The sequence below is a fragment of the Dendropsophus ebraccatus genome, chromosome 5 (assembly GCF_027789765.1).
Source record: "Dendropsophus ebraccatus isolate aDenEbr1 chromosome 5, aDenEbr1.pat, whole genome shotgun sequence".
NCBI classification, from domain to species: domain Eukaryota; kingdom Metazoa; phylum Chordata; class Amphibia; order Anura; family Hylidae; genus Dendropsophus; species Dendropsophus ebraccatus.
This window is the reverse complement of record NC_091458.1, coordinates 149,294,370-149,355,317: the sequence shown is the minus strand read 5'-3', so window position 1 is coordinate 149,355,317 and position 60,948 is coordinate 149,294,370. Positions and strand designations below refer to the sequence as shown.

Below are 60,948 nucleotides of genomic sequence, written 5' to 3'. Positions count from 1 at the left end.
TTGTCTGGAAAACATGGATACAGCCAATGACTAGATCCATGATTTCCACATAGCCTTAGGGCTTTATCCAACTTCAGCAGCCACCACTAATCGAATGCCGAACGATCGGGTTCGGATGGACTCCAGCATGCTCCAGGTTCTCTCATCTCTAGTTGCCATCTGTCTGTCTGTGACAAAAATGTGTCTGATTAATATATCTGGGCAGGTGTAAGACAAAAAATAAAAAGCCTGAACTGCTCAGTATACGTGGGCCCAAGTGCACATCCACAACTAGAGATGAGAAAATTTACAGTGATAACCAATCAAATCGCTTTATGATCTTTGCAATCCGCTCATCTAACTCACTGAAGCTTGGTGCTGGGGAAAACTGGATCCCGTCCTGGAAAAGTGGATGAAGTTTCCCAGGACTGTTTCCAGCTTTTCCTAGCACCCCAGGATTACTAGCACGGAGCGTCAGTGAGTTAGAAGGCAGCCGGCTGATGAGCGGACTGCAGAGATAATGAAGTGATTTGATTGATTATTACTGTAAATTCCCTCATCTCTACCCACAACCAATCATTATTATTGTTCCAATGCACGAAACATAAATATAGCTCCAGTGTGGGCTCTGGGACAAGGCAAATCATCAATTGAAGGGGTAGTGCGGCACTAAGCAATTATTCACAAAATAACACACAATACAAAGTTATACAACTTTGTAATGTATGTTATGTATGTGAATGGCCCCCTTCCCTGTGTTCCCCCCCACCCACGCTAAACCCGAAAGTGTGGTGCATTATTCTCACCTGATTCATGTCGACCCCTGGCCGCCATCTTGTGAGAATGATGTAATCTTTGGGAGGCCGGCCAAACCGATGCAGCCGTCCCCCCTCTGCCGCGTCATCGGCTGCTCAGCTGCGATTGGCTGTGCATAACTAAGCTCAGCCAATCGCGGCTGAGCAGCTGATGACGCGGCAGAGGGCGGCCGGCATGGTGTGGTCCGGCCGGCCTCCCGAAGACTACATCATTGTCCCCAAGATGGCGGTCGGGGTCGACACGAATCAGGTATGTATAGTGCACTACACTTCCTGGGTAGGGGGGGACACGGGGAAGGGGGCCATTCACTAACATAACATACGTTACAAAGTTAGGGCAAATTAAATTTAAAAAACAAAAAAATATTGTGCAACAAACAAACATTCTGCAGGGGGAGCAGCAGAGCTCAGGACCAGGGCAGTGCCATTACCAGTGACCTGCCAGTAGGTGACGCACTCATCCAGATACCAAAGAACACCAAATCTATCCGGGCCCGGAGCCGCAGCTAGAAAGCCCCAAAAGGGAGAGCGCCCCCTGCGGAATCCAAGGCTGCAGCATCTGCTTAATCCTGCACACAGAAACAGAGGTTCTCCAGCAGCAGCAGCAGCAGCCGGGCCCTGAGGAGCCCCCGTGGTCACTGGAGAGAGACCCATAGCACCATCAATAGAGAGCAGGTAAGGAACCAGAACGGTGCCCAACCCACAACACACCTATCTATAACGGCTACTACCACTCCAACTACTACCCTCATCTACTATTTTACCTCTACTACACCTCTTTCAAAATATATATTTTATTTTTAATATATGATGTTATTATTTGCCCATATTGCCCAGCCCTAGCTCCAGTGCAGACCTATGTGCCTCCATGGATGGACGCAGACTACAAACCCTGAGTGTCATCACAGTAATGTATATATCTATTACAGGTAAGCTGCCCATCCATCAGCTCTACCTCCAGCAATCTGGCTTCACATACTGTACATTCCAATGAATGGGGTCACCATACCAGATCTTACAGGTAGGTCTCATGCCACCACCTGCACATCACATCTAGGTCATGCATCAAACCGACATTACAATTTCAATGTATTTTATTTTTTAATCTATAGTGAGATCTCTAAGAACGGCCTTTCACGATTAGACGCCGTCGTTATGAAGAATGTATGAATCAGCTCTTAGTAATTGTTGTTTCCGGTGACTGCGAGATAGGATAGTGAAGCGTAGTATTGTGCAACTGATTCAGAAGACTGATGATTCACTAAGCCTTAGCCGCATCAACAATACAGAGAGAATGACTGCTGCCTTCAGGAATGTCACGGGCTGAAGCCATCGCATTTACCTACAGGGCCATATCCACCTGGGGAAAACATATAAAAAACATGGCCACACGCAGGACACATGCCTAATATGTATTGAGTCTAAATTATAGAAAGGCAACTTCTTTTCCATATATGCATCTCCAGATGTCAGTCGTCAGCTATACTGAGAGAATCTATGTAGTCAGTGTATAGGTTAAAAAAAAAAACACAAAAAAAAACATCTGGTTGAAAAGTCAGCTCTCTCCATGGTGCACTTGTCTCTTCACACCTCAGAGGACTGACCTGGAATGACTGCCACTCTCTGCACACTCCATGGTGTTATCACCGCTGCCATCTGTTTGTCACATTCTATGCAGCCTGTCCATGACTATAACATAGCTAGGATTGACAGCGCTCTGCTGCCCCCTAGTGATGACTGAGAAGAAATACGTCTTTTCATGCAATCATGCAATAACAGTAATGGTAAAAATGACGGAAGATTCTAGAAAAATGTAGGGTTGAAATGTCCAATATAGAAAGTAAAAACATACCGGGAATCGCTTTTAAATATTTTATTTATTGTGTAACAGACATGAAACTGAATCGTATCTTACAAAACTATTTTACAAAAGATAATACAAAGCATGATATTTTTTTTTCCTATGAATTGCAATTATCAATATACTGGAGAGGATATATAAAAAGGGCAAGTTACAAAATATTAACAAATATATATATACGTTCACTATGATGTACAGTAAGTAGTGTGTATAAAAAGTCTTTTTACAAGTAGAATCAGACATTGTACAGGGTGGTCCACTGGCTGGAGGCCCAGGAAAGTCTTCTCTAAGGGCCCTATTACACAGATGTATCTGACAGATTATTGAAGCCAAAGCCAGGAACAGACTATAAACAGAGAACAGGTCATGATGAAAAGACCGAGCTGTCTGAAATCAATTGCTGGCTTCCGTTTCAAAAATCTGTCAGATAAATCTGTGTGTATAATAGGGCCCTAAAGGCCCTAGTACACAGTCTGATCATAAAGTTTAGGGGTCCATTTACACAGAAAGATTATCTGCCAAAGATTTAAAGCCAAAACCAGAAACAGACTATAAACAGAGGTCAGGTCATAAAGGAAAGCCTGAGATTTCTCCTCTTTTCAAATCCATTCCTGGCTTTGGCTTCAAATCTTTGGCAGATAATCTGTCAGATAAACAAGTGCCAATCTGCTAGATCACCGTTTGTTTAGTTAACAATTACACGGGCCGACTATCAGACTTCCCCAGTCTCTGCAGCTTCTGTTCTCGTCTCTGCACTGACAGGCCACTCAACCAATCACACTGGCCGCGGACCTGTCTGAGAGGCCTGTCAATGCAGAGAGCGGAACAGAAAATAGAGCTGCAGCTACAGAGACCGAGGAAGGCCTGAGGATACGGGGGAGTGTGGCAAGGTAATACTTTATTATTTTATACTACAATGATAAGGAGTCGGCCGCGCATTGCTGTTACAAACAATGCACTCCTAATGCCCGATGATTTTAGGTCTGGACCTAAAGAAACAATCAGCCAATGATCGCTTCATCGGCTGATTGTTTTCTTTATTACATGTAGCGATAATTGGCCGGATCTGGCTGATTATCGCTCCGTGTAATAGGGCCCTTACTCAAAGACAAATTTCAAAGGAATTTGGTGAAAACTAAGAAATGTAAAGCATGTCTGTCCACAACACTCCGGAAAATTCTGGCTCCCATGTCCATTGTCACTGCAGCAATTTCTTCTGGATAGTTCATGGTTTATTCTAGTAAACTTTCCCCCTTCAGGAAGCCCCAAAAGAAAAACTCCTATTGAGGTAACTATGATGGATAAGGTATTTTTATAGAAATTAGATGATCCTCCCCCAAAATGCTCAGATATCAATCATGGTCAATTTCACAGGAGTTAAAGGGGTTGTGTGGGAAGATAGTATAGTGAGACATGGGCAGCACAGGCTCCTGATGATTGATTCAGTGTTATGATCAGCCTAGCCATTCTGTCCCCCTTGCCTTAGACTGCTGCCATATGGGATGAATGCTCAGTAAACATCTTCTAATAAAGGGGTTCCTAAATAGTGAGGTATGTTTTGACAAGATTTCATTAAAATATGCTCACTAGTCTTGGAGAGAGAATATTTTTTGGAACCTCCAGCGAGTGGGACGCCCTGTATTTTATGTATTAACACATAGCCTTGTGCTCTGTACCGTAAAAACACAGGGTCAGCATGATCAGTTATCCACCATATTAAAGGGGTGGTGTCAGGATGCAAAGAAGGTCAAATCAGATGTGTACCACATACATGTATGGAAAGAAGAACATATGTGCTGTTTTTAGTAAAGTAACTTTCATCACATGGATTTATTCACTTCCTGCTTTCCTCTCTGACCTGTGACCCTGATGTTGCCCTTCAACAGCGCAGACGCTTCTCCACAATCCCCCTTGCTTGGATGTGAAGTCAAAACAAAGCAGGTATATGGGGATTAGTACATCTATATCAAATGATACATTTTAAGAAATATGTTACATGTACCATCATGCATCCGTATAGACCTAGTTATCTTCATGACACCACCCCTTTAATTATCTATGGAATCCGGTGCCAGCCCAAAGGAAATCATCATACAACAAACCATTCACACAATAATCTCAGATTAGTTGAAGTCCCTGTCAGAAAGAATCAAGGGGGCAATGAGCGTCCATAAGTAAAGGAGGAGACCGACCCAGCTACTGGATATCTTCACCCAAACAGCGGACCATGGGCTGGTCATGACTTGATCAGATGCACCAGGCCTGAGAATGGTAGTGGGGGAAAAAACAAATTGTTAGGTCACAGGTAAGCGATTATACACTGTAAAGGGGGAAAACTGATTATTCTAAAGAACCAATAAAATCACAGCAAAAAAGGGCACCCAGAGACCTTTGAAAAGCATTTTTTCGGTCACTCATGAAACCGTAAGGTGCGCAACCCCCATTGGATGAGAATGAAGGTGACATGTATTATGGTCTAAGGCATAGATGTAGCCATGAAAGACAGAACTTTAGTCTGTAGCATGGAAATCAGTGGCGCTTGTGACAGGTATACATTCATGACCTAAGGTCACTGATGCACATATTTCCAGGTCACCAGGTCTTGTATTTCTATAGAGTAAGGTGAGTAAGGTCACCAGCAACTGAGACTATAGGGGTCATAGGGAAGAACCAAAACTGGATCTGCAGCGGATTTCGCTGCAGATCCGGTACGTGTGAAGGCACTCTTATAGGAACCTTATAACATACTTAGTTATCTTTGTATTACATGCTCAGGAATAATATTTGTATCATTTGGACAATTGCTCACAATACTATATTAAATATGTTTGGTTTTTCACATTTTTATTTGTGAAATGAAAGTGATTTCAACTTTTATTGGGTGAAGGGCTTTATAATATTTTTAAAGACAAAAAAAATATACACTTTTCAAGTCCTACTAAGGGACTTTTTATAAGCAGTCATTCGATTGCATGTACTGGTCAATGCTATGATATTGCATAGGATTAATTATGGAGATCAGCGTTCTTCTTAGAGTCTGCCTGAAGCAGCCTTTAGGAGCAGATCACCGAATGGACAGGATGGAGGCAAGTAAGAGACCTCCAGCTGTTAGGGAAAGCGATTGGTTCCGATCGGACAGAGACAACTTAAACACTGACTTGGTTTCAGAAAGTTACATAAGGGGGCGTGGCGAACCGCCGATGAGAGCAGCAGCTTAGGAGAAGAGCTCCCGGCCATCCAGCTACATCTGCAGCCAGAACATAGGCCGTTACCGGCGATTTACCCCCATGTATGGAGAGGGGGATCAGGGAGACCCCCGGACCATCCTGTAAGCCCCCGGAGACGGACCCCGACTTTCTAGCGGCCCCCCCGGACACCGCGCGCTCGGCAGTGGTGCTGCGCCCCAGGCCTTGTGACGCGTGGCGGCGAGATCTCCTTACCCCTGGCGGTCCGAGAGGTGCATCGGGCCGGACCCGCAGCTTGTCCCGTGTCCGTAGCCTCCGGGGAACAGAGCGGTGCAGCAGTCACCACCCCAGCTTGCACAGGGCCGCAAGTGAGACCGGGAGAAGAAGTGAGGTGCCGCCATCTTGCGGCCTACACCGCATGCCTCTACTACGCCACGGCTCCACCGGTGTCCCTCCTGGGTCTCCCCCTACTACCGCAGGTACTCACTCCGGCACATTGGAGATCTATAAGGCCCTCAGCCCTCATATACCCCTCCATCCCCCCACCATACCTGGGTCACTGCCTAGAGATCCTTCCGTTTTAAAGGGCCAGCGGCGTATATCACAGTACATGATGGCTGCCACCACTAAATCTCAGAAAGGGGACAAGGGGAAGAGGGGAGGACAGACATTGGCATCTAAGTCATCTGAGCTTAATACTCGCTCTGCCTCACAAAGAGAAGCTGACTGGCCTCACACTGACTCTGACTCCGAGACTTCTGGGGTGGGATCTAGGTCCCAAGGAGAGATGCGTGATATCCTTTCTCAGCTACCTACTAAACAGGACTTTCAGTCCCTGATTTCTGAGGTGAAGGAGGCCTGTAGAGTGGAAATTGCAGAGGTCCGGAAAGATTTACAGCATATATCCCTGAGAGTGGATACTCTTGAAAATGACCATGACTCCACCAGGGACTACATCGGTGCCCTATGCTCCACTGTTTCCACCCAGGCTCTTGCTCTTGATGATATGCAGCGCCATATTGAGGATCTGGATAATAGGGGCAGGCGCAACAACATCCGCATACGGGGTCTCCCTGAGGCGACTCAGGATACAGACCTGATGGACACTTTGGAAGGCCTATTCAACACCATATTAGGTGAACCACCCAGTCACAAAATTAAATTTGATAGGGCTCACAGGGCTCTTCGGCCTAAGCCTACCAATGGGTCACCGAGAGATGTCATCTGTTGCCTACACGACTATACCGTCAAAGATGCAATTATGGCGAAGGCACGTTCTCTCCGCGAATTAGACTTTGATGGTGCGTCACTACAACTTTACCCCGATCTGTCATGGATAACCTTGCAGAAGCGCCGCCTTCTCCGCCCTCTCCTGACCACCCTACGGGATTATGACGCTTCATACCGGTGGAACTTTCCCTTTGCCCTATCTGCTCGTAGGGATGGCAGATCCGCTGTCCTACGTAACCTAGCAGACCTCCAGAAGTTTTGTGATCTACTTGACATTCCGGTTCCTAAGATCTCGGACTGGACTGTTGCACCTCCACCCCCACCTCCTCCACCAGTATGGCAGTCTACACGTCAGAAGAGGAGACGTCCCCGCTCTGGAAATTCTGGACCTGACCCAGGGGCAGAATTGTCTAATGCTCCCTGAGTCCCCTGCAAGGACCTGGCGTGCTATCTGTGGTCCCCTGCTGGTCCTGTCACACTGTTGCCGAGAAGCTTTGTTACTTTCACCTGGCTTATTTTAGAGTTATAGAGTCCCTCCGTAGCTGGATGGCCTGAGTTCCATACCTGATGTTGTTTATCACCACGTATCTTTTGTTGGTGATTCCTTCCCCCCCTTAAGGGGACCCTGTTGTTCAACCTATTGGTTGTGTTTTCTCTTATGTTCTACACTGAGTTTCCGCTACCTTTTCTGTTCTTCCCCACTTCCTGGTGCCATATACCCAGGACCTGAGCCGAGTGCTTTGAACCCTATGGGGTTCATGTTTTGTTTGTCTTGTGTTTATGTTGTCCTTGTCGACCATCCCCCCCCCTTTTGTCTCTTTCCCTCCCTCTCTAGGGTTCCTGCCGAAGAAATTGCACTACAGGTCATGACACAGACAGGACTTGCTAGCCGTAGGACACCCTCTGGATGGGTAAGCTACCACATTTGCTTGGCCGTGACAGCATACTATCCCTATGGCTAAGTGTGTGACACTGAATGTGAAAGGCCTTAACTCTAACATAAAGCGTAGATTAGCTCTGAGGGAAATACAACAAGCAAAGGCTGACGTAGCGTTCCTCCAGGAAACCCACTTTGATAGGGATGCTACATTTGCTTTTGCTAAGCATACCTTCCCCACAGTCATAGCTGCATCTAGTGGCTCTAAGCGAGCAGGTGTAGCGATTCTCTTCTCCCGCTCATTTCCCATCCAAATCTCCTCCTCCTTCTCAGACCCGGGAGGTCGCTTTGTTATAGTGGAAGGTCAATTGCATGGGAAACCCCTTATATTTTGTAATGTTTACGCCCCCAATAAATACCAAATCCCCTTCCTCCGTAGGGTGCTCAATAAACTCGCAAGATACCCGCCAGCCCCCAGAGTGCTGGGAGGCGATTTCAACTTGTCCTTTTCTGAGAAGTTAGATAGACATTCAATTTGGAGTCGTCCAGTACCTGCTGATCAGGCAAGACTGTCAGCTGAATTCCGTAAGCTTATCCGCAGACACCATCTATTTGATCTCTGGCGTATTGACCACCCTACGGAGAGGGAGTACACGTTTTATTCACACCCCCACCGCGTACACTCTAGAATTGACTACTTCTTTGGCAATGTCCCTACTGTGCGCCTCCTCGAAAGTGCTTCTATCGACCCGATTTCTTGGTCGGATCACGGTCCGGTGTTGATATGCCTTAAAAGTTTGAAATCTCCCACCCGCCAGTGTCATTGGCGCTTGAATGAGAGCTTACTAAAATATCCGCTTTCCCGTGATTCGATCAAGTCATGCCTTGCCACATATTTTCTAGAAAATAGTGGAACAGTCACCTCTGAATCGACTCTATGGGAAGCCCATAAGGCTGTCATTAGGGGACATTGCATAGCTCTTAGTTCACGACAGAAGAAAGACTCCCAGTTGGCAATGTGCAATGCTAAACGTGACATTCAGACCCTAGAACGCTCCCTTGCCCAGTCCCCCTCCCTTCGGACACTGAGGAAACTTGTAGCGGCGAGAGCCCGCCTGAAGGAACTGTCACTCTCCAAAGTTGAAAAGCTACTTGTTTACTCTAAACAGCGATTCTATGAGAAGGGCAATAAAGCCCACACGCTACTGGCGAAAATGCTAAATGATAGGGCGTTAGCTCAGTCTCCTCAGGTCCTTAGGGATTCCGGTGGGCGACTCCACTATAACCCTGCTGATATTTCCTCTCTCTTTCTACAATACTACACTGATCTTTATTCTTTACCCTCTACCCTACCCTCTGACCCAGTTGCTCGATCTCAACGCATTGTAGAGTTCCTGTCTGACTGCAACCTGCCGACCTTATCTGCAGATGCCTTGGGGACTTTAAATGCACCTATTACAGAAGAGGAGCTCTCGGAAATACTGAAATCTCTTCCGTCGGGGCGAGCACCTGGGCCAGACGGATTTACTTACCTTTACTACAAAACCTTTTCCTCTGAGCTATCCCCCCGGCTTCTTTCACTCTTTAACTCCTTTATGCAAGGTTCTGCTATTCCCACAACACTGTCCCACTCGTACATTACACTTATCCCCAAGCCTGGAAAGGACCCTTTAGAATGTGCCAACTACAGGCCTATTTCCCTTTTGAATTCAGATTTTAAAATCTTTACCAAATTACTTGCCACCCGCCTAGGTTATTGGTTACCCTCGCTTATCAATGCTGACCAGGTAGGTTTTGTGCCTGGACGGCAGGGGGGGGACAACACCCGACGTGCCATTGACATCATTGATGCAGTTAATCAGCAGTCAGAGAGAGCCCTGATACTTAGTTTAGATGCTGAGAAAGCATTTGACCGCCTGGGGTGGCCATTCATGTTCGAGACCCTCCGTTGCTGTGGTTTTCGGGGACCCTTTCTGGCTGCGATTGAGGCCTTGTACACACGACCTACGGCTGCCATCAAATTCCCACATATGATGTCTGGGACCTTTCCAATTCGGAATGGCACCCGCCAGGGCTGCCCGCTTTCCCCTCTTTTGTTCGTCCTTTGTATCGAACCCCTGGCGGCGGCCATCCGGAACTGCCCAGACATCCGTGGTGTATCGGTCCGAGGCAGAGAGTCCAAAATCATGCTCTTCGCGGATGATGTCCTTCTCACCCTGTCGTCCCCACATACGACCCTGCCGGCGCTTAGAGCCTTACTCTCCCGGTTTGGGGTACTCTCTGGTTATAAAGTAAATACCTCTAAGTCCGAAATCATGCCACTTAACCTCCCCAAATCCACAATAACACATCTTCGATCGGTTTTCCGGTTTAAATGGTCTGAGTCCTCTATTAAATATCTAGGAATTCATCTTACACCTACGTACTCTTCTCTATACGCAGCCAACTACCCTACTCTTTTTAAAGACCTCAGGGCCCTTTTGTCCAAATGGAACTCTCATTTCATCTCCCTCATGGGTAGAGTAGCCTCGGTCAAGATGACGATTCTCCCGAAGTTGCTTTACTTCTTTGAAACCCTTCCAGTGCGAATACCCCTATCCGAGATAAAAGCATTACAACGGGACATTTTTAAATTCATTTGGGCGACAAAGCGACATCGTATCCCAGCTTCGGTTATGATGAGTAGTAAAACTCAAGGAGGTCTTGCGGTTCCAAATGTCCTGCATTACTATTACGCTACTCACTTACGACAAATTACTGCATGGTCTAAGTACCTGGCCTATAAGAAGTGGGCCGAGATTGAAAAAATATGGCTAGCGCCCTTTCATCCTAACTCCTTTCTTTGGCACCCCTCTCCGCCCTCCTCTTCTCATTTAAACCTACTTGGCCCCATTAACTTCACTTTGCACATTTGGTCCACCTGTTCCTCTAGATTCAAACTCTACTCCAAGACGTCCCCCCTAAATTCTTTCCTTCTTTATCCCGATTTCCAGCCTGGTTTACAGTCCCACACAGTCAGGCTATGGGGTTCGAAAAAGCTGTTCCAGTTCGCTGACATTGTAGACCCGCTTACACGCACCCTTCTCCCCTTTCCTAGGATTGCGGACAGATTTGAACTGCCGTCCTCAGAGCACTATACCTATTTACAGATCCGCCATTTTATGCTGTCTCGCCTGGGATCCCTCATAGTCTCGAAACCATCTGCTTTCGAACAATTAGTGAGAGGAGGCACTTCTACATCTGGTTTGATATCAGATATTTATCGAATTCTTAATTCACCCTCTGATGGCTCCCAGGCTAGACATCGCTACATGGATAAGTGGGAAGCAGCATTGGGCAGACAGCTCCCGCCAGAATGTTGGGCTGTGATATGGGAGAGGGCGGCAAAATCCTCTATCTGCACTACATATAAGGAATCCCACTATAAGCTGTTAATGCTATGGTACCATACACCGGAACTCCTCCATAAGCTAAATAATACCATCCCTCCACTCTGTTGGAGGTGTTCAGGTGGTGTGGGGTCGCTCCTCCATATATTTTGGGACTGCCCTCTTATACGTCCATTTTGGGTGGAGGTTTGTGGGGTGGCCTCGACAGTCTTGGGCACCACTATTGATAGAGACCCAGGACTTTGTCTGTTGAATTTGTTCCCGAAGACCATCCGGAAACGGCAGGCAAAGTTATTACTCACTGTCCTAACGGCGGCCAAGTCCTTGATTGCTCGTGCATGGAAACAGACGTCCCCTCCTTCCCGACCATGTTTGCTTACCAGAATTCGGGAGTTGCGCTCCCTAGAAAAGCTTACTGCTTCCCTTAATAATGCCATTGATAAATTTGAATCCACATGGTCTCCGTGGGATGCCTTTGACATGACCTCCTCTTCTGACAGCAGACCCTAGCTTCTCCGTCTCCCCCACCCCCCCTCCCTTCCCTTTCCCCACCTCCCCTCCCTTTCTCCACCTCCTTTGTATTGAGTCTTGTGTCAGTCTCTCTGTGTTGTATGTGTGTCAAAGGGTTTCTTTATTGGGCTACAGTAAGGATACAACCCCCTACCTGAGCCGTGAGTAACAGTAATTTCTCTTCTGCTGACAGCTGTTGCATTGCTCTTATATGCTACCTTTCTCTGTAGCAATATGTGGTGCCATTATGATCATGTTAGAGCTAATTGTTACCACTGTTACCTTGTACCCGTGCCTGATATGTTTTTTACTACTGATACCCTATTGTCCTATTGTTTTGTATATTATTCCATATATGTTTTGTATTCCTTTGTTGTGTCTCTTCTAAAAATTTGCAAAAATTTTATTCAATAAAAATACAGTTATATAAAAAAAAAAAGAAAGTTACATAAATTTGTAGTTTACTTCTTTTTAAAAATCTCAAGTTTTCCTATACTTATCAGCTGTTGTATGTCCTGCAGAAAGTAGCATTTCCTTCTCAGTGTGACACAGTTCTCTCTGCTGCCGCCTCTGTCCGTGTCAGTAACTGTCCAGAGCAGGAGAGGTTTTCTATGAGGATTTGCTGCTGCTCTGGACAGTTCCTGACACAGACAGAGGCGGCAGCAGAGAGCACTCGCCAGAGTACCCCTTTAAAAACCCCTCCACGCCACACACATTCTAATTGTATAGGTCATTGGAAGTAGGAACATATATAACCATATGGTCGACGTGAAGGGGGTAAACCTGCTGCATTATACCCCAATATCACTTGCACTCTGTATTGTGATGTATATATACAGTATGATAAGTAAAGGTCTATACTTACAGATACCAATTTGTGAGCGTCATCATTATGTAGAGGGAGGCAAGGAAAAGGCAGAAATGGAAGAAACTATAGCTGTAGCACACCCCATCTTCTTCATTGTCATACGCTCGATACACCACATCACCAGTGCTGTGGAGCGCTTCATCCCCGCTGCTCTCTTCAGTCTGCATTAGCTTATTAACTTGCTGGTTGTTGGAGTTGCGGACGCTGTAAGAAAAAAAAAAAGTATTGGTAAAGCTCGGCTCACTAGTGTACTAAACCCCACAATGCACTCTGTCAACTCACCTAATGAACAGAGTGCACAGAATGAAGATCACAAGTCCAACAATGCTCGGAGCGTCCCACCACTGAACCACAGCAGAGGGCGATGTTGTAGAATTCCCAGTGTTCACAACAGCCAGCAAGGTGGGATTACAGTATCTGTCTGAGATAGCAATGACGAGCATTTAGGAGACCAAATATCACGCATATTAAAGTACATTTTGCTCCCCTTTATTCACATGCTGTTGAATCTTACAATCTGTACCAGCTCCACAAGTCTATGCTGAATAATAAATTATAGAGATTATTAGGTAAAATAAATATATACTATATACTATTATGCAGTGTGTTAGCAATATTTAACTAGGTCACTAGTAACATACTAAAATAGTTTGTATGCATGCAGAGAGAAAAATAAATAAAGACATCCATCAATCCAGTTAAAAGGAGCTCTGTATCCACAATCTGACCCCCAAAACCGCTTGTACCGTCTGATAGCCACTTTAAATCCAAGATCTGCAGGTGACGCAGTTATTGTCCTAAAAAAACAACTTTTAAACTTTAGGATTTCTCCTATTCATCACTTGGTTGAACACTGCACATTACCTTAACGATCCAACTCATGTGCAGTGTTCAGACAAGTGATGAATGGGAGAAATCCTGCCCAGGGATGTTCCTAATGATGAGGAGGGACAGATAGGCGGTGCAGGCCTAGGGTACAGACACTCTTTGACACAGAGCTATAAGTTTAAAACAACAGGTGAGATACTGTAGCTGGCACTACCATGAAGTTCACGTTGGGATATGGAAAAATAAACGGTGCAAGCGAAGGAATGTGTATAAATTGTTTTACGGTGGTGCTCACCCCTGATTGAAAAATAGGTAGGTATAGTTCCACACAAAATAGAAAAAAAGGAAAAATAGGAGGGCACTCACCGTTAAAATTTAACTTTTATTTCATTTCTTTAAAAATCGTCCATTCGGTCAGGTACGAGGACGCCAGCTCCGGCGTGATTGTCCGCCGGAGCTGGCGTCCTCGTACCTGACCGAATGGACGATTTTTAAAGAAGTGAAATAAAAGTTAAATTTTAACGGTGAGTGCCCTCCTATTTTTCCTTGTTTTCTATTTTGTGTGGAACTATAAGTTTAAAAGTTGTTTTTAAGGAGAATTACTGCATCACCTGCCGAACGGACAGATCTTGGATTTAAAGCAGCTATATGACGGTAAAAGCGGTTTGGGGGTCAGATTGTGGGTACAGAGCAGCTTTAGCCTATTAGTACTGGCCCACGGGAAGCCAAACCCACCCCCACACACACACACAAAGTAGAAGCCAATAATTCTCATTTTATAGAGAGGGGTTCCTTTCTAACTTCAAATCTATCAATCAGAATAAATTCCTGGGCCAACATCCCTTATGCAGTATTTATGAACTGTAGCAGAATTGTATGTTTAGCCCCTAGATGACCCATGGCGTAACTGTACGTCATGGCGCTGCACGATCCCGAGTGCTATATGCAGCTCGGGACTGCAGCTATTAGCAGGCCGATCGCCGTGCCCACTAATTAGGCATTTCGATGCAGCTGTCAAAGTTGACAGCTGCATCTAAATGCCTGTTTTCACCCATACCTGGTGGTCTAGTGGCGGGGGGGACTTCTAGTAAGTGTGTAAAAAAAAACACGTTTGGTATCGCCGTGTGCGCATTCGCCTGAACTATTAAATTATCATATTGCTGATCTCGCACGGTAAACTGCATTAGTGCAAAAAAAAATTCCAAAGTGCAAAATTGCACATTTTTGGTTGCATCAAATCCAGAAAAATTGTGATAAAAAGTGATCAAAAAGTCACATATATGCAAACAAGGTACCGAAAGAAAGAACACATCATGGCGCAAAAAAATGACACCTCACACAGCCCCATAGACCAAGAAATAAAAGCGCTATAAGCCTGGGAATAGAGCAAGTTTAAGGAACATTTATCTGTTTTAAAAGGTTTTAATTTTTTAAAAGTCTTCAAATAAAATAAGAGTTATGCAAGTTCCATATCGTTGTTATCGTACTGAGGAACATGTATAACAAGTCAGTTTTACCCTAGGGCAAAGGGCGTAAAAACAAAAACCCCCCGAAATAAAAAAAATTGCATGGTTTTTTTCCCCAATTTCACCACACATAATATTTTTCTGTTTTCACGGCATATTTTATGCAAAAATTACGTCTGCCATTGCAAAGTACAATTAGTGGTGCAAAAAATAAGGGCTCATGTGGGTTTCTGGGTGGAAAAATGCAAGTGCTATGGCCTTATATACACGAGAAGGAAAAAACAAAAGCGCAAAAATGAAAATTGGCCGGGTCTTTTAAGGGTTAAATCTGAATTGTCAGAGAGACTATAAACCCACATATCTTGGGAACAGAAGGGCATATCAAGAAACTGTATGGGGGAAAAAAGTGCATCAGATCACCCTATTCTGTTTAACGATAGTAACATTTCATCTTTAAGGGCCTGAACTAGCTGCGTCCTTAAGGGGTTAAAGCTTTCCCATGTTTGCTACTGAATCTGCTGCAAATGAAGCCTCAGTTTGCAAACGTTGCTACTTACCAGGAACATTTGCCATAGCAGACCAGGTCACAAATATGGTGTACAAGGTAATGACAGATGCCTGTAATAATCCAGAGTGTGGATGAACCTCCTGCAAAAAGATGAACACAAAAAATTCCTGAGACAAAAGAAAGCTAGTTTCTTAGTTTTAGTGTTTAAATGTTTAAAGGGGAAAAAAGTTACAGATTTGTAATTGACTTCTATTTAAAAATCTCCAGTCTTCTAGTACTTATAAGCTGCTGTATGTCCTGCAGGAAGTGGTGCATTCTTTTCAGCGTGACACAGTGCTCTTTGCTGCCACCTCTATCCATGTTAGGAACTGTCCAGAGCAGGAGAGGTTTTCTATGGGAATTTGCTACTGCTCTTGACTGTTCCTGACATGGACAGAGGTGGCAGCAGAGAGCACTGTGTCAGACTGGAGAGAATACACCACTTCCTGCAGGACATACAGCAGCTGATAAATACCGGAAGTCAATAGAAGTCAATTACAAGTCTATATAACTTTCTGGCACCAGTTGAAGTAAAAACAAATTTACCCCCAAGTGTTTGTTACCATTAATTTCTTACCTGGATTTTAGGAAGGATTGATACGATAGAAACTATAACACAAAAAATGAGGTTCAAACTGATGAAAACTTTGTTATGGACACATCCATCCGCTTTGGTGTAGTATATATATAGGACCACAATGGCAGCTATTGCAGCAGCATAGAGCAGCAGAGTACAGATGAGGAGAGCTAAAAAAAAATACATAAAAAAACAGACATTAATCTTTCATCAATTAAAAAAAACAAAACTGCTTAAAGTGTCACTGTCTTTTTTTTTTTTTTTTGCAGAAATCAATAGTCCAGGTGATTTTAAGAAATTTTGTTATTTGGTTTATAAGGCAAATATATGTCATTATCTGCATTCAAAAAGACTTTCCCCAGCCCCCCCCCCTCTCTCATTCACTGCTCATTATCAGGAAATCTCGACTCTTTTACACCAGTCTGGCCCTATGTAACCTATGGAGAGGGGAGGGGGAAGTAGAGAGATTAGTCGCTGGCAGAGAGCAGAGAACAAAGGATTACACAGTGGGAGCTGTGTGAAAGCCGCTATTCAGAGGTCAGTGCTGACTGTTAGAGCAGATAGCCCTGTGATGTAGCTGTAAATTAACTATTTGTTGTCCTGTTTTGGTGCCTCATCTCCCTCCACCCCTCCCCTTTCCATAGAAAATCATGAAGACAGGGGGGAGAGCTTCAAACTGCTTTTTCATGATAAAAATGCATTTTTCGGCTAATAAACCCAACTACATAGTTTCTTAAAATCGCCTGTACTATTTTTAAACGACAGTGACACTTTAACTCCAATACATTACTGGTACTTACCAGCGTACCAACACTTTGTGTTCCCATCTTCAGCTCTTAGAAGCCAGGCCTGACTCCAAGAGTGAGCAAGGTCAATGATGAGGATGAGCTGGACCAAGAAGAACAGGAAACCACCAACCATGCCAAAATAATACCATACTAAAAGGAAGGGGGGAAAAACGGACAACACATTGAGGAACGGAACTGATCTGAGGCACGTGCCACGACTTTCTAGAAAGTTTGGTTACTGAAGAAGAACTTGTAAGTTTGCCCTTACAAGGAAGAGATATTAAATGGCCACACACAGAGATTCAGCTGGTGAGTATATAGTATAGAGAACACAGAAAGCTGCTGGAAAGAAGAAAGAAAAGAGCAAGTATAGGGAGAACAACATCGTATGTGGTTACCTGTGGTAAATAATCCATTGGGTATAAAGAAAGCACCAACTGTAATCCCCACTAAAATCAGGAACTTAAAAAACCAAAACCTGACCGAAGCAACGAGACAGAGAAGTAGATCAATGTGACGAAACCACAAACGGAGAAATACACAGAGAATAATGCAAGCATGACTTTTCAGTTTTCTTTACGATTTTATTGTATCCAGATTTTTCAAAGCCCACCAGACACTAGGGGGGGGGGGGGGGGCAGTTTTTACACAATGTAATTTATAGTATAAAGTCTAACTTACTGCTGCTCCTCTCTGGGTGCCTGAAAAAGCTGGATCCAGTCCTGGGAAACTGGGAGAAGTTTCCCAGGACTGGAACCAGCTTTTCCAGGCACCTGGGGAGGAGTGTCAGAGACTTCAAAGGTAGCAGGCTGATAATGATTGCTGAGCTAACAAAGCGCTTTGCTTCCTTATTCCTGTATATTCGCTCATCCCTAGCTTACATATCTTTTCTAATATTTTTAACCCCTTTAATACACAGCCAATTTTTGCTTTTGTACTTTCATTTGTTCCTGCTCATGTTTAAGAGACCATAGCATTTGCACTTTTTTCATCTACAGACCCACATGAGTCCTTATTTTTTGCAACACCAATTATACTTTGCAATAACAGATTTAATTTTTCCATAAAATATGCTGCGAAACAGCGGATTGATATATATCTTTATGGGAAAAGATTCAGTATAATTGTAATTTATTGATTGAAATCTCTAATGTTTCCATGCTAAGCCCCATGCATACGTAGGGAATACAGATTTCTTATCGGGAACAAAACGGATGGTATAAGGGCGGAACCTCTGCCGCGGACTCTGCTCGCAATCCCACCTGCCCCTGTCTCAATGTGGTGTCTTCCGTCCCTCCACTCAAAGAATTGACATGTCAATACGTGGAGAGCCAAGGAAACGCGCAAGACATCCCACTGAGACAGTGAGGCAGGCGGGATTCCAAGCTGAGTCAGTTGTACTCAGTGTGAAAAGGCCCAAAATAACCAGAGATAAATTAAATCACCTTTGGAAGGACAATGAGTATATATTCAGCCTCTATCTTATGAGAAAGCGACGCACCTAAGAGGCTGAGTTATCACTAGACTTGGCTGGTAGCGGTGAATTGTGGGCACCCCAAGGTATGCTGGGAACTACCTGGCACGTGACACCACAGCAGCTTGTGTTATTGGATAAACTCAGGTAAAATATTAGTTTAATTAATACTTATCTTTTTCTATTTTGACTACACAATTAAATTAACCAATATGTTCTTAACCCCTTCACGACCAAGCAAGTTATTCAATGTCGCCTTCAAAGTGCCATAAGCTTTTCACCTTTAAGTTGCCATACCTATATGAGGGCTCGTTTCTTGCAGGACCAGTTTTACTTTCTATTGGCACCATGTTTAAGTACATATGACTTTTGATGTTTTCTCATTTTTTTAAGGGAAATTAACAAAAATGTGGCCAATCTGGTGTTTTGTTTTGTTTTTTCTTCCATTTTTTATAGCGTTTACCATGTTGGATAAATATTGAGATCATTTTCTAGTTCATTCTGGATGTGGATGCGCCAAATAGGTGAGACAGAGGAAATATCTGGGCACCGGAGCTGCCGAATGTTGCAAATGTCACCAGACAGCAGCCAAACGGGGAGCCCTAACTGTACGTGACTTTTTTTTTTTTTTTTACATGAAACAGGTACACTTTAAGGCTATGTTCATACAACATATATTTTCGGAAAACCACGGCCGTTGTATAACAGCTGTGATTATTACGATAATATACGTTACCTTGCTGTCTATGGGATCCCAGCCGGAGCGTATACACATTTTATATACTCTGGCCTGTCAAACACACTGTGGAGCGAGCGGCTCCATACTCTGCAGTGGAGAGTTCTGACGTGGGCGCGCACGGATGCGCCCGTATCAGAAATCTGCGGCTGCAAAGATTATCCGGCTATGATCTTTTCAGACATACGTTGTGTAAACATAGCCTAAGGATGTAAGGCTTGCATGCAGCTGCTTGGCCACAAAAGACCTAAACCATGAAGCTTGCAGCTAGGGATGGTCCGAACCTGTCGAGGTTCGGGTTCGTGTGAACCCGAACGCTCGGCAGCAGATTCCCGCTGTCTGCCCGCTCCGTGGAGCGGGCGGATCCAGCAAGAGTAGCGCCTGGAAAACAGCCTATGGCTATGGCTGTATCCCAGTTTTCCAGGCGGTCCTCTCGCTGGATCCAGCGGGGATCATTACCGAGGGTTCAGAGTTAATTTCTGAGCAGACCACCCAGCGTGGCCTCTTTCCGCGCCAGAGTTACCATGTCCTGATTCGCCATCATCCTGTCATTTACCTTCTGGGGAGTCAAAACTTACCCGTTCTGTATATACGCTCTTGGGTCCCGACTACTTCGCACACAGATCATGATGATGACAAACAGGAAGAAAAATGCCGCCATGGCAAAACACATGCGGTACACAGCTTGGTGTCCAACCATGACGTCACAGTTCACACTGCCCTGGATGGTGTTGGATGAGGTGCAAAACCATGGTAGCTGAGAATGGAAAATAAATCAGAAAAGGCATAAGGCAAACTATGGAGAGGCAGAGCCGTGTAAGTCTATTACTTTTCATATACTTGTACAGTACTTGTCTCGTATCAGTTTTACTGTAACGCAAACTTCAAATGAAATCCCTCAAAGTCACAGAACTGCAGGTGTTTCCCAATTGCAGCCCACAAATAGTTTTCTGTTCACGGGTGGGTTCACACTACGGAATTCTCGTGGATAAACTCCGCGGAATTCCGTTGGCTGTCCGCGCGCCTTTCCGCCGGCTCCATAAGACACCATTCTATGGGCCGGCTGATTCCGCATTCTGCTGAAAGAACTGACATGTCACTTCTTTTGGCAGAATGCGGAATTAGCCGGCCCATAGAATGGTGTCTTATGGAGCCGGCGGAAAGGTGCGCGGCAGTGCACGCGGACAGCCGACGGAATTCCGCAGAGTTTATCCGCGAGAATTCCTCAGTGTGAACCCACTCTAACATTACATTTTATGGTAGAGTAAAGAGCGTATTTAACCTTGTCAAGACAGAGCCCATTGATGCCCGGATCAAATTTATGCAATGTTCCTCCTCGCCTTCGAAGAGCCATAGCGCTTTTATTTTCCCACTGACAGGGCTGGTTGAGGTATCATTTTTTGCGCCATGATCTCTAGTTCTTATTAATATCATATTGGTGTAGCAGAAAAATTTTGATCATTTAAAAAAAAAAAAATTCTGATAATTAAAAAAAAAATCAGCAATCTTTTGTTTATGCCGTTCACCGTGCGGGAACAATAATGTTTTATTTTAATAGGTCAGACAATTCCGCACACTATGATACACAATATGTTTATTTTAAAAAATATATTTTTAGTTTGATAATGGGCAAGGGGGTATTTTAAAACTTTTATTGTGGGGGGGGGGGGGGGTTATAATGGTTTTTTAATACTTTTAAAAACTTTTTTATTACACTTTTTTTTACACTTTTATTTTATAGTAAAACATGCAATTGTTAGATTTCATATACTGATCTATGCCATAGCATAGCATAGCATAGATCAGTGTTATCGGCGATCCATGCATAGAGCCTGCCTGAGAGCAGACTCTATGCATGGATAGCCTATCCGACAGGACAGAGGTAAGTGATCAGTCATTGATAGGAGCTTGTCCTGTCACTGAGTACCTTAAACGCCGCGATGGCTATAGATCGCAGCATTTAAGGGGTTATCGGAATTGCAGCTGCCTCTCATTATCCTCAGCCCTGGACACACTGATGTGTGCGGGGCCGCTTGCACTGCAGCGGTCCCACACACATCAGTCAGCCCCTGAAGTCAGGAACGTATATATACATTCCTACTGCACTTGTGGCCCTCGCCTAAGTGTTTAATCAATGCTCTGCAGCAGCACACAGGCCGTATATCACAGGCTGCACACAGATGTGTGAAAGGTGCCCTAGCCCTTGCTCAAAAACTGCAGCAACAGTTGGGAGTACTCACACGTGTACTTGCATGTGCAATGAAAAGTACAATGTAAGTAATGTTTACTACCCCAATTCACTGAAAAAGTCTGCCACAGTCTCCAGACATGCTCGGTTTCAATCTTGTTGTTGAATAAGGTATGCATCATACTGCAGGTCACACATTGCAATCTGTAAAGTCTGCAGCTTAAAAAGGGGATTGCCCCCCACCCCCCCAAATCATGACGTCATCACCTCCAGCAGGGGTCCCTTGGCCACTCCAGTCTGTCAATGGGGGCATGGTGAGAGATAAGTTGTTACTTAAAATCAATTTACCCTCTGCATGCTGCTGGATTTTAGAAAACGCTGGACTACTCCTTTAATGCACACCAATAAAATTGTAACCCATGCATGTTTATCTGTAGATTTTAATATCCATTACTGGAAACTAGTTTGGGGTTCCAAGAAGACCATCACGGCACAACATTTCCGTACTTGGGCAACAGGAAAACTCCAGTAAGTGAAAACATTTTTTAAATTGCCTTTCTTATTAATTTCCATGCATTTATTAACATCAAATGGGCACTGTCACTACAACTAACCTTTGACATGTCATCAGAAAGTTACTGATCGCGTCGTGTGTACAGCGCAATACAATATAAGTCTATGAGAAAACACTGACGGAAAGAGCGGCCGGCCAAGGAGTGGATCACGCTGCTGCCATCTTTCCCTGGCTATAGCGTCTGATCAGCGATGGGGACCAGCAGTCAGACTTGCTTTAATCAATAACTTTTGACGTGTCTGATGACATGTGAAAAGTTATTTTTAGTGACCATGCCCATTTAATATTTTACTACAGTAAACTTGTTGTTACTAATTGGCCATTTATGAAAGAGTTGGAGTTGGAAGTCGGAGCTTCTAAGTCCTGCCAAAAACTCATGGATTTAACTATATAGTCCACCCATTTAGATGTACTGAGTGGTACTGTCAGAATGACCCTGCCAAAACACTGGAAGCTCTTAGTTTCACCCTCACCCAATTACAATCCGGTTAGGCTGGGTTCACACTAACTTTTTGTAGTCAGTTTTTGCAAAAAAAAGTATGCATTTGTGTGCACCAGTTTTTCCATTGACTTCATTAAAAAAAAAAAAAAAAGGATCATAACGTTTTTGTGTACGTAAAAAAAAAAAAAAAAGTTTTCATCCGCTTTTTATTTTATAATAGAGGTCAATGGAAAGAGGATCAGAATGGATGCACACAATTGCATCCGTTTTTTTGCAAAAATGGATGAAAAAAAAAATATTGCAAAAATGTAGTGTGAACCCGGCCTTAGCCACACAGCATATATTTCATTAGATATCTGTCTGGCAATGTTGGTGTGAGGAGGGCCAATGATCATTCATTCATCAGTATAAGACGCTCATCCAGCACTCTGACAAGAGACCACTGTTCCCCACCACACCACCAATTGTATTGGATCCCTGGCCATCCTTATCAACCGACCCCAGGTGTACCTGTTCCGGCAAATTACACCAATACTTGGTCCCTGATTTCTTCGGACCACAGGTCTGCGATCATATAACAGCACATATTTCCGGACCCCAGGTCTGCTTGCACAGATCCACTGACAGTGGGTGCTCACAGCATCCACACATCATTTACTTCCATCATCCACCTGTCCTCTGCCTCTACCTGGCTGTGACACATCTTTGTGCTTATGGATTTATAAAGTCCCAGGACCTCTCCAGTGGTCGTCCACTCCACTGATTAAACAAGTGGCATATACAGGCAACAGACTCATATTGGAGACATTGTTCCCAAGATTCCCTGAGGAACTCATGGACACAAGATGGGGTAAATGCGTCGGAAATGGAACTAAGCTCTGTCTGTAGAAGTCGTCACAAGACTAACCTAGATCTAGACATGACTATCATTAGTATGCCTAAGGGTGGCATTACCCGGAACGATCGTTATACGAAAAATCGTTAAATTGTTCGCATGTAATAAGACGTCGTTCGGTCGTTCGCAGTAGTGGCGAACGGCGTGGCGACGACAGGACAAACCCAATAACGATCATAAGTAACGGTCATTGTTCCGTGTAATTTGGTGAGCGACTCATTAACCATAATGGTCGTTTGAGTTCGTTTATCGTCAAAAAAATCGCTTCAAGTAATAGTACCCTTAGTCATTCACTGTCCTGACTACACGCATAGTTTCTTGATGACACTACCTGTCTCTTTTATATGGAAAGTCAGGGGGGGATTTGCTAAGACCGGCATACAAGTACGCCGGTCTTATATTAGGCCCCTTTGCCTCGGCAGGATTCACTAAGAGGCGTACGCCTTTTAGTGGATCCAACCGGCCGGTCGCCCGAATCTGCACCCAGCGTACAAAATTTTTCAACCAGAAGTGCAGCAGTGACGATCGAGATAGGAACAACAGACCAAAGATACCCTCTTAGGACCGTCGCTGGTGTGGAGTTCAGGGGGTGTTCAGTGTTCATACAACCGGTATGTCAAGTATCACGCTACGACAACCTTCACTAAATGGTGAGATTATTTGCAACGCGTTTTAGCCAGTCTTTTTGTCAAGCGGACCTCTCTCAAGCGTAAACTCTGGTAACAATGAGGCTACTTTTAAATGTTACAGGTTCAAAATTGACAGATAACTTTCGGGTTACCCGGCACAAAGAAGCGGCACTGCAAGTCCCATATTACAACATCTGCATATTTAAAGTGTCTCTGTCGTATTTTTTTTTTTTGTTGCAGAAATCAATAGTCCAGGTGATTTTAAGAAACTTTGTAATTGCGTTTATTAGGCAAATATGCCATTATCTGCATTCAAAAAGACTTTCCCCAGGTCCCCCCTCCCTCCTGTCTCTCATTTACTGCTCATAATGAGGAAATCTCGAATCTTTTACATCAGTCGGGCCCTGTGTAATCTATGGAGGGGGGAGGAGGGAGATTAGTCGCCAGCAGAAAACAAAGGATTATACAGTGGGAGCTGTGTGAAATCCGGTATTCAGAGGTCAGTGCTGACTTCAGAGGAGATAGCACAGTGATGTAGCAGTAAATTAACTTTGTTGTCCTGTTTTGGTGCCTCATCTCCCTCCATCCCTCCCCTCTCCATAGAAAACCATGAAGACAGGGGGGAGAGCTTCAAACTGCTTTTTCGTGATAAAAATGCATTTTTCGGCTAATAAACCCAATTACAACGTTTTTTAAAATCACATGTACTATTGATTTCCGCAAGAAAAAAAAAATAACAAAAATTTAAACCACTATGACACTTTAAAAGTAGCCTCATTGTTACCAGAGTTTACGCTTGAGAGGCCCGCTTGACAAATAGACTGTCTGAAAGGCGTTGCAAATAATCTCACCATTTAGTGCAGATGGTCGTAGCGTGATACTTGACATACAGGATGTATGCACGCTGAACACCCCCGTGAACTCCACACCTGTGCCGGTCCTAAGAGGGAATCTTTGGTCCGTTGTACCTATCTGGATAGTCACTGCTGCACTTTCACACACCAGTTTACAGGTCCTCCCTACCTTGCTGCGGTGTACACTTTATGAAGCCTACTATAGAGTTGTGGCATTTTATAGCACAACTCCACTAGGTGAGTGGGTTTTAATACAAAGTTCTAAGGGTCCATTTACACAGAAAGATAATCTGACAGATTATCTGCCAAAGACAGAAACAGACTATAAACAGAGATCGGGTCATAAAGGAAAGCCTGAGATTTCTTGTCTTTTCAAATCCATTCCTGGCTTTGCCTTCAAATCTTTGGCAGATAATCTTTCTAATTTACACGACACATACACTAGGAAGGGCCCCGTTTCTTTTTGCTTCTCCATTTCCACCAGTGGCAACACTCACAAACTGACCACTTTTTAGTGCATTACAAATAGATCCACTTTCACTGTATACCTATATATGCACTCTCTGTATAATCATATTATTCCAATTATCAGATGATAATCTATATTAATATCCACGAGAGGACATAACAAAAGAACGAACCGGCAGCACCTCAGGCTTTGTATAGACGCATGGTACTGCATTATCAAGGCTGACTTGCATCCTGTATGTTTTTCCCAGCATGCAGTGCCTACCTGATAGTAGCAGCGCTTTTGCTTACCTTTCTAAGTCCATCCTCCACTCCAGGTATGATCATAATACAGGCCACTAAGGTTCCAAGGAGAAGGAAGACCGAGAAAGTCAGGCGGGTTATACTCGAACTCTTTGTAGACGGGCAACATCCACAAAGGAGGCATGGTGCTGTGCCGCACAAACATGAAGCCTATGGAGGGAAAGGAAAGGCGAGGATTAAGACAAAGCAAAGTAGTGCTACGGTGGAGACAGGTTAAAGATGTAATGGAACAAAATGCATGAAAAAAAACTTGTCTGGAGCAGAAATCTGAAACTTTTTTTTTTTTTTTTGGGGGGGGGGGGGGGTTAGTAACAGAGTACAGAGGTTCAGCTGTTCACCAGACATAGGAGGCCGGAGGAAGGGGGGAAAGCCGCACGGAAACAAAAAGGGGGTTAGATCTGAGTCCAAGAAGTTGGGGCACAATAGAACTGCAGTGCAGGTCTGAGATTTCCAGCTCTGGGAACCACAATAAGCAAGCAATAGGTAGAGAAAGGATAGTAAAGAAATATACAGGAGATAGGAACGCTCTCTGGTTGGCACATACCCCTCTATATAATACATAAATCTGCAGTATAAGTGACTACTAAGCTAGGGCCACACTACGCTTCTGCAATCCATTTTTTCATCTTTTTTTTTTCAGATTTAACATTTTTATTAAGAAACTTTAAAAATACAAAATCAGAGAAAGAAATATAAACCTATCCATCATAGATACATACAGAGGCTAAAGCCAAACATACAGATAGCCATATATAACAAGAGGAACCAACGTCAAAGATTTTCATCCCTTTTTACAAAGCAACGGCATTTGCGTGCATCCATTTTTCCATTGACTTCCATTATTTAAAAAGAAAAATGCATCCTTTTTTACGTACACAGAAACATGGTCGACCACATTTTTGTGTACGCTAAAAAAGGGTTTTGATCCCTTTTTCATTATAGAAGTCGATGTAAAAAACGTAGTGTGAACCCAGCCTAAGAGACCTTATAATATATCTATTCTCCAATGATCAGCCATTTCTTCTTCACTGCCCTCCAGTTACTCAGTTCACAGCTATATCCGACTATTAGATCAGTGCGGTATCATGTCACACGCTGCTCCTCAAGAGAAGAGCCAGAAGCTGGAGGAAGACGGAGGCTTAGACACACAGCTGCAGCATGTAGGGCAGGGGTAGGGAACCATGGCTCTCCAGCTAAAGCTTTGGCTGTCCAGGCATGATGGGAGTTGTAGTTTTGCAACAGCTGGAGAGCCAAGGCTCCCTACCCCTTATGTAGGGTATTCTCTAGAGGCACAGCACAGGAGGAGGACCCCCTTTTATACATATTAGCTGGTCTCCAACCACTCTGGAGCTGAACTCGGGGAAAACTGGTGAAAGATGGCTGATACACTTCATAATAACCAGTAGCAAAGACCAGTAAAGGGCCTTTTACACAGGCCAATTATTGGGCAAGAAAGTTGGAAGAGACACCGTGTAAAAGTGACAGCGATCAGAGGAGGACCAGGCTAATGCTCAGCTCGTCTCACAATTTATCATTATTGGCCGCACGTCTTTCTCTGTAAACAAGAGATGTGAGGCAGATAGCAAAGGGAAACTGACAGCACAGATATGTATATACTGCGGTCTAGGATATGTATGTGTTCTGTCAGTTTCCAGATCAGAAGCAGTGTATACATACCTGCCACGCTGCTTGTGATCCAAGATCCCAGCTCTCCCGTCCTTCGGCAGCTGCTGTATCTTCACGAGTGGGATCACAAGTAGCGCAAAAAGTAAGTATAGACTGCTTCTGATCTGGAAACTGACAGCACGGATATGTATATATTGGGGTCTGGAATATGTATATACTGTATCTGTGCTGTCAGTTTCCAGATCAGAAGCAGTCTATACTTACCAGCCATGCTGCTTATGATCCGGCATCCTGCTTTTCAGCTCTCCCGTCCTCCGGCAGCTGCTGTAACTTTATGAGCAGGATGGTGGATCACAAGTAGTGCAGAAAGTAAGTATAGAATGCTTCTGATCTGGATATATACATACCCCAGACCCCAATATATACATATCTGGGCTGCCAGTTTATATGGCTGCATGAACGCATACTCCAGCTCTTATATGATGTTGCCATGTACAGACACCAATAAAGCTTTGATGACATGTGGATGCTGTCCAATATCCAGCAGTGACCTCACCCGTCTGTACTGCGCTCAGGGAAGACATGTGCTCTACCTGACCAGACCTGTAGCTCTAGTAGATGATGTAAAACCCATCAACCCCATTACAGAATCGCAAATCTAACTGGGGTTTCCCACACTGAAGGTATATTATATATATATATATATATATATGGTACTTATGTGCACATTACAGATGAGTGCAACTCGAGCACTCTTACGCCTGTCCAAACTCGGAAGTCTCGCTATTTGATTACCGGTGGCTGAAGAAGTTGGACACGGGACGGTTATCGTGCAGAAATCGTTAAATCGTTCGAATTTAAATAATAATCGTTCTGTGTAACTGCAGGCAACGATTGAAAAAACATTCGTATGTTGTTGATCGTTGATCTAGATCGGAACCTTAAATTATCGCTTATCGTTTGCTGTAATTCCACATTCGTTTGCTCAACTTCTGCATTTGTCCACTAATCACTGTGTAATTGCACATTGTTTATTGTTTAGCCGGGATCAGAAGGAATAAACGATTATAGTAACGATCGCAATAACAATCGTAGTAATGATCGTAACTAATGGTGCGTTTACACGGAACCATTATCATTCGAATTTTCGCAATAACGATTGCATTTGAGCGATAATCAGCTCATATAAATACAGCAAACGATCAAGTGACGAGCAAGAAATCGTTCATTTTGACCTTTCAACATGTTCTCAAATCGTTCACTAAAAATGCGCAGATCGCTTCATGTGAACAGACTTTTAAAGATTCACCCTACGTGTGAGATGGGCTTAAGCGATCTTAAAAACGATCGCAATAACGATTTATTCGTCTTAACGCTGATTGTTATAAAAACCAAATTGTTGCTTTAAAATCGTTAAACGATCGATTGGGTGAAATATCGCTCCATGTAAACGTAACATAACGATTATCGTAGTGTAATATGGTGAAAAATTTCAGGTTAACAAAAAACAATCTCGTTTGCGATTGTTTATCGTTAAAAATCGCTCCGTGTAATAGGACTCTAAGGCTAGTTTCAGGGGTACTGGAGACGCAGCGGATTTCACACAGCAAATTCCACAGCAATTCCCGGTACTGTCAGTTTGAATGGGTTTACATAGTGGCAGCGGATCTTTCCTCTCCTTCAGTGCACTGCCCCGTCGTAGCCACTCACTGGCTGAGCGGGACCTATGGGAGCCGCAGAAGCAGGCTGGAGCGCTGACGGGTAAAGTTTTTACCAGGCAGCTGAGGGTTAAGGGGGACGGGAGGAAGGAAAGATCCGCTGCCACTATATAAATCCATTGAAACTTGCAGCGGATTTCACTATTTCAGTAAGTGCAAAACTGGCCATAGGCCGTATCCACGTTTTCCAGGGCTCCCTAGGACTGCATCCAACTTCTTCAGCCACCAGCACTCCTCTCTAGTACACATACAACGTGCCTGGCTGTCAGACATGACCTGCTGCCTATTACCAAAGGATATGATTAAGGGCAGTTCAGGCGAGGCCATTACCCAACATCCTTTAGAGCTGTCAACATCCACACAGAATAAGAAGAGATACAAAAAAAAAAAGAAAAAACCTATACAAGCGCTACAAGGCTTCATTCACACGTCTGCAGCTGGACAGACACAAAGCACTTTCTACAACACAGAGGTCCGGGAATTGTGGAGCACTAGAGATGCACATTACAGGCTGCACTATGGACATGTGAATATGGTCAAGACTTCTCCACTAGGTTCCTTGTTCTGACCTACTGTGTATGTCTTAGGCGGTATTTTGTTTTCATTTAAAAGGGAACCTGTCACCCCGGGCAGCCCCCCCCCCCCCCGCCCAAACTAATCCCCTCCCCCCGCCCAAACTAATCCCCTCCCCCCCTGAAACTAATATCCCCCCCATGAGTGACGCACCTCCTTCAGTATCAAGTCACTGATATGAAGAAACCGGCATAGATGGCGGCAACCAGGCTGTGATTTGAAAAGTAGACGACACCACTGGGATCTATGCACCAGTGCCGACCAGGTCAGGTAAAAAATCATTTTTATGTGAATGTGTTGATAAATTCCCTTAGAAGTCTATTCACATGTAGCAGATCAGGTAATTGCTACTACTCTGGAAAGTTCCTGACATGGACAGAGGTGGCAGCATAGAGCACTGTGCCAGACTGGAAAGAATACACCATTTCCTGCAGGACATACAGCGGCTGATAAGTACTGGAAGACAGGGCATTTTATAATAGAAGTAATTAAAAAAATCGCTGGCACCAATTGATTTGAAAGAAACTTTCTTTTTTGTTACTGGATAATTCCTTTGAGGGGATTGTCACATCAGGACTCCTTACACAGCATGCACAACAGGGCAGTAGTGCAGAAAACGGCCTGCGACTAGTGATGAGCGCAACCGGAGCGTGCACGAGTCAGATCATTCGGCATTTGATTTCCAGTGGCTGAAGGAGTTAGATGCAGCCCTAGGGAGTCCTGGAATACATGGATACAGCCATAGACTGTGGGCTGTATCCACTAGAACTCCCTAGGGCTGCATCCAACTTCTTCCGTCATCGGTAATCAAACGCTGCACGATGTGACTTGTACACGCACCAGTTGTGCTCATCTCTGCCTGCAACTTCTCATCCATTGCTGCGGTTTTTCGGTACTTTACCTGCACATGCCACAAAAGCCAAACAGCAAAACCACATCAGCATCTCAGCCACAATGTATGAACCAAACCTCACAATGAAACCATCGACTTATAATAAAACCATCACCATCGACTTGTATGGAAGTCATCGACTTGTATGGAAGCCATCCACTTACACTGAATTTATCACCATCCCCTTATACTGAAGCCATTGCCATACATTGAAGCCATCCCCTTACATTGCAGTTATCACCATCCTCTTGTAATGAAGCCATAGACTTATATTGAAGCCATAGACTTATATTGAAGCCATAGACTTATATTGAAGCCATAGACTTATATTGAAGCCATAGACTTATATTGAAGCCATCCCCTTACATTGCAGTTATCACCATCCTCTTGTAATGAAGCCATAGACTTATATTGAAGCCATAGACTTATATTGAAGCCATAGACTTATATTGAAGCCATCACCTTACATTGCAGTTATCACCATCCTCTTGTAATGAAGCCATAGACTTATAATGAAGCCATAGACTTATAATGAAGCCATAGACTTATAATGAAGCCATAGACTTATAATGAAGCCATAGACTTATAATGAAGCCATAGACTTATAATGAAGCCATAGACTTATAATGAAGCCATAGACTTATAATGAAGCCATAGACTTATAATGAAGCCATAGACTTATAATGAAGCCATAGACTTATAATGAAGCCATAGACTTACATTGCAGTTATCACCATCCTCTTATAATGAAGCCATAGACTTGTAATGAAGCCATAGACTTGTAATGAAGCCATAGACTTATATTGAAGCCATCTTCAGGGCTCCCATGTCCCTCCATAACGGCTCTAATGATAACCACCACTCCATTCACAAACACTGTATATCCAGCCCCTGTGGCAAAACTCCCTCCACAAAACCGCCATGTGTGAACACAACCAGAGGGAGCAGCAGCTATGGGCCAGATAACTCCTCAGAGCCCCAACAAGAGCCGCTGCCTCCGGGAGACCAACAACTCCATGGGAACCTACGAGAACATTGTACAGCAGAGCACGACGAGGGGACATAGAGGAGAGAGGAGTCCGCCGGCTACTTACACAGCTGAGGAGGGAGCAGACTCCCAGACACGCACCCATGGCCACCGCTCCCGCACACTGCCTGCCCGAGCCCCGCACCCGACAGCCCCGGCCCCTGGCCCCGCCCACCGCTCCGGGCTCTCACCTTACACGGAGATACACTCGCGCCTCTTCGGAACTTTCCGTAAACTTTCGGCTCTTGTCGGCCTCGTGTGATGTCTAGCTTCTCAGGATGGAGAGGACAGGGAAGGAGTGTTACCACACACTGTAAGGAAGTGTTATTCCCAACCTGGGGTCTCCAGCTCAACACCCATAATCCCCTGACAGTGGACGGCTGCCAGTCATGGTGGGACTGGTGGTCAGTCATGGTGGGACTGGTGGCCAGTCATGGTGGGACTGGTGGTCAGTCATGGTGGGACTGGTGATCATTGATGATAGGGGTTATGGTCAGTCATGGTGGGAGTTGTAGTCTGTGATGGTGGGAGTTGTGGTCAGTCATGGTGGGAGTTGTGGTCAGTCATGGTGGGAGTTGTGGTCAGTCATGGTGGGAGTTGTAGTCTGTGATGGTGGGAGTTGTTGTCTGTGATGGTGGGAGTTGTGGTCTGTGATGGTGGGAGTTGTGGGCTGTAAAGGTGGGAGTTGTAGTCTGTGATGGTGGGAGTTGTGGTCTGTAAAGGTGGGAGTTGTAGTCTGTGATGGTGGGAGTTGTGGTCTGTGATGGTGGGAGTTGTGGTCAGTCATGGTGGGAGTTGTGGTCTGTGATGAAGGGAGTTGTGGTCTGTGATGAAGGGAGTTGTGGTCTGTGATGATAGGAGTTGTGGTCTGTGATGATAGGAGTTGTGGTCTGTGATGGGAGTTGTGGTCTGTGATGATGGGAGTTGTGGTCTGTGATGATGGGACTTGTGGTCTGTGATTATGGGAGTTGTGGTCTGTGATGATGGGAGTTGTGGTCAGCCATGATAGGAGTTGTGGTCAGCCATGGTGGGAGTTGTGGTCTGTGATGATGGGAGTTGTGGTCTGTGATGATGGGAGTTGTGGTCTGTGATGATGGGAGTTGTGGTCAGCCATGATAGGAGTTGTGGTCTGTGATGATGGGAGTTGTGGTCTGTGATGATGGGAGTTGTGGTCTGTGATGATGGGAGTTGTGGTCTGTGATGATGGGAGTTGTGGTCTGTGATGATAGGAGTTGTGGTCTGTGATGATGGGAGTTGTGGTCTGTGATGATGGGAGTTGTGGTCAGCTATGACAGGAGTCATGGTTTTTCACCAGCAGGAGAGCCCCGGGTTGCACATCTACTTCTCATCATTGCGATAGCGACAGCATATAGCAGAGCGCTGTACAAAGTCACCAGACAATGAATTCAGTTGTCATGAGACTGATCCATTATTGATGTGTAATCTATACTCTCCCCCCAGGGCTATGTAACTGTAATTTTATATTGATGATATATCCACAATACACGTTATCAATGTCCAATTGGTTGAAGTGCGACTCCCGACCACCCACCACCGGTCGGCTGAAAAAAGACAACGCTGCTGCTGCTCTCCGTTACTTACCAGGCGCTTGAGATGAACGAGTCTCCTCCGGACCAGAGAGTGCAGTATTTCATTAGCGGTGACTGAAGAAGGTGGATGGAGCCATAGGTTGTATAGGTGGTATTCATGTTTTCCAGGCACCCTTAGGCCCTATTCACACGTCCGTGTCAGTTTTTACTGTCAGGAAATCCTGATCAGGAGGCCTCAAATGGCATCAGGAAAGTATCAGGATTTCCTGACAGTAATCGGTTTTTACCTTCAGGAAACCATCAGGATAAACCTTCAGGATTTCCTGATCAGAAGAAAAAATAGGACATGATGGGAGATATAGTTCTGCAAACTGGATGGTCACAGCTTGCAGAAGTACAACTCCCATCATGCCCGGCTGACAGGTCATGATGGGAGTTGTACTTCTGCAGCCTGTGGCCATCCAGGTTGCAGAAGTACAACTCCCATTATGCTCTCCTGACAGGTCATGATGGGAGTTGTACTTCTGCTACCTGGATGGACATGGTGGCATTTTTGGTTCGGAGGGGGGGGTGATCTCACCTGTCCGGCACTGCTCCGGTCGGGGGGGGGGGGTTTGAGTTGTCGCTGGTCCACGGGGCCGGATTTCCCGATCGGCGCGGGGGGGGGGGGGTGTAGCTGATGGTCAGGTCCATGGGTGGGTTAGAGGCCGGTGGTGCTGAAGGTCTGGTCCCAGGGCAGTGGCCCTGAAGGTCCCGGGGGGGGGGGGGGGGGCGTGAGTTTGCGTGCGGTGAGGTCCGTGGGGTGTTTGAGGAGGTGCGGGCGGTGGGTGCTTAGGTCGGCAGAAGAGTGGTGAGGTGCAGAAGACCGGCGGTTGATCAGCGGGCAAAGAGGTGCTGGGCTGAGGTTGCGGGGGTGCCGGCGAGCTCTCAAACAATCCGGAATCACGGCATGTACATCAGGAAAGTGCCCGTGATTCCGGCGCTCCCATAGACTTCTATGGGGGCGTTTGGGACAGAATTCCGGGCTAAAATAGGACATGTCCTATTTTTTCCGGATCGACTTTCCGGAACGGACACCCTTCCGGAAATATCCGGAAGGGTGCCCGTGACTAATTAAAGTGTATGAGCCCGGAAATCCGTCCGGGGTTTTTCTGGACGTGTGAAGGGAGCCGTAGTACTTACATAATGCCGTGCGGGGAGAAAATTCACTAAAGGGCTTCCCCGTCCATAGGATCTGTACAATACATGATGCCTTGGGTTTCTATTACACAGAAAGATTATCGTGTGAAAAATTGGTATAGCGTTCAAATTTAAAGGGGTAGTTCACTAAAGAAATGTTTTTCAAATCAACTGTTGCTGGAAAGTGCCAGATATTTATTAATTACTTCTATTAAAAAAATCTTGGGTCTTCCAGTACTTATCAGCTGCTGTATGTACTGCAGGAAGTGGTGTATTCTTTCCAGTCTGACACAGTGCTCTCTGCTGCCACCTCTGTCCATGTCAGGAACTGTCCAGAGCAGCAGCAAATCCCCATAGAAAACCTCTCCTGCTTTCTGGACTGGAAAGAATACACCACTTCCTGCAGGACACACAGCAGCTGATAAGTACTTGAAGACTGGAGATTTTTTAATAAATGTAAATTACAGATCTCTGGCACCAATTCTTTATAAAGTAAATTTTTTGTAACCTACCCCTTTAAGCGACAATCTTTCTGTGTGTATGTGGGCAACGATTAATCGTTCAGTGTACGTATACATCTTCATAACTACCTACTGTTGCTCCGTGTAATATGGTGAATGATTTCAGATCGATTGCAATCATTTAAAAAAGAAAGATGGCTAATATTACCCTTAATTCACATTTTCATCTCCTCTGAGTTGCGACTAGTAATAGTAGTACCTATAGGCTTATGGCTATGTTCCCACTTAGGGTACTATTACACGGAATGATAATCGGCCAAATCAGCCCGATTCAGCCGATTATCGCTCTGTGTAATAAACATAACGATCAGCCGATTACAACGAACATCGGCTGATCGTTGATATAGGTTTGAACCTATAATTGTCGGACGCCGACCGCGCACCGTTACGTGTAATAGCGGTGCGCAGCCGGCGACTGACGATATACATTACCTATCCACACTCCAGGGTGGCTCCTGCGGTCCGCTTCTTCCCGGGTCTCGCGCACTCTAGCTTTAGAGCAGCCTGTCTGAGCTGAAAGGCCGCTTAGCCAATCACAGGCCAGGACCGCAGAGGCCTGTGATTGGCTGAGCGGCCTGTCAGCTGACAGGCTGCTCTGAAGCTAGAGCACGCGGGACTCGGGGAGAAGCGGGCCGCAGGAGCCGCCCTGGAGCGTGGATAGGTAAAGTATACAGTTTAAGCAAGGGCTGCAAGGACATCGGTAACTCCGTGGAATTCCGCCTCTCTTGCTCTGTGTGAACGAGGCCTAACTCAGTTCCATTGAAGTGAATGGAGCTTAATTGCAAATCACACCTGAACTGAAGACCAGAGTCAGACTATGGGTGGGTTCACACTACGGAATTCTTTCGGATAAACTCAGCGGAATTCCGTCGGCTGTCCGCGTGCACGGCCGCACACCTTTCCGTCGGCTCCATAGACACCGTTCTATGGGCCGGCGTATTCCACTATCTGCCGAAAGAAGTGACATGTCACTTCTTTCAGTAGATAGTGGAATACGCCGGCCCATAGAACGGTGTCTATGGGGCCGGCGGAAAGGCGCGTGACCGTGCGCGCGGACAGCCAACGGAATTCCGCGGATATTAAACGTGAGAATTCCGTAGTGTGAACCCACCCTGTCTCTGGAAGAAAGTGGCCATCTTTTTGTAGCGTTGGATAACCCCTTTAGGGTGCGTTCACACCTACAGGATCTGCAGCAGATTTGATGCTGTGCTCAGTTATTTAAATGAAATCTGCTGCAGAAAATCAGCTTCAGATCCTGTAGGTGTGAACGCACCATAAAGCTCCATTCGCTTCAATGGAACTGAGTTACAGAACCCTACCCAGGCTGGAGACGAGTGGGGCTGTCTCTGGAAGAAAGTGGCCATGAAACTTGTAGAAGCTGATATATATATATATATATATATATATATATATATATATATATATATATATATATACACACACACACACACAGAGCTCCATTATTGCAGACATATCTGTATATCAGTCAGTAAAAATAATGATATGTTTCCTGTACAATATTTACTTGAAACTACATCTTCCAGGTAAGAGGAGTCCTATGGAAGTTGTTTCGCCCATGTTGCTGTCATTAGGGTGTGTCCAGGAGCGGACACATTCACCTGCGTGAGTCACTGGAAAACCAGTCCGACCTGTCGGGGCACAATTAAAATTTTATCATGGATAATTACCATAGTGGGCATGTGTTTGCTGCGTCCATCCTGATACCATATGACGTTTACGTCATGTGACGGAAATAGCAGAGTCAGTAATCCAAGGGAACAAGACCAGATAACATTCACAGCATGTTGACTGTGAGTCAGCTGGACATTTCGAAAGTTCGGGTTTACCGATATATATTGCCAAGATGGCCTTTGTCCGACTTATGCCAAAATGAACCTGGCCCATAACTTGACACAAGCATAGTTCATATTATTATAGGTTGTCCTCTTTCCTCTTGTACCAGTCTGTCATTTACCCTCATGTCATGTGTTTTGATCTTGTAATGTTCCTGTATGTTACCCTCTATCACTATAGCACTCTGGAATCAAGGGCGCTTTATAAATAAATAAATAACAATAATAATTGTTATTATTATTATTACATTATTTACAATATATTATTATTATATTTATATTATATATTTATATTATTATTATATTTATTTATTTATTTTATGTATTTTTATTTTTATTAATTTCTTTTAATCCAGGGTGAAAAATAAAATCCGCAACCAGTCTGCAACAGGAAAGGAGACATATGATCTGAAAATAAATCAGTAGCAGTAAAACCCCCTCAATCAGTTATATTCACTGGATATTCAGGTATTTACTCTCTCTCTATATATATATTCACTGTATTTACTGAATATGTATACATTTAGTTTATTGACCATCTATGACCTGGGATCATGACCCGTCGGTTTTAGTATATTTTTTCTCTATATCCTTTATAGCCAGTATTGGTCACTGTTCAGCGGAGGGGGGGTCGGTCTATATTGGTAAATATAAAACCTCTGATTTCAGCAGTCAGAAAGAAGATATCTGTGACACAGATCATTGGTTTCTTTTTTCTAAAGGGGGACTCCAGAGAATTCTTTTTATTTGCTAATATATCACTTTGTAATATAACTTTATTAAAATACATGTATAATTTTTTATTTAGATTTACACTTCTGCTGAGTGGCAGCAGTAAGGGGTGACATGGCCCTCTTTGTTGCAACCAACGTTTGTGTCGGGAACTGCAGGACTGTCTAATCCCGGCAGTCTGCTGCTCGTCGCTCTGTGTAGTAGAAACTGCTACCCCTGCTGAGTGGGCAGCCTGAACAATCTAAAGATCGTCCAGGCAGTCCCTCTCGCTGCTTCCCGCTCACTGTCTGTGCATGTAGCACAGCCAGTAAGTGGGGGAGCAAGTGCTGACAGTTAGGCGCTCACTTCCCCCTCATTATCGTCTGGGGAATATGACCTTTAGGGTCTTTAGACCAGTGTTCAGACTGGGACTTGCAGCTGTAATATAGATGCAAAAATACAGCTATGTTGTAGCGATCACAAGATACAGATGCCTGGCACCAGTCATTGAACTTAGCAAGATCACGATGGGGTGCTCAAAACTGAAATAAATGTCCAATGTGAATAGCATCTAAGAATAAAGTTCGGCACTCACCACCATTGCAATCAATCATAGTTTATTCCATGACGGATTCTGCAGCAGGGAGGGGGATACACAGGTAGATAGGCACAATCCAGCGCAAAATGCCCGTCCCAGGATTGTGTCTACCAGCATATTCCTCTTGCTGCTGCACCTCCGTAATGGAATAAACTATGAATGACTGCAATGGTGGTGAGTGCCGATTTTTATTCTTTGTTGCTATTTATATTAGGCCCATGTGTAACTGACCTAAGCAGAGTACTAGTGTCTGTCTGCAGTGGTTTCTGTGTATTGAACATCGAGAAATATTCACAGTATCTGACAGAACAGATGAGTCATGTGACAGTATTCATTGTTATAACACGATTATTATATCAAGCTAATAATTTTCTTTGTGTGTGTGTAGTATTAAGTTACCAGGCTCGGCAGTGTTACCACATCACACATGTGGAGAGCCATTAGGGAAGTAATAAGATCTAGTTTAAAACAACAGAGCTTATACTTTTGTACTGTCTGATGTTTGTTGTGACTCTGCCAAAAGAAGCGGAGACGTCCCACATTCCTGGCAGTGCGAGCAAGTCTGTGCGGCAAGAAGAGTCATAGTGCCCTATTCCACCGGACGATTATCGTTCAGATTATCGTTAAATCGTTCGAATCTAAACAATAATCGTTCGGTTCAAATGCAGTTAACGATCGAACGAGAAATCGTTGATCGCTTTATAAGACCTAAACCTATTTTTATCGTTGCTCGTTTGCAAAACGCAATTACGATCATAAGTAACGATTATGGTTACATGGAAATGAGTAATCGTTTTCAGGTCTTTCGCAATAGCAGTCGTTTGAGATCGTTAATCGTTAACGATTATGCAAACGATAATCGTCCGGTGGAATAGGGCCCATAGTCTGCTTAATCCAGAGGAAGAACCAAACACATTTGTCGATAAATCGCCCCATTCATCTTAAAAGTGATTATCTAGCATTTAAAATAGAGTGTGTCAAGTAGACAAAAAATACATGGAAGAAACTGTTAGGGAATGTTCACACTACGGAATCCCCGCGGATCACCCGCCACAAATTCCGCAACCAACCCACGCATCTCCGATGGTTCCGTAGTAAGGATGGTATGAACCCGAGCGCTCGGCATCAGATTCCCGCTGTCTGCCTGCTCCGTGCAGCGGGTGAATACAGCGGGAGGACCGCCTGGAAAACTGGGATACAGCCTATGGTTATGGCTGTATCCCAGTTTTCCAGGCGGTCCTTCCGCTGTATCCACCCTCTCCACGGAGCGGGCAGGCAGCAGGAATCATTTCCGAGGTTTGGGTTCGTACAAACCCGACCTGAACCAGGTTCGGACCATCCCTATTCCGTAGGCTTCATTCTATGGTTTGCCAGATTCCGCCGTCCACCCGAAGAATTAGCAGGTTCCTTCAGAGCCAGTCTCTGATCTGACATGCCATTCAGCCAAACACTGGCCGTGGCAGTCCCGGCCAGTCATTGGTTGGTTTGCAGTCTCTTCTACCGCCAGAAGGTTGGGTTACTACATATACAACTACGCCAGGTGAGTCCCATTCACAAACCCTTTTCAAATTCAATAGGGCTCAAAAACGTAACTAATCCAGCGTGGTCGTATTGATATTTACCGATATTCCAGCAGCAAGAGTGACTGCATGCCGATCCGGTGAGGATTCCTGATGTCACGTACGCCTTAATGTATGACAGACTGCGCACCATCTTTTTCAGCTGACGTCAGCTGTCACCATGCAGTAACGTAAACTGAGGTGCCAGTGTTGCTGTGTCTCTCATCAAAGGAATCTGTAACTGGCTTGCTTGTGTCCCTGACACAGGACCTGGCCTAAGCCAGGCCCCTGGCTTAACTTCAGCAGAGACTTGGCTCTTAGTTGCTACTTCACACACTGACTAGAACCAACTACACAGACTCCTCTCACCAGAAACTACAGCGTCTGACCAAACCCTACTGTGATTGGTGGGGGCTGTGTGTGCAAAAACAGAGAAGATAGTGGATAGATTAAAGACTGGAGAGAGAAAACACCTGCACCTGTAAGTGGACAAAACATCAAATGTGAAAAAAAAAAAAAAAGTTAACCCATAAGTCTCCTTCAGCCATCCTTCACATAGAGTATAGAATACAGAGCAGCACCTAGTGGGGAAAAACACTAACTAAAGTGGATACCTCATTCCCATCTGTGTGAACCCAAGAGAGTTACCTTACTCAGGTGCAATAGAACTTAGGGGCCCGTACCGGGTCTTTACACTATAATTATGCTCAGACAGGTAAACACCTCGCTGCACAGTGCTTGCAGGTTTAGGGATGTGAGGTCATAGGCTTGCTTAACCAATTGGTGGCTGCAACAATGTCCTTCCTCTCCCCATTTTGCCAGATGTTAAGTTACAGAAGGATGGGGCTTATTGGATTTTAAGATGCCCATTCTCACAGGAAATAAGTATATGCTTGAGTAAGAGCCGAATCGTCACCTCAGTCATAAATCATTCTGTAAATATCCACCCTGTAGCCGACTGCCACAGCGTAAAAGGGAAACAATCCACAAAGATAACTTATACTGTGTGTTTAAGCTAATACGATCAAGGTTACTGGGTCACAACAGGGGAGTGACAAAGCAGATATACACCTGACTTAATGTAGCCAGATGATGCTATAGCAGTCCTGGTCGTTGTTACACAACTAGGTCAGTAAAAGAACAAAAAGGCGAACTGATAGACTGGACCAATACCCCAAAAGTTAACCCTTTCATGACCTGGGGTCATTGATGCATCAGTGCCCAGGTCGTTTTAGGACATCAGCTTAAGGGATCGTAATGTCCCTATGTCTGCCCCCTCTCCTCTGTCCCCTGCCGCTGTTACAATCTTGTGACAGCTGTAGGGGAGAGAAGGGAGGGGGCAGAGCTCACGGCCTTGCTCCTCGCGCACCCAGTCTTCCCTCCCTCCCCCCGTCTGCTTCCGTAGCCAGGAAATTGGAACCCTGAGGCTTCCGCTTTCCATGGCTACCATCGGGGCTCTGCGATTACTTCGCAGAGCCCCGATGGACAGTGGACAGAGAATTCTCCCTCTGTAGAGGGAGAATTCTCTATCAGAAGCTCTATAGATGCTGCGGTTGTGCTGACTGCAGTATCTATAGGGTTGCAGCATCAGGCATAAGCTGCAGTGACGTTAATTTACTGACCAGCGGCTGGAGGGGGTTAACATGTGAATTCATGATATGTAGAAAGTAGAGGATACTAAGCTAACCCTCTGCTGCGAGAATGTATTGTGCCAAAGAATTGTTAAAATTAACTACTTAGCTCCTAACACCATGCTTACCTGTCCGCGTTCCACCGGCACGCTCCTGCATGCTTTTCTAGGTCCCTGCTCAGGGGCAGCCTGCTCAGCCAATCACTTGCTGCGGCGGGACAGCACAGTGATTGGCTGAGCGGGTTGTCAATTTGTGGGAACCCAGAGAAGCATGTGGGAGCATACTGGGGGAACGCAGATAGGTAAGCATAGTGTTGGGAGCTGAGTAGTTAACTTTTACAAGTCTATAGCACCATATTTTCACAGCAGAATTTAGGAAGGCAGGGAGGGTTGTGAACATAATAAAGAAAGCATACTTACCCATCCTTGTTGTGCCACTCTCCCCTGTCTTGGTCAGCTGTCGGAAATCATTTTCGGCTGGCTTCTCCATACGCTAATAGATTGCCCATTCAGACAGTCAGTGACTACAGCAATGTCCCGCACCAGTCACTGATTAGGTGAGCGAGTAGTCCATCAGCCGAGTATGTGACATTCCAGCGGCAGGAGCTACTGGAGCCCAGCGGCTGTCCGCTGTCATTCAGGCACAAGGATAGGTAAGTATAATTTCTTTATGATGTTCCGACACTGCTCTATCTTCCTGTATTTTAAAAATTTTTTATGGGACTTCTCCTTCAAATCCGCAGTGACAATGGAGTGCTATAGTTTTTAATAGAAAACAGTATCACAGCGGATTCCACTGTAAGGGTATATTCACACCAACGGGCTCGAGAATCTAGTAGCGAGCCCGGCAGGTCCTGGCAGTTCCCATACACTACATACTTGCTGCGGTCTAAACGACCGCAGCGAGTATGTAATTCTGCCGCCCTTAACCCCTTCTGCTCCCTCCCGGCTCCCCCGCTGTAAGCATACTTTACCTGTCCTTGCTGCACGGGTCCGGCGTCCTGCTCTCCCGTCCGGCCAATCAGTGTGTTGCCCAGCCGCAGCCACTGATTGGCCGGACGGGAGAGCAGGACGCCGGACCCGTGCAGCAAGGACAAGTAAAGTATGCTTACAGCGGGGGAGCCAGGCGGGAGCAGAAGGGGTTAAGGGCGGCAGAATTACATACTCGCTGCCGTCGTTTAGACCGCAGCAGGTATGTAGTGTATGGGAACTGCCAGGACCTGCCGGGCTCGCAGCGAGAATCTCGCTGCAAGCCTGTTCGTGTGAATATACCCTAAGAAACTCACAGCGTGAAATCCACTGCAAATGTGATACATGTGAATCCACCCTAAAGCCCCAAGATTGGCTTGTCAGAAAGGGGTTAAATACACACACAGTTCTGTCAACTAGCACCACATAAAGCTCACTGTAGGCTAAAAATAACAGAAGAAGAAGCAAGGAGAGTCATGGAACAGCTGCTCCACAGCGATGACACACTATAATATACCTCCAGAGAGGGAGCTTTACTACCATATTCTCCTGTTTTCTTAAGGTATTAGGTTCATGGATGGCTCATAGTTTCTGTATATATTAGAATTAGACGCATATGTTATGAAATACATAATAAAGAAAGCATACTTGTATACATTGTATGTAGAAAGTGATAATAATTCAGTCAATTTTTGACCCAGATATATCAAAGTGTGCAAAATAGAAACTGGTGTAAACATCTCATATCAACCAATCAATTTGCAACAACGGCCGTGATTTATGCAAAACACACGTTGAGGCTGGGTTCACACTATGTATATTTGAGGCTGTATTTGTGAGGCTGTATAGCAACCAAAACCAGGAGTGGATTGAAAACACAGAAAGGCTCTGTTCACATAATGTTGTAATTGAGTGGATGGCCATCATTTAATGGCAAATATTTGCTGTTATTTTAAAACAACGGCTGTGGTATTGAAATAATGGCCGTTATTTACTGTTATATGGCGGCCATCCACTCAATTTCAACATTGTGTGAACAGATCCTTTCTGTGTTTTCAATCCACTCCTGGTTTTGGTTGCTATGAGGACCTGACATGAGGACCAAATACAGCCTCAAATATACATAGTGTGAACCCAGCCCGGATGTGTATAAATGGATTCAGCTATATACATAATATGCGGGATTCTAACCAGGATTTTAACCAACCGCACTGAAAACTGTTTTGTGCTGCCGCTATTTACTGAATAGCGGCCGCACAGAACATGTCAGTTCACACAACGCAGCGTGCGCTTCCGGACGCACGCTCCGTTGTATGCAGCAGTAGATTGGGATGCGGGCACACACAGATCTGCAAGGTCATGGGATCATCTTCAGTAACACCAGCCATTCTGTGACCCAGCCGGGTCACAGAACGGCCGGTGTTTTACAATGTGTGAACATGGCCTGACCCAACATGACCCAACTTAAAGCCCTATTACACCAAGCCAGTGGCGTAGCTATAGGGGTCGCCGGGGTCGCCATGGCGACCGGGCCCCTACGCTAGGGGGGCCCGCACGGCCCCCCTTGCCACTTGTTTTTGAGCATCCAGAGAAGCTGCGGCCGCGCAGCTTCTCAGGATGCACAGATCGCTTTGATGTTCCGCCCGCACATTGAGCGGGCGGAACATCAAAGCGATCAGAATACAGGAGCAGGACCTGTCAGCGTCCTCCTCCTGTATTCTCTCCCATAGGCTGCCGGCACTTCATACCAGCAGCCTATGGGAGGCCGGGCCGTGACCTCTCCGGCAGGCGTGATCATGTGACGTCATCACGCCTGCCGGAAGTCCCGTCCCTGCGGCTCGCAAGATGGAGCCCGAAGAGGAGGAGGAGAGCTGCTGCCTGCAGCCGAAAGCGCGGATTAGGTGAGTAGGATGTTTGTTTTTTTAGGGGCACCTCTGGGGGCATTATTAGTATATGGGGGCACCTCTGAGGGCATTATTAGTTCTTGGGGGCACCTCTGGGGGCATTATTAGTATATGGGGGCACCTCTGGGGGCATTATTATTGTATGGGGGCACCTCTGGGGGCATTATTAGCTCATGGGGGCACCTCTGGGGGCATGATTAGTTGATGGGGGCAACTCTGGGGGCATTATTAGTTCATGGGGGCACCTCTGGGGGCATTATTAGTATATGGGGGCACCTCTGGGGGCATTATTAGTTCATGGGGGCACCTCTGGGGGCATTATTAGTTCATGGGGGCACCTCTGGGGGCATGATTAGTTGATGGGGGCACCTCTGGGGGCACTATTAGCTCATGGGGGCACCTCTGGGGGCATTATTAGTTCATGGGGGCACCTCTGGGGGCACTATTAGCTCATGGGGGCACCTCTGGGGGCGTTGTTAGTTCATAGGGGGCAACTCTGGGGGCATTATTAGTTCATGGGGGCACCTCTGGAGGCATTATTAGTTCATGGGGGCACCTCTGGAGGCATTATTAGTTCATGGGGGCACCTCTGGGGGCATTATTAGTTCATGGGGGCACCTCTGGGGGCATTTTTAGCTCATGGGGGCCACCTCTGGGGGCATTATTAGCTCATGGGGGCACCTCTGGGGGCATTATTAGCTCATGGGGGCACCTCTGGGGGCATTATTAGTTGATGGGGGAACCTCTGGGGGCATTATTAGTTCTTGGGGGCACTATTAGCTCATGTGGGCACCTCTGGGGGCATTATTAGTATATGGGGGCACCTCTGGGGGCATTATTATTGTATGGGGGCACCTCTGGGGGCATTATTAGTTCATGGGGGCAACTCTGTGGGCGTTATTAGTTCATGGGGGCACTTCTGGGGGCATTATTAGTTCATGGGGGCACCTCTGGGGGCATTATTAGCTCATGGGGGCACCTCTGGGGGCATTATTAGTTGATGGGGGCAACTCTGGGGGCATTATTAGCTCATGGGGGCACCTCTGGGGGCATTATTAGTATATGGGGGCACCTCTGGGGGCATTATTAGTTCATGGGGGCACCTCTGGGGGCACTATTAGCTCATGGGGGCATTATTAGTCCATGGGGGCACCTCTGGGGGCATTATTAGCTCATGAGGGCACCTCTGGGGGCATTATTAGTTCATGGGGGCATTATTAGTCCATGAGGGCACCTCTGGGGGCATTATTAGCTCATGAGGGCACCTCTGGGGCCATTATTTGTTCATGGGGGCACCTCTGGGGGCATAATTAGCTCATGAGGGCACCTCTGGGGGCATTATTAGTATATGGGGGCCACCTCTGGGGGCATAATTAGCTCATGAGGGCACCTCTGGGGGCATTATTATTGTATGGGGGCACCTCTGGGGGCATTATTAGCTCATGCGGGCACAGCAGGGAATCCTACATACAGGGGGCATCCCACATTCCTACTCACTTTACTGCACATTACACCAAACAGTGCAGTTACTATGGGAGCCGACAGGAGGGAGGAAGGGAAGGAAGTTGCTAGAAATGTGCGGAGCCTAAATTGTTTGTCTCGCAGGTTCTAAGGGGATGAAACGTATCTGGAAGGAATCATCTTGGAGGACTGGGCCGGATGAATAGGAAAAGGGAAAGTGACGCCTCAGATCAAAGAAGACATCACCGGTGAGTCATTGTATGACGGTTTTCTTATTTTGTAGAACATTATTTAGTAGAGGTTCCCCGAGGTGGAAAAGGTTGGGAAGCACTGCGCTAATCTGTCCCGCTGCGCCCGCTGGCACATGCTGTCATCTGATTGGGCCTCTTACCTAATCAGATGACAGCAAGTACCAGCGCCCCCTCCTCCAGACATCTGCCTTGGCGGCCCAAGCTATGTCCTATGGCCGTATCTTTACCGCGTTGAGCTCCAGCTTGTGCTGCATCTACATTATCTGTACTCCAGAGATATCACTGTGTTATCTGTGGTGTTACATAGGACTGCAGGGGACATCTACTACATTATCTGTACTCAGAGATATCACTGCGTTATCTGTGGTGTTACATAGGACTGCAGATGACTACTACATTATCTGTACTCAGAGGGATATCACTGTTATCTGTGGTGTTACATAGGACTGCAGGTGATATCAGGTGACTTCTCCAGGTTGCAGAAGTTCAAACATCATCATGCCCTGCTGACAGTTTATAATGGGAGTTGTAGTTTTGCAGCATGTGGCTCTTCAGGTTGCAGCACTACAACCCCCATCGTTTCCAACTGGCAGTTCATGATGAGAGTTGTAGTTTTTCAGCTGTAGAGTCAAAGATTGGAATACAATGATTAGACAATGACACAGTACAGTCCATTAATTATAGGGGGCAGTAGTGCAGTACATGAGGTGGAGGCAGTGACAGTGCATTAGAACATGGTGGCACATTAGAGTAATTGGATATAACGTTAGATAGGACTTTGCCTGATCGGGGGGAGATGGGGGGCCCCAAGCTAAAATTTTGCACCAGGGCCCATCAGCCTTTAGCTACGCCCCTGCACCAAGCGATTATGGCTTAAATGGTGCTATGGCAGATAATCACTTGGTGTAATAGATGTTAAAAGGCAACGATAAGCTGACATGCACGATGTCGGCTGGTTAAAATATTTATGAACGATAACAGTCTGCTAGCCGTCGCTCCGTGTAATAGGAGTGACAGCAGTAGGCTGCCGATATCTCCTTTGGGCTCCCCAGACAGTCTAATCTGCCTGCACCCCAGCCCTCCACCGCCCACCCATTCTCTTACCCGCATGTAATAGCGCCAGCAGCGAGTGAAAAACAAAGAACAAGCGAGCCCTGATCTGATTGGACGGTGCTCGCTTGCTCCTCACCATTGGCCTGTGTAATAGCGCCTTATGGGTCCTATTAGATGAAGTGATTGTTAACCTGAAATCATTTACCATAATACACAGAACGATAATCGTTAATTACGTTCGTTACTACGATCGTTTACTCCATCTGTTCCCAACAAATGAAGGAACAATATGGTGCGTTTACACGGAAAGATTATTGTTCAAATTTTCGCAATAAAGATCGCATTTGAGCGATAATCGGCTCGTGTAAACACAGCGAACGATCAAGCGACGAGTGAGAAATTGTTCATTGTGATCTTTTAACATGTTCTCAAATCGTCATTGCAACCTGCAGTGTGAACAGTCATAGATGTGCTGCCGATTTTTTTTCCTTTTTTTCTCTCAAATCGTCATTGGTCGTTCGCTAAAAATTCCCAGATCGCTTAGAGTAAACAGTCTTTCAAAGATTCACCCTATGTGTGAGATGGGCTTAAGCGATCTTTTAAGATCGCAATAACGATTCTTTCTAACGATTTATCTTTGTCTAAACGCTGATCAATATAAAACTCAAAACGTTGCTTAAAAATCGATCAATTGGGCAAATTATCGCTTCGTGTAATCGGACCATTACACTGAACGATTAGTAAACGAGTGCAGAATTACAGCAAACGAATATAGATAATTTAGGTGTCAGCACCAAACAAACGATGAACAATTTCTCGTTGGTCATTTGCCTGCATTTACATGAACTAATTATCGTTTAAATTTGAGCTATATATAACGATAATTTGCACGAGTACAAGGGGGATGCTGTTGCTGGATAAAAGGAGCCATGGCTTAGGATCCTATTCCACGGGCCAAGCAGGGCCCGATCAACTATGTAAACGAGCGCCGATCTGCTAGATCAGCGCTCGTTTACTGGGCCTATTACACGGCCCGACAATCGTTAGCGAGGGCTGCAGGGACATCATTATCGATGTCTATGCAGCGCTTGTTTCATACATTACCTGTCCAGGCGCAGGTCTTCTCCTTCTCCGCGGTGGTCGTGGCCAGTGATTGGCTGAGCGGTCTGTCAGTTCAGACAGGCCGCTCCGAAGCTGATGCTGCCACGCGGGACCGGGAGAAGGAGAAGACCTGCAGCCTGGACAGGTAATGTATGATGCGATGCGCGGGGGCGACCAATGATTTTAGGTTTAAACCTAAATGAACGATCAGCCGATGACACAATCATCGGCTGATCGTTCTCTCTATTCCACGGAGCGATAATTAGCTGAATCTGGCCGATTATTGATAGGCCCCTTAGGCTGGGTTTACACAGCGTTTTTGCAGTCTGTTTAACGTATCCGTTTTATGGGAAAAAATTGATGCAAAAAAAGGATGAAAAACTGATGCATTTGTCTGCCATCCAATTGGTTCTGTTTCTTTATTGACTTACATTTTAAAAAAAAACATATGGATCCTGTTTTTTGTTTTTTTTTTAGAATTCACAAAAACGTGGTTAACTAAGTTTTTCTGTATGTGGAAACATTAGAAAGGACAGTGGTACAGTACATTAGAGGAGACAGTGGCACAGTACATTAGAGAGGACAGTGGTACAGTACATTAGAGAGGACAGTGGTACAGTACATTAGAGGGGACAGTGGTACAGTACATTAGAGGGGACAGTGGTACAGTACATTAGAGGGAACAGTGGTACAGTACATTAGAGGGGACAGTGGTACAGTACATTAGAGAGGACAGTGGTACAGTATACTAGAGGGTACAGTGGTACAGTACATTAGAGGGGGGCAGTGGTACAGTACATTAGAGGGGGACAGTGGTACAGTACATTAGAGAGGACGTTGTTCCAGTACAGTACATTAGAGAGGACAGTGGTACAGTACATTAGAGAGGGCAGTTGTACAGTACATTAGAGAGGGCAGAGGTAAAGTACATTAGAGAGGACAGTGGTACAGTACATTAGAGGACAGTGGTACAGTACATGGGGGAGGAGAGTGGTACAGTACATTAGAGGGGATAGTGGTACAGTAAATTAGAGGGGATAGTGGTACAGTACATTAGAGAGGACAGCTGTACAGTACATTAGAGAGGACATTGGTACAGTACATTAGAGAGGGACAGTGGTACAGTACATTAGAGAGGACAGTGGTACAGTACATTAGAGGGACAGTGGTACAGTACATTAGAGAGGGCAGTGGTACAGTACATTAGAGAGGACAGTGGTACAGTACATTAGAGGACAGTGGTACAGTACATGGGGGAGGAGAGTGGTACAGTACATTAGAGAGCACTGTGGTACAGTACATTAGAGAGGACAGTGGTACAGTATATTAGAGAGGGCAGTGGTACAGTACATTGGAGGGGACAGTCAATGGGGGGGGGGGGGCAATGGCATAATTTAATTACAAGCAGCCGCCACAATTACAAAGTATATACAGAGCAGTATTGGTAATGTCCTAGTCCCCACCCCCTCCAGTCACTCAGGCAACTTGTATCAACACTGACTCTCCTCATCGGATATTAAAATTCAAGATTCCGATGAAAATCTGAATTGTGTATGGCTCAAATGGTAAATATATGGTAAATAATCAAATGAATTCAATTTATGGACAGCCCTGAAGACCTGAGTAATCTGGAAAAGAATGATTTGACCATTGAAAAAGCTAGGTTTGTTAAAGGGGTTGTTCATGCATACTTTCCTGTCTGATCTCACATTTTAATGAGATACGTAATTGTGCACTGGCTGCTATAGTGGCCATGGAAACTGTCCAATGCCAAGTGAGTATCGTGCAACAGATCCCATACTAGATAATGGGCATGATATTCATTGGGCATCAGGCGGTTACCTTAGTAAGTGTACCACTCAGTGTATTAGTGGAAGAGTATTCCTGGACAACTGCTTTACATAGTCCTTTCCCAGCAAGCAGCCTGTCAGACATGACTAAGCTTTATCTCGCAAAGCATTTCTACAATGCTTACAGCAAAAAATGGAGGAACCAGCTTAGCAGCAAGTTTTTTTCTAATCCAGACTCATCATGATTGTTGTGATGTGAATGGTAATCCTTTCACAGGTGAGTAGCAGTGAATGAGTTTCTGTGGAATGTGGGATGCTTCTTCAGGTGGAAAAACAATTGGGGAATCCCCCTCTTAAGACCTCTCATGCTCCGCCTCCAGTTTCCTCCATAGACATATACAGGCTCAGTGGTAGACACTGGGGGCGGGGCATGGTCACATGCTCCTCCATGTCGGCCATTTTATGGACAGACTCGCCACAGAGCAGGACAGCACAGTCTGGAGGAGGGGAGTCTGATTCTAGCTCTATGAGGTACACAGGTAGTTGACGTCAGTATATACAGTGAGTACAAATACTAATACTGTACACGGAACTATTTTACTATAAAGAGGCCAACCCCTTTAATATATTGCTTTAATAAAGTTATATTGCTTTGTAATATGAGTTGTTTTTTTAAATGTAGTTTTTTCATGTGACAAAGCCCCCTATGCTGCCATCAAAGATGGTGTTGGAAACTACAGGGCTATCTAATTGCTTTTATCAATCCCTTGCCCTGATCATGCGCAGCCAAGTAGCAATATGCAGAGCATATATACTGTACCCGGGAGAGAAGGGTAAAACTGAATTGTTATACATGTTCCTTAAGTTGTTACGGTTACGATGATATGTAACTTGTATAACTTTTATTTTTTTGATGGCTTTTAAAAAATTAAAACCTTTTAAAAAAAATATATGTTCCTTAAAATCGCTCTATTCCCAGGCTTATAACGCTTTTATCCTTTGGTCTATGGGGCTGTGTGAGGAGTCATTTTTTGCTCCATGATCTGTACTTTCTATCGGTACCTTGGTTGCGTATATGCGACTTTTTGATCACTCTTTATTACAATTGTTCTAGATTTGATGCGACCAAAAATGCACAATTTTGCACTTTGGGATTTTTTTGTGCTTTCGCCGTTTACCGTGTGAGATCAGGAATGTGATTATTTAATAGTTTGGGTGATTACGCACGCGGCGATACCAAACGTTTATTTATTTATTTTTATTTATTTATTAGGGGAGGGTTTTTTTTTATTAATAAAAAACCCAAAACATTTATTTATTTTTTTACACACATACTAGAAGTCCCCCTGGGGTTAGGGTTATTCCCCCTGGGGCACTTCTAGTATGCAGTATAGATATATAGATATAGTGCATAGATCAATGAGGTCTATGTTCTACTGCTTTCAGCTGCTGCAGCCAAAAACAATAGAATGCCGATCCGGGATCAGCGCCATTACGGTGCAGACCCCGGCCGGTAACAGATGCGGGGATCGCCCCTACGCGATCGCGTCGTGGGGGGGGGGGGGGGTTAGGGTTAGGGGGGGGGGACAACCACCAGGGAAGGGGACAACTTTAATAAAACCTGAGATATGGGGAAGTCTACTATACATGCAAAAGGATCAAGTATGTGGGTGCAGGGGATCTTAGGGCCATTTCACACAGAATAAAACTGACGAAATTTCCGCCAGCCTCCGTGTCATACAGGCAGTCTATGAGAGGGCTTGTGCGCCTCCTCTCTCCGCTCTGAAGAATTGACATGTCAATTCTTCCGCGCCAGTTTTACTCCATGTGAACTAGCCCTTAATCCTGCCATGCAGATACTTCGTAACATTTACCCTTGTTCCTTTATATTATATAGATATACATTTATGAGGAATAGTTGTCATTTCATCTCTCTCTCTCTTTATATTTATATGCTATGGAGAAGACTGTATTCTGGGTAAATGGGTTCTTACTCATTTATATACATTACTGCTCTCTTTTTATTTGATTCAATCTTCCATATTCTACAGGTGTCATTTTTATATTATTATTTTATTATTATGGTGGTATATAGGTAAAAATTAGATCAAATCGATTGTGCCACTTGTAAAACTCTTTTTTTATGGAAACTATATCATTTTTGTCTACTAGTTTAAAAGAAACAATTGTGGTTCTAATCATTCTAAGGCTCTGTTCACACACTACAAACAATGGCCATATTTTAGTATATTCCTATGGCAATATCAGCAGTAAGAACATTATTTTAGCTCAATATTGACTGCTGTCGCGTTTGGGTGTGTCCTGTAATAAAATTTCATTGACTTTAAAGGGGTTATCCAGCGAAAAGAAAATTCTTTTGAATCGATTGGTGTCAGAAAGTGTTATTTCCTGTATGTCCTGCAGGAAGCGGTGTATTCTCTCCAGTCTGGCACACTGCTCTCTGCTGCCACCTCTGTCCATGTCAGGAACTGTCCAGAGCAGCAGCAAATCCCAATAGAAAACCTGCTCTGGAGTCTGGACAGTTCCTGACATGGACAGAGGTGGCAGCGGAGAGCACTGTGTCAGACTGGAAAGAATACACCACTTCCTGCAGGACATACAGCAGCTGAAAAGCATGGGAAGACTTGACATTTTTAATAGAAGTAAATTACAAATCTTTATGACTTTCTGAAACCAGTTGATTCAAAAGAAAAAGATTTTCACCGGAGTACCCCTTTAATTCAAAGGACGGGTAAAAAAAAAAAGTACTGGGTGTAAATATCTAAAAACAAGGTCCGTTTATAATTGACATGTGTTAGGGCCACGGCGGCGTCCTGCGCTCCGGACCGCCGCCGTGACTCCTCACCCAGTTCCGCAGCAGCCGGGGTCTACAGGCAGGGACCCGGCGCTGCGGCTACTTCAGCCCAGGGGGGCGCCTCACCTTGCCTCGTTCCTGGCCGTCACTGTGCCGGCCGGCGCACGCGTCCCCGCCTCCTAGGGCGCGCGCGCCGGCTGTCTCAGACTTAAAGGGGCAGTGCGCTGCTAATTGGTTTAGTGTCTATCACTCCCCTTTAAGTTCCAGCCCTGCCCCACTACAGGTGTTGGAGCCTCTACATGCTTCCCATAGCGTTTGGCCCAGCTCCCTGTTGTTCCTGACCTTAGTCCTTGTCCCCTGTTCCTGTCCGCAGTCCTTGTCCCTAGTCCTTGGCCGCTGTCTTCCCATTGTTCCTGAGTCCTGTCCGCCACCTGCGGTTACGCCTACAGACCTCTGCCTGCACTATCTCCTGCCTACTGCTCCTGCCACGCGTCGCCTGCCGTCACTAGCAACCAAGCCAGGGGTAGCGACCTGGGGGTCGCCTGCCGCAGCAAGCCCATCCCGCCTTGCGGCGGGCTCTGGTGAAAACCAGCGGCCCCTTAGACTCCGCTCCCTGGTGAGGTTAGTGCCATCGCTAGTGACGGTCCAGTGGATCCACTACTCCAGGCGTTACAACATGTTTATTATTTTTCGTACATTGTGTGAAACCATGGCCGTTGTTTGCCTTGACTTCAATACGAATCATTTGGTTATGAAAAGAACGGTTTTTGTGTACATTGAAAACAACGGCCGTTCTTTTCATTAAAAGTATGTTGTGTGAACATCGCCTAAGAGCATGTGCGGGAGGTGATCCTGAGGGCTGGGATTTTCAGGAATTGTTCTTTTCATGAACAGACTGAAGCCGTCACCCCTCTCCCTGCATCTCCCCAGCCCATCCTCTGCACAAATCACAACCAGGCTGGCGGAGTCCTTTTATAAAAGGATGGAATGGATGCTACCAATCAGCAGGGTGAATGGGGGGGGTGACTTTATTTTCCTCATTGGATTTTTAAAAGAAATTTACATGACTATATGAACACCACCACCGACACTTCTGAGAAGCAATTCACATGTCGCCGGCTCAGAAGGTTTTGGTTGTCCGGCCTCTCCTTTTCCTTCTTGCACCCCTCTGTCTAGTTTTGGTTTGTTCCTTTTCTGCTACCCAGAGGAGAGATGCAGGGTGGAAGGATGCTCTGTTGTCAGTGAGTGGCAGGGTGTGTGTCCGGCTAGCTTCTACATCAGACCAAGGCAGGGGGGGTGACTGACAGCCAGGTAAGCAGGATCAGGAGGCGGCCATCACTGGGTAATGCCGATGATGATGATTGTTTGTTATACTCTATGTCTGTTAGTGGATCTCAGAATGGGTGAAATAGCTCCAGTAAGGCAACGTGTCTCTGCTTCACCAAGCATCATCATGCACACAATGCACACAGCTCCATATACATGGACCGTATACAAAGAAAGCTGCTCAAAGTCCTCAAATACGAACGGGAGACGTCAGGTATCGCAGTCTGCAAACTTAGTCACATTCTCCTCCCTAGTTGGTCCCCATGAGCTCTCTTATAGCAGGTTGCTGGCCCAATATAACAGTGAAGAAGGGATCGGCTAAAACATTTATTTAAAAAAAAATGTTTTTTTTTTGTTTGTTTTTTTTGCACGTACAGTATAGCATAGTAGTATATGACAAAAAAAACGTACCTTCATTTTCACCTAGCGTTAGCTGGAGGAACCCTGCCCATATTTTATAACTGAGTACGCTTCTAATAAATGAAACCCCATCCCAAAACTGAGGATTGTTGGCCATGTAAAGCGTACAGCCAGACACAGACAGACAGGCTCCATGCTTCATACAGTAAATTTTCCTTTCTCCATCTCCATTTACTAACAAGGCATTGTATGTATATACTATATATATGCATTGTATGTATATACTATATATATATGCATTGTATGTATATCACAGCATTTCGGCTAGGCTCACACCACGTATAGACATTCTGTTCGACAGGACTTAGGAAAAAGTTGGCCAAACATTTGTTCGTGACATATACAGCGGTCTGCGTATACAGCTGCATAATCTGCTACCATTGAAAAAAAAAAGTTTATCACGGTATACTTTTTGTCCGGCCATACCAATGTATACCTGCCATACCAATGTATACCTGCCATACCAATGTATACCAGCCATGCCAATGTATACCGGCTATACCAATGTATACCAGCCATACCAATGTATACCAGCTATACCAATGTATACCAGCCATACCAATGTATACCAGCCATGCCAATGTATACCAGCCATACCAATGTATACCGGCTATACCAATGTATACCAGCCATACCAATGTATACCAGCTATACCAATGTTTACCAGCCATACCAATGTATAGCAGCTATACCAATGTATACCAGCCATGCCAATGTATACCAGCCATGCCAATGTATACCAGCTATACCAATGTATACCGGCTATACCAATGTATACCAGCCATACCAATGTATACCAGCCATGCCAATGTATACCAGCAATACCAATGTATACCGGCTATACCAATGTATACCAGCCATACCAATGTATACCAGTCATACCAATGTATACCAGCCATACCAATGTATACCAGCCATGCCAATGTATACCGGCTATACCAATGTATACCGGCTATACCAATGTATACCAGCCATACCAATGTATACCAGCCATGCCAATGTATACCAGCCATACCCATGTATACCTGCCATACCAATGTATACCAGCTATTCCAATGTATACCAGCCATACCAATGTATACCAGCCATACCCATGTATACCAGCCATACCAATGTATAGCAGCTATTCCAATGTATACCAGCTATACCAATGTATACCAGCTATACCAATGTATACCGGCTATACCAATGTATACCAGCCATACCAATGTATACCAGCCATACCAATGTATACCGGCTATACCAATGTATACCAGCCATACCAATGTATACCAGCTATACCAATGTTTACCAGCCATACCAATGTATAGCAGCTATACCAATGTATACCAGCTATACCAATGTATACCGGCTATACCAATGTATACCAGCCATACCAATGTATACCAGCTATACCAATGTATACCAGCCATACCAATGTATACCAGCCATACCAATGTATACCAGCCATGCCAATGTATACCAGCCAGACATACACTGAATGACCCTTATTTGCCATACATCTAACTTTTGGTATATTCAGAACACTGACCCGTGTGCAGGGGTGTCAAACCCACGGCCCTCCAGCTGTTGCAGAACTACAATTCCCAGCATGCCTAGGCAGCCAAAGCAATTTACCATTGTTGGCCATATTTATTCACTTGCACAGTAGATTTCTCTGTCCTTGGTCACACTCAAGCACCCTGTCATTTTCTAAGCTCCTATATACAATCTTAGTAAGAGGTGTTTCCCCCCCCCCCCCTGTGGTTTGTTAGTTAAAGGGACACTCCTGTGAAAATTACATTCTTTTAAATCAACTCAAAGAGTTATATAGATTTGTAATTTACTTCTATTTAAGGATCTCCAGTCTTCCAGTACCCGGTGTATTCTTTCCAGTCTGACACAGCACTCTCTGCTGCCACCTCTGTCCGTGTCAGGAACTGTCCAGAGCAGGAGAGGTTTTTTATAGGGATTTTCCTGACATGGACAGAGGTGGCAGCAGAGAGCACTGTGACAGACTGGAAAAAATACAGCACTCCTGCAGGACATATAGCAGCTGATAAGTACTGGAAGAACTGAGATTTTTAAATAAAAGTAAAATACAAATCAAGTTTTTGACACCAGCTGATTTGAAAGAGAAAAAAAAATAGCCAGAATACTAATTAATACTAATTAAATAATAATGAACGCTGGTACAGTATGTGTAGTTAGGTAATGAACTTAGTGAAGGAGAAAGTAGCTACCTTCTTCTCTTCTTGCTTCAATAGAAATCATTATAGATCAAAAGATGTGATTATTGGAAAACATTTTATTGTATACTATGACTTTTGTGTGATAAAACTCTCTGGGAATTTGGTCCATCTTTACAGTATTCGAAGGCTGGGTTCACACTACGTATATTTCAGTCAGTATTGTGGTCCTCATATTGCAACCAAAACCAGGAGTGGATTGAAAACACAGAAAGGATCTGTTCACACAATGTTGAAATTGAGTGGATGGCCGCCATATAACAGTAAATAACGGCCATTATTTCAATATAACAGCCGTTGTTTTAAAATAACAGCAAATATTTGCCATTAAATGGCGGCCATCCACTCAATTTCAACATTGTGTGAACAGAGCCTTTCTGTGTTTTTAATCCCCTCCTGGTTTTGGTTGCAATATGAGGACCACAATACTGACTGAAATATACGTAGTGTGAACCCGGCCTTCAAATGTTACATGCTTTGTATACATGATAGAGGATGTTTATAGATTGATGTTTTACTGCTTGGTGATCCTATTATTTACTTCTTACAGCAGACGCTTGCAATGTTGGATACCTAAAGTTTAAAAAATAACTTCTGGCATGTCACAGGTTTTAATCAGTGGGGGTCCAGGTACTGATGTCCCCAATAATCACTAAAACAAATGGGCATGGCTCTCAGCTGAACAATGCTGCATCTTTATTTTTGGGATCAGTAGAGGTCTTTAAAGGAGAAGTCCAGTGAAAATTTTTATTAAAGTATTGTACTGCCCCAAAAGTTATATACATCCCCAATATACACTTATTACAGGAAATGCTTATAAAGTGCTTTTTTTCCCTGCACTTACTACTCCATCAAGGCCTCACTTCCTGGATAACATGGTGATGTCACTTCCTGGATAAGATGGTGATGTCACTTCCTGGATAACATGGTGATGTCGCTTCCTGGATAACATGGTGATGTCGCTTCCTGGATAACGTGGTGATGTCACTTCCTGGATAACATGGTGATGTCGCTTCCTGGATAAAATGGTGATGTCACGACCCGACTCCCAGAGCTGTGCAGGCTGTGGCTGCTGGAGAGGATGATGGCAGGGGGATGCTCGGTGTCTCTCCAGTGCCCTGTGTCCCTCAGTGTCCCCCTGCCATCATCCTCTCCAGCAGCCACAGCCCGCACAGCTCTGGGAGTCGGGTCATGACATCACCATTTTATCCAGGAAGTGACATCACCATGTTATCCAGGAAGTGACATCACCATGTTATCTAGGAAGTGACATCACCATGTTATCCAGGAAGGGACATCACCGTGTTATCTAGGAAGTGACATCACCATGTTATCCAGGAAGTGACATCACCATGTTATCCAGGAAGTGACATCACCATGTTATCCAGGAAGTGAAGCCTTGATGCAGTAGTAGGTGCAGGGAAAAAAGCCCTTTATGTGCATTTCCCGTAATAAGTGTATATTGGTGATTTGTATAACTTTTGGGGGCAATACAATACTTTAATAAAATTTTTCGACGGACTTCTACTTTAACTTACAGATATGTAATGTACTGACTAAAATCATTTTTGTGAATGTGGCCTTACTATTGCCAACCCCTCCAAGCAGGCTTATACAGACGGGTGAAATAAATATGTTAGCTGGCTGCGCCTAGTTTACTCCCAAGCTTCGTACTGACGCTCGAAAAAAGAGATTAGAATCAGCCAGATACAGTTCTCAGGATCAGCCACAGGTACCAGCGTCTAGTACACAAGTAGTTATACCTGTAATGTCATCACTACACAGTATCATCAGTATCAAAAACAGTACATCCTCTTAAAGGAGATGTCTGGGGAAAATTAAAATCTATCGGCAGACGGGGGCAGGGAGGAACATAGTAAACATACCACTTACCTGTCCACACGCCTCCACAGCTCTGTCTTACCGACCACTGATTGGCTGAGTGGGGGGGGGGGGTCGTTTGAGTTCAGGCGAGGGTCTGGGAGCCTGTGGGGCAGTGCTTCAGGGGCACAGAGAGAGGTAAGTACAGCTTGTTTTATGGTGGTCCCCCCTCTGTCTCTGTCTGCTGGAAATTTTTCCTTTTCTTACAACTTCTCCTTTAAAGGGGTATTTCAGGAAAAATTCTGAGAAAAGTAGGAGATCGCAGGGGGTCCGACCCCTGAACCCCCCGGCGATATCTGACCCCACTGGCACTGTAATGTATAGAGCCCCGGGTCGGCACGTGACCCTCAGCTCTATTCTTTCCTATGGAGCGACAAAAAGAGCCAAGTACAGCGCTCTTCCGCCGGTGAGTGGATTTTGCCCTGCCGTGGTGGGAGGTTGTCGTGTGCTTTTCCAGGATGGTTGGGAGTCTACCTGTCCCCGTCTCTGGGACGTCATGTGACATAACCTAACGCTGTAGGTGCTGACTATAACTAGGGCTTATTTTTGGAATAGGGCTTTATAGTTCAACCCTGCCAAATCAAGCTAGGTCTTATTTTCGGTGTAGGTCTTATTTTGGTGGGAGGTCTTATTTTTGGAGAATCGGTACACCAGATTGCTTGTTGTGAACATGGCCTAGTACAGCGTATACCAGCATATTCTTTCTTGGCCCAAATTTTGTACCACAACTGAGCAATTTACAAAGAGAAAGTGACCTATGACTTATATCAGGTAAAAATGTTACAGCTTTCTACAATACTAATCTTCTCAATTGTTACGCAACTAGATTACAAATTATTTCTACCCTATTAAGAAGATAATAATTAACAGGTATGTTAGTATAAGAAATAGAAAATAACTTTCATTACAGTAACTTTCTTGGGACTGTTGTTCATAGGAGTTTAATTTGTTAGTTGTTTTACCACGACCACCAAATACTGTTCAGGGATGAGTATATTGCTCATACCATACTCCAGTACTTATCAGCTGCTGTATATCCTGTAGGAAGGGGTGTATTCTTTCCAGTCTGACACAGTGCTCTCTGCTGCCACCTCTGTCCATGTCAGGAACTGTCCAGAGCAGGTTTTCTATGGGGATTTGCTACTGCTCTGGACAGTTCCTAACATCTATCACAGGACCTGTAGACATGGTAGCAACTTACTTTAGGCTATGTTCACACTACGTAAAAGTACGGCGGTTGTTGCTGATGGCTTTTGGCGCGGTGGAATAATGCCTTACTTTCAATGGGATCCCGGCCGGAGCGTATACACATCGTATATGCTCCAGCCGGGATCCCGTACGGGGCCGCAAATAACTGACATGTTAGTTTTCTGTAGGAAACCCTGCCAGTTCACACTATGAAGCGGGCGGCTCCGGCCACTGGCTCCATAGTGTGCAGGGGGAAGCTCTGATGCGGGCACGCGCTCTACGGCCGGACAAATCATCCAGCCGGTACTTAAGTACCAGCCGCGCTGATCCGGGCAGAGAGTTTGGACCTAATTCTTGATGTGAGGCCGAGTACTAAACTGGAGGAGACAGAATAGAGGCGCTCACACTCCTCTGGTCAGGCCAGGACTAACCTGGTAAGCTCCATTTTTCAGCAAAGAGCATCTAGACTTTGCATTGGAAGGCTTGCTTCTCACCTGGAAAGAGGTGAACCTGGTAGACTCCTTTCTCTGAGCTCGCTTCACATACAACCTGCGTGTAGAAGCGTCATATGACCGAATGTTTTTTTTGTGTTCCTTACAGGTGACCATTGGGTGTGACAAAATACACAACAATGTTAACCGCACAGCAAACCTCAGTGTATGCGGTTTAGCAGTACTTGGCAGGGTGACAATCAGTAGCATACACAAGGAGCACACAATACGTTTCAGACTCTTGGTTATTATTGGTAATCCTATTGGATATTTATTCCTCAGCCACTAAACAACTTTAGGGTGGGATACGGGTACTGGGACACTACATAAGTATTTTTTTTTTTTGTTTTTAGTTCAAGAACCTTTGGCAGCTATTACAGCCTCCAGTCTTCTTGGATTTGATGCCACCAGATTTGCACATCTGGATTTGGTGATTTTCTGGCATTCTTCTCTGTAGATCGTCTTACGCTTTGTCAGGTTAGATGGGGACAGTCGGTGGACAGCCATTTAAAGGTCTCTCAAGAGATGTCTGGCTGGGCTACTCAAGGGCATATACAGAGCTACTCCTGTGTTGGCTTTAAGGGGTTGTCCGGCGCTACAAAAACATGGCCACTTTCTTCCAGAGACAGCACCCCTCTTGTCTCCAGTTCAGGTTTGGTTCGCAATTAAGCTCCATTCACTTCAATGGGACCGAGTTACAAAACCTACACCCAAACTGGAAACGAGTGGTGCTGTCTCTGGAAGAAAGTGGCCATTTTTTGTAGGGCTGGATAACCCCTTTAAGGCCATATTAGATGGCCCGACTCTCGCTGCATCCAACCTCTGATCCGCTAGATTGGCGGTCGCTTACCAAGCTTATTACACGTCTCAATAGTCGTACAGTATCATTGGCGATGTCTGTGCAGCCTTCGCTTAAAAAAGGTCTACTCTTACATCATTATATGCCTTATAAGCAGTGCCTGGTTTCCTCCAGTCATGACACTTAGAACTGAGGCCAAAAAAGTTCAATCTTGGTTTTTATCAGACCAGAGAATCTTGTTTCTTGCAGTCTGAGGATCCTTTAGGTGTGTTTTTTTTTTTTATTTTGCTAACTCCAGACGTGTTTTTGTGTGTCATTTTAGGTGAGGCTTCTTTCTGGCCACTTTGCCAT

At 45.0% G+C, this 60,948-nt stretch overlaps 1 protein-coding gene and 1 long non-coding RNA gene across 2 annotated transcripts; one reads left to right on the top strand and one right to left on the bottom strand.

Annotated features, from left to right (window-relative positions):
• The first annotated feature begins 1,118 nt into the window (after positions 1-1,118).
• Positions 1,119-3,085, top strand: LOC138793203 (uncharacterized). Its single transcript, XR_011363230.1, has 3 exons — positions 1,119-1,469; positions 1,724-1,815; positions 1,907-3,085. It is a non-coding gene; the product is annotated as an uncharacterized lncRNA (long non-coding RNA).
• A 910-nt stretch (positions 3,086-3,995) lies between these two features.
• SERINC2 (serine incorporator 2) lies at positions 3,996-31,468 on the bottom strand. The gene is made up of 10 exons (XM_069971598.1): positions 31,387-31,468; positions 25,472-25,633; positions 19,709-19,887; positions 17,319-17,398; positions 16,933-17,070; positions 16,133-16,302; positions 15,566-15,656; positions 12,997-13,135; positions 12,712-12,918; positions 3,996-4,917 (listed from the first exon to the last, which is right to left on the bottom strand). The coding sequence occupies exons 1-10, from the start codon at positions 31,423-31,425 to the stop codon at positions 4,779-4,781; spliced, it is 1,344 nt and encodes a 447-aa protein (XP_069827699.1). The 5' UTR covers positions 31,426-31,468; the 3' UTR covers positions 3,996-4,778.
• Between the last annotated feature and the right edge of the window lie 29,480 nt (positions 31,469-60,948).

Bases quoted from the DNA above. Each gene is read 5' to 3' on its own strand.
- SERINC2 (XM_069971598.1), bottom strand. From the start codon at position 31,425: ATGGGTGCGTGTCTGGGAGTCTGCTCCCTCCTCAGCTGT. The intron at 17,399-19,708 runs GTAAGTTTTGAC...TGCTTCGGTCAG, and splicing joins AGAGCGTATATACAGAACGG to GTTTTGGTTTTTTAAGTTCC. The intron at 17,071-17,318 runs GTAACCACATAC...CCTTCCTTTTAG, and splicing joins CAATGGATTATTTACCACAG to TATGGTATTATTTTGGCATG.